This window comes from Cupressus sempervirens, chromosome 9 (assembly GCF_028749045.1).
Source record: "Cupressus sempervirens isolate cs-2001-9-10 chromosome 9, ASM2874904v1, whole genome shotgun sequence".
NCBI lineage: Eukaryota > Viridiplantae > Streptophyta > Pinopsida > Cupressales > Cupressaceae > Cupressus > Cupressus sempervirens.
Window position 1 is genome coordinate 55639710 of NC_143126.1, and position 72089 is coordinate 55711798.

The window sequence follows — 72089 nt, forward strand, 5'->3', positions numbered from 1 at the left end:
AAGCTTGACCTTCCAAAGTTTTATTAGAAATGCTCATATGCCTTGCTTAAATAGGGACTTACCACCCAATGCATGATTTATCCACAACCTTCTAGAATTCCACCTACACAATATCCACAACCTTCTAGGATTCCACCTACACAATATCCACAACCATTTTCTTATTTTTTCTATTTATGCCACCTATGCACCTTGAAAATAAAATTTTCTCTTTTCTCCTTTTTTTCCTTTTTTTTTTAAAATTATTTTTTTCTCTAATTTTTGTCACTTTCTCTCTCCTCCATATTTTAAAAAAAAAAATTCCCATGCAAGATGCTCCTGCATCATTGCTACCATTGACTGAAAATAAAGTCTAATCATCCTTATTGTATACCATTAAAATCAATAATTGAAAAGAAATTTTTAGCCCTCTAAGTATTACAAATTCTAGGTACATTTTACTCATAGAATACAATAAAGGTTATTGAATTATATTCAAAGCCATGTTAAGAACTAAAGATTTGTGGTATGGTCCAAAAATAACTTTAATTATTATGATTACTAATTGGGAAGTTAATTTATATTTCTATAAAAGTATATAAATATAGGGGAATCTGATTTATCACATATACATGAGGCCCTTTAATGCCAAACTCTCACACTTATTAACAGGGAGAAAAATACTAAAGATTCCCTTTAATGCATTGAAAACTTTTGCATAGCTTGTGGTTAGCCAAATAGTGGTATAAAATTTATTGTGGAATTAATACATTATTTACGATCCCCCATATCTCAAACACCTCATCACCAGTCAATTGATAAGAGCATTTTTTCTTGGTGTCACTTTGCCTCACCTCCACTTAAAAATTATACCTTTAGGTGACCCTTGGGGGAGGTGGGGGAGGACAAAATCAAATACTAGTGGTCGCTAACTAAACTCCTCAATGTTCCCTTTGGATGAACTAGACAGAATTTCTAAAGTCATCTAAGGTTAGGGGGATAGGACCATATAATAGAATTTATAAATCCAATATGTGTGTGTGAGAGAGAATCGTCAGTGTTTAGATTTATAGGAAATTTTTTTCTCTAGGGCACTTTAACTACCATTAACCATGTCTTTAGTGTATGAGATCAACAAAGTTTCTCCCTAACATATTTTCTACTAGTTTTTTAGTCTTTTTCCAAATTTATACTATTATGCGAATTCTACAAATCTCTCCTACTCAATAAAGAACTAGATAGAGGAGAGGATGGAAGTTGCAGTAAAGCCAAGGAGCTCATAGGTAGATGGCTTAAACATCACACACTAAGGCTTGATTCCTAGGCTAAAAGTGTTAAATAGACAAAGCTTACTTACATTTTTCAAGCTCAATCTTTTCTTAGGTGTAGGATGTTTAAGGGTGACTACACACGAGAGGGGGATCATGAACAAACTTGAAAAAAAGGAGGACATTAATGACAAATTCATTAAAAAAAAAGTATAGATGCTCTTTAATGACAATTTTTTAAAAATTATATCTTAGATTAAATATAAGAAACATAATCTTGTATAAATATTCTCCAATTATTAAGAATACCTATAGAAAAAAAATTGAAACATCTCAGTAACAAAAATAGCTTACCAAGGGCACACTTGATATAGTTTGTTGGATAGCCATATATACTAGCAATCACACCTAGGTGTACAATGAGTACATCATTTTAGCTATCCAAAGTCAATAGGAACAAAATATATTCTATTTTCCAAAAAATAAATAAATAATTAAAATAAATTTCTAAACATAGTTATTTTTGTTTGACTAAAACAATATAATGGTCAATTTAGACATTTGTACCCCATGAATCTTAAAGAACCATATACACTATATCAAAATGACTATTAACAACCTTTGTTCAATTTACAAAAAATAGAATTAAAAAAATGACCATTTACCTAGCGAGAACATTATCACCCCTCTGTTGTCTACAACATATAAAAAACTCATAATTTCAGAGAATGACATTTAATCCCATAAACACTAACACCTTCCCTTTGAAAATGGCCTTCTTCACACCCATGAAGCAGTTATTCTAAAAGTCATTTGGCTAGAAGATATGAGTTTATGTCTCCTTCCACTAATTTAGTGGAATTGGCACGTAGTGTTGATAATATCTCTAAAGGTTTTAAATTTCTTATTAGTCTTTATTTGACATGCAAGTTTGAATTTTATGTACAATACGATCTTATAACAACTATTTGATACAATTAAATAGAGAAACATGATTCTATTGTCATAGTTGTATACTTATGAAGCTTTTAGGATTAAATTAGAAAATGTATAAATGTTAATTTGCATTGGGTGTAGCATTTTCTTTCATCAATTCAAATTTATTCCAATTTTTAAACATAAGTGTGTATTGAATAGGTTCTAACAATTAGTTTTAAATATAAATAAATAATACAAATAGAACACATTAAAGCACAAAAACAATGAACTATACAAACTAACTAATATCTTCTAAATAAGTTATATTATGTTAAACAAAATACCATATTTAATAACAATTAATTATATTTATTTTAAAATGAAACTAAACATCAATGAACATACTAATTTTAATTATAGAGCATAAAATTAGATATATATTATTATTAAAGATAATTCTTAAATTTACAAATGTATCATCAAAATTTAATATAATAAAGGTGTAATTGATGTTATAATTAATAGATTTTATCATCATACTCAATAAAAATGGGTAAATATTTATAATACAAACAAAATAATGTTTTATATGCATCTTAGAAAATAAGTATTAATATTTTATTTTTTTATTTTTTTATTAGTTCTACTTTTTCTTCTATTTTTCACATTTGATTATAAATATCTAAACGATTTCCTCCCTATAATAAATTTGGAAAGACAAAGTAAATAGAATAATTATAAAATACTTTTTAAATAGATAAAATATTTATTTTTTCAATATACATGTATCATTAAAATAATATATAATACAATCACTTTTTTAAATAAAAAAAATAAAAAAAATTTTAAAATAGTTTTATGATTTATTTATCTATTATTAAAAACTAAAATAATTAAAAGTAATAACCTATAAATTAGTAATAATAATTATTAATAAATAATAAAAATTAATCCCCATTTACACCTAATATATATCTAATAATTGTTGAAATCATAATTGATTTTTATTTAAAAAAATTGATATTGTTTCCTTCAATTATCTAAATTATTAGTACCTACGAGTAGGCTAAGTACTATTGTAACATTTTTTGAATTTCTCACTCTAATGTACCAATTAGAATTCTTTTATTTGGATTTTTATATACATAATTTTCCAAATGGTTACATGACAATTTTATAACTTTTTAAATTTTATATATTATTTTTTTATAATCTAATTGGTTGAATGAACTAGAGTCTTATATGTAAATTGTTGAGATATGATCTTTATAAAATACTCTTTTAAGCATTACTCCATTATTATCTTGTTATTTTCTTTGAATGATTTTTCAATCCTAATTTGAAGCAAATTTCTTTCTTACCTTAGCCACATTACCCTCATTTATCATTTTCTAATTATAGACCATTTATCTATTTATATATATTGTGAAAAATTTAACCAATCAAATGGTGCTAAATTACAAGAACCAAATAAAAATCCAATTCCACCACAATTTGTTACAAACCATTACTAAAATTAACAAAAATAAAATAAAAAGAAAGAGCACATACATGGTTAAAATTAGTTATCAATGGTTTGTTTTAATTATATAAATAATTATAATTTATTTGTTATATATGAATATTTCATATTATATATAATACTAAGATATATTATATATTAATATAATTGAGTAGTTCATTTATGTTTCAAGTTTTTTTTTCTATGTTTCTAATTTAAGGGATTTGAATATTATTTTAAAAATATAATTAAAATTAACATATATTTAGTAATATTATTTTGATTTGACTATTGTAACTATCTTTCATATATTTTTAAATAGCTTAAGATAAGGTTATCTGGAAAAAAAGAAAAAGAAAAAAGTATATAGAGACAATTTATCTATATAAAAATGATTTAAAAAAAAATATAAAACCTCCTTAATTATCTTTGCTCCTATTCCATATAAGTAGAGATCCTCAACATACTACATTTTAACTAGTCTTATTATAACGTTGCTCTTGTTTTTTATAAACATCATTGTTTTTTGTTTTTTTTATAAATATCAATGATTTTTTAATTTATTTTTAATAAATTTTAAGGTGCTGGAAGATGCAAATCTCTATTTTGTCCACAAATTTGATTATAAACATTCACACTCTCTCTCCAAGAAGATAATTCAACTCAATGACCAATAAGCTATGTGTTATGTTTGCAACAATGTGTAGGAGAGAGCTTTAAAAATTTAATCAAATTTTATGATTTTACTATATGTAAAAATTTAATCCCCAATCCTTTACATTTTTTAATATTAATTATAATAAAATGTATTTCTTAAGAGAATGAGAATTTTTTTATAAATCACCTTCAAGCTTATCTAAATCTTCATTTTTTTAATAACAAATTTGGATGACGTTTAAATGTTAGATTGTATGTTAGGTAATAGATAATTACTAGCAACCTCATGTTAACACTTAAAATTATAAAAATAATTAGTATGAAATTCATTTATATAGATTAAGTGTTACAATATCTACATTTGTAAGAAAATGATTAATTATTTTTACTAATTTAACATGATATATATATATATATATATATATATATATATATATATATAGATATATATATATATATATATATATATATATATATATATATATATATATATATATATAGATATATATATATATATATATATATATATATATATATATATATATATATATATATATATATATATATATATATATATATATATATATATATATATATTACAACATAAAAAATTATTAAACATCTCATTTTTTTAATCCATCTCTTTTTACAATATTCTTCACATAATTTGTGAGCATCCTGAGTCTTTTTTGCATTTTTTGGGTTCTATAGGCATGCTCAGAATTATTGGCATTATAGACATGATTTTTTCAAGCCCTTCAGGCCAGAACCCATTTCTCAACACATGATTGTGCTCGGTGATTCCCTTAGGATCCCTAGAAAATTTGCCTAGATCTGGCATTCTTTCAAGATGCAAATTTTGTTTACTTTATGGAAGGATAGGAATGTTGTTCTTTTCACTTACAACTTTCTTGATATCAATGTTTCTATGTATACTAAAGCATGCAATTGTAATAATGTCATGTTGCAGGTTTAGGTCCAAGCCAACAAGGTGGCTTTGGAGGTGGCCCACCTTCAAAAATTGCTCAATCATTGAGGTAACACATCTTGCACAGTTGCTACAGCGCGTCCTGACTCCTTGGTTCACCATAGTCTGCCTCAGGGTCACTGTCGGGGTCGCAATTCCTCTGCTCGCATATGCCACACTCACAAGCTCCCTACCACCGCTCTCCTAGTGGTGGCGATAATGGTTGGTGGCGCTGCTCAACTTCTCTGCCTCATCGCGGCTTTAGCTGGTCCCTCGTTCCTATGGTTCCCCATCCTGTTACACCTCTTAGTACTGTTAGCTCCAAATGGCATTTCTACCTAAATTTGGCTATTTCTCCACTGCGGGTGGAGGAGAAAGATAAAGAAAAAGCTGGTGATGACACTGTCGATGGCTAGACTATTCCTTATCCACTTGCCAATCCCAGGGACGACTAGGGTTTTAATGATTGTGATGAACTACCTCCCTCGACTGGCACTGCTTTGGCACCCTAGGGGAGCTGCTTAAATCTTTTTTTTGATGAATAGTTGTTGACTCTAGCTTCGGCCGTGTTAACTCTCGTCAGGTGATCTTGTATCCCTCGACCTTTTTTTTGTGAATTTGTAACTAGTATATTAATTTATTAATAGAAAGGGACTATTCATTAAAAATAAAATAAAAATTCTTCACTTAAACACACACACACACACACACACATATATCACAACATAAATTAAACATTTGATTTTTTTTAAATCAATCTTTTTTATAATATTCTTCACATAATTTGTGGGCATTGTGAGTCTTTTTTGCATATTTGTTTTGGTTATGTAAGCATGCTCATAATTATTGGCATTGGATACATGATTTTTTTAGGCCCTTCAAACTAGAACCCTTTTCTTTGCACATGATTGTGCTGGGTGATTCCCCGAGGATCTCTAGGAAATTTGCCCAAATCTAACATATTTTCAAAATGCAAATTTTGTTTACTTTATAGAAGGATAGGAATGCTGTTCTTTTCACTCACAACTTTCTTGATATCAATGTTGCTATGTACAATAAAACATTCACTTGTAATAATGTCATGTTGAAGATTCAACTCCAAGCCAACAAGGTGGCTTTGGAGGTTGCCCACCTTCAAGAATTGCTCAGTCACTGGGGTGATGTGCCTTACACGACAATTAGAGTTCCTTCTGACTGCTCGGCTGACCATACTCTACCCCAAGGCCACCGTTGGGGTCATAGTTCCTTTGCTTGCTGCTTGCATACACCATGCTCACAGACTCCCTATCGTCGCTCTCCCAATGGTGGTGATGGTTGGTGACATCGCTCAACTTCTCTGCCTCACCGTAGCTTTGGCTTCTCTGCCTCGTCGCAGCTCTAGCTGGTCCCCAGTTCCTTTGGCTCCCCCTCCTATTGCTCCTCCTGGTATTGTTAGCTCCAAATGACCTTTCCGCCTGACTCTGACTATTTCTCCATCATGAGCAGAGGAGGAAGGCAAAGAACAAGCTGGTGATGACGTTGTTGATGGCTGGACTGTTCCTAGTCCATCTACCAATCCCAAGGATGATTGGTGTTTTAATGATCGAGATGAACCACCTTCCTCGACTAGCATTGCGCTGATGGCCCCAGGAAATAATTTTTAATGAATAGTTGTTGATTCCAGCTTCGGTTGTGTGAATTCTCGAAGGGTGATCTTGTATCCTCAACCCCTTTTTTGTAAATTTATAACTAATATATTAATTTATTAATAAAAAAGAACTCTTCATCAAAAAAAATATTGACATAAATATTTTACTATAAAAATCTATAATTTATCATAAATGTATTGAATGATTTTTTAAATTTTGTTTTGTTTTAAACCAATGTTTTCGAATTAAAGGTATATTTCGCAAATTATTGTGAAATCTGTATGGAGGCATTGCACAGATCTGAAAGCGTAGGCATCGAAGGACTGGCCCAAAAAGGTCCCCAAATTCTCTCTACATCCTTTCAGAAACACTTGTAAAACTTGATTTGCCACATGGACATTTGAGTGCGGGAATGTTGAGCACTCAATATAAAATTCAACAATCTGATGAAGAGAAATCAGCAATTTTGGGCACACTAATAATATTTTGAGAAACGACATGAAGAGTATGGAGCATCCCGATGAAAGTTCCCGCAATCAGATGGAAATATTGAGCATCCACATGAAGTTCGATATGGTTTTAGTGTATTCATGCGCCATTTGCTTCCAAAGACATGAAATGCGTGGAGGGGAAATCTCATTGTTTTCAAACTGGTGGATTAATGGACTTCAACCATTAATTAGGGGATTTCAAAGAATCCACATCACATCACTTCATTGATAATAGTGAAAAGATAAAGCTCCTATTCAACGCATCTGATATAAAATAGTTTCCAATCAAATCAAATTATAAAGAACGGTTCAGATTTTTTGATGGTAGTCATTTTGCCTGCACGATTTACGATTTCCTACTGTTTGATGGAAATTTTACCTCCTCCCTTTCAAATAGGATTTGTTAACTTAAACTTGTTGATTTAATATTCAACATTTTTGATAAGATTCTATCAAAAGTTGTGACTTTAAATTTGTTCTTACTAATGAGACCACCTATTATTGAATAAAATGTGTCCCTTCTCCCAAAAAAAATCAATCAATAGTGTGGTGCCACATCAGCTGCACAAGTATGGGGTCTCTAATTCACTTTTTTTTGGGCTGTTTTGGACACTTTGGAAAAAGGCATGCGAATGTGGCATCATATTTGATAATGTGGCTCTGAAATCTTAGTTATAAGCAAGGGACTTGCCAAGTAAACTGTTGTAAAAAAATAGTAGTGATTTGAAATTTCTGCATAAGATTTTGAGAAGCGTAGAATTAATGTGCTCAACTAGTAGATCCTCTTCCCTGATTAATATAAAATTGATATTTATCCTTGTATAAAAAACAAACTCTTCATGGTCTACGTATTCCAACCACAGTAGAGCTTTTTTTCAATTAAGTTGGAAGGTTCTGAAGAAAACAGATATGGAATATTTTTGTCATTTTGTTACGAGGCACCGCTGTCCACTAATAAAAAAGTTCATTTCGTAGACTTGCATGACAGAAATTTATTTAATTTGGAGTCAACATTCGTAATCCGATTAGGATAGGAAGAAAAACTTGGATAGTGCAAACAACTTCAGATATTATACGATAAAACGTGCCAATAGGAGCTGGCCATTGAATTGAACAATGCGAGTAGGTAGCATTTCTCCTGTTCATATCATATCTTCAAGCACGTTACGGGCGACTGTTAACCAAAGGAGAGTTTGAAAGAAGACCGACTCTGCAAGCCAGAACACATTATATACGATCATACCCACACACTCTCAACTCACATTGAAGCGTTCCCCGTCTCTTTTCCATCAGCGCCAAAAAGATGGACGCTTTTCATGTTATTAGAGCTACTCTTGCAGAAAAGCTCCAATGGGACTCTTTTTTTCCTGCTTCCCTTTCCCTAACAGCCATAGCAGGGATTATTATTATACTCCTTTTCCTCTTCCATAATTCTAAGAGAAATTCCTCTGCTAAACTCCCGCCAGGAAACCTAGGCCTCCCTCTGGTGGGAGAAACTCTGAAATTCTTAGCGGCCCTTAGGTCTAACAAAGCCCAAGAGTTTTTCGATGAGAGAATTGCAAAATATGGAGACGTTTTCATGACTTCCCTTATTGGGTATCCCACAATAGTGGTATGTGGTGACAAGGGAAACCGCTTGCTTTTGTCCAACGAGAATAAGCTCGTGGTGGTTTCATGGCCGGCCTCTTTCATGAGACTAATGGGTCAGGACTCCGTCGCCGCCAAAACCGGAGAGGAGCACCGGATATTGCGAGCCGCCATTGATACCTTCTTTGGACCTTCGGCGTTGCAGAAGTACGTTGCCCAGATGAGCTCCGAAATCAGGCAGCACATTGATGAGAAGTGGAAGGGAAAAGATGAGGTGAAGGTGCTTCCTCTTGTAAGAGAGCTTCTGTTTTCTATTGCATGCAGCTTGTTTTTCGGCATAAGGGAGGAGAATCAACTGAGGCCGCTTCATAGTCTGTTGGAGACTGTTCTCGCTGGGAATATGTCTGTGCCCATCAATTTCCCAGGGAGTCGTTTTAACCAGGCAGTGAAGGCCCGGGCTAAGCTTGATGAGATGCTTGTCTCTCTGATAGAGAGGAGGAGAAGTGATCTGAGTGCGGGAAGAGCTTCTCCCACACAGGATCTTCTTTCTGTTTTGCTGACGTTTAGAGATGAAAGAGGGAATCCTTTGAAAGAGTCGGAGATCACTGATAACTTTTCTGCCCTTCTCCATGCCTCCTACGACACTACCATCTCGCCCATCACGATTATGTTCAAGCTCTTGTCTGCCAATCCTGATTGCTATGAAAAGATGGCCAAAGGTACGCATTTATGTTTGTGAATAGAGTTTCTCTAGAGCTTTATGAGTGATTTGATGGTACATGCTTTATAGAATTATATGACTACTTTTTGGTTTTAGTGTTTTTGTTGGTTAAGGTATGGATTTTATGTTTGCTGAAAGAGTTTTGTAGAGCTTTATGACTGATTTGCAGGTATGAGTTTTTAAAACATATATGAGTTGGAAAAATCTTGATATGAAATTTATAGAAATGTTTTAATGATGTTTTTGGTTGTTTAATAATTTTACTTCTTATGAAAAGATGATGTAAAACATGCATTTATGTTTATGTATGGAAGCATATAAGCTTTTTGGTATGTGTTTTTATAGAATTGTATGATTTTTTTGTTTGTTTTAATGCTGTCAGTTCAATTTATATATATATATAGAGAGAGAATTATATAAGAAATAAATTTTTTTTTAATAAAAATACATGAATAATTTTTGTTTTAATGAAGTATTTTGTCATAATTAAAATGGAGAGTGATATAATATCACTAACTTTAGAATTTGTATTATTATGCATTATTTTAGATTTTTCACTTTCTAATTTTACTATAAATGTGATAATTATTAAATATTATTTGTAGAAAAATATCATCATCTTATAATATTACAAAATTAATTCAAAACTCAATTTAATATTAGAAAGTCTATGTAATATTTTAGTTTTCTCTCATTCTGTGTTATGATGTAGTCTAGTGTTTAATGTATGACAGAACAACTTGACATACTTTTAAAGAAAAAACAAGAAGAAGAAATTCAATGGAAAGATCTAAGAGATATGAAATATACATGGCAAGTGGCTCAAGAAACATTGCGCATTTTTCCTCCATCTTTTGGGACATATCGAAAGGCTATCACAGATATAAATTACAATGGCTATACAATCCCAAAAGGATTTAAAGTAAGTTGTATTCTTATTTTTAACTTTATTGAATTTATTCAAGATAATCATGTTTTGCAATATTACTTCAAATATAAATATATATATGATTGTATAATATGGACAGATTTTATGGACAACTTATACTACACATCACAAAGAGAAGTACTTTAGTGATCCAGAAAAGTTTATGCCTTCAAGATTTGATGAGGATGCATGTTCTATCACTCCTTATACATATGTGCCATTTGGAGGAGGCCTACGAAAATGTCCAGGATGGGATTTTTCAAAGACAGAGATATTGTTATTTATGCATCATTTCGTGAGGACTTTCAATGGATACAAGGCAATTGACCCAGAGGAAAAAATATCAGCTGATCCAGTGCCTCCATTGCCTGTCAATGGATGTCCAATCAAACTTTTTCCAAGACTTGAAGTTAACTAGAATATCTTACAAATAATTAAGATAAATTTAAGAATAATCTATTTAAATAAAATGCCTATATTTATAGGTTTGTGAAAAGAAAATATTTGTGCAACATATATGTATCAATCTATATTTTAAAGTACATAGTGCCAATAATTGTCATCTTGAGTTTTCATGCACCTTCCCAAGTGCATCCTCGAACATTGAAATTTATTATTGCTTCTCAATATCATTATTTTCATTTCTTTTACGAGATCCAAAATTTTTTCTAGGTTATTTTGATACATACCTTGTTTAACAACATGCTTTGAATCACTAATCATTCTTAACATGTAATTACATTTCAGACAACAGAGCCAAAATAAGAGATAATTTTTGTAATTGTTATATACTAAATTAGTATATTCCTAAAAATAATTAATTTCTAATATTTTTCTTTTAATGTATAAGTTTTGTTGGAAATACAATAGGAAAAGTAAACTCTAAGAGTGGGGCGGGTGAATCATGTTGACATTTCAGTCAAGTTTGTTTATTAGTGACACACACTTAATTAGACAAATAACAACTATCGAGCTTATTGTACAATTAATAGTGTTAACCATGTAATTTAGGCTCTACTGAGTTCTACAGTTGCTACCAAGTACCAGGAACAATATTCAATTTGTGTTGACTAGATATTACCAAGTTGGTGATTATCAATATAAATTGAGCTTCATAGTACTTACCGAGTTTCTCAATGCAAACTGAGTTATTCAGTGATTGCTGAATTCGTAGTTTCAATGATGTGAATCTAGTATTGATAGAGCTACATAGTGTTAACTAAGTGATTTAGTTTATACCGAGTTCATATTAATACTATTGATTGAGATATGTAGTATGAACCAAGTGATTCAGTTTATATTTTGAGTTTCATAGTGTTCACCAAGTCAACAATGTAGACAAAATTCAAACTACTTGGAAGTGATTAGTATGAACTGAGCTTCTACATCTATTGAGTGCATGACGATGTCAAGCATTGACAATGGTTGACAAGTATCAGAACCTCACCGAGTTTTTTTCAAAACACGAGTACCTATAGTTGGGTGGACTTTGTGTATTTTGGTGAAACTCGTATTGTAGCCAACTCTACTGATTTATAAATTGGATTTCTATATATGCAATGTATTCAATCACATCCAAAAGAGGAATAAATAGAAATATAAAAGTGTAGAAGTGCAAAGTAAAGGCTACGACAATATAAGAAGTACCAAAAATTTATCTATCACACCAAAATAATCATTACACTCAAAGGAATCTCATTTAGAAAATCAAGTTGTAGATCAGAGATCATCTACCGGTTCATCCTAACAAGTGGAATAGTTAAATCCTTTCACAAGGTAGACTTAACAGTCTTTTGTAAATATCTTTACTAAGTGCATACTTCATTGTATGTTTGTAAATCCTTTTACAAGGTGGACCTAGGAGTCCTTATTGCTCATAACAGGGCAGATCATCATAAGTGATCATTGTAAGCCTTGATAGGCTAACTTTATACTGCAATACTAAAGCTTGTGGGTATCATCCCCACCCCAGTTTTACTTTCTATTTGAAAGGTTTCTAGATCTATTGTGTGTAAAAGTGTTATGAATATTTTAATACTTTCAATTTTTCATGAATACAATTAGTTCAGAATACACATAAATAATTAATTGGTGAATTAAAATTGAGTTTTAATAGTTACTAATTCACCTCTCCCCTCTTAGTAACTTAGCCTATTATATATTTCCAACAATTGGTATCAGAGCATTGTGGTTCTCAAAGAAAAAAATTAATAGCTTGAGAAAATATCAAATGCTATGGAGGTATTCAGAATTGATAAGGTTATTGACAATGAAAAGCTAGATTTGGAATTGGCTATTGGACAACTCAAGAAGGCAAAGGGGCAACTCTCTTAGTCCTTGAAAAGAAGAAAAGATCTTGCATTACAGATGAATGACCAACTCTACATTGAAGACATACATTCAAAAAGTAATTCAGATGAAGCTAATGAGGCAATCAAAGAACCATTAGATAAGAATGGTACACTTCAAGAAGAAGTAAGAAAGCTGAAAAGAGAACAAAAAATTTAGTCAGTAAGATTGTGTGAAGTCTTGGAAAATAAAAATAAAATAAAAGAAGAGTTAGAAGGACTAAATAATGAAATTCAACATCTATCCCTTCAATAGATATACTTCATTGATCAAATTACTAATGCAAATGAAGAAATCATGAATCTAAGATCAGAAAATGAAAGATTATAGAATGATCTAAACACTGAAAGGAAAACCAATGAGAGGATGATGAAATCTCAAGCAGACATGGATCAACTGAATGAGAAAATCCAATATAGAAAAAAGGGTAAAGTAAGAATTGGATATATAGAAGAAGGTGAATCATCCAAGCAAGGAGCTCAAAAGAATTAAAGACCTACTTGTAGTCACTGTGGTAAGTTAGGTCATACATCAAAAAAATGATGGAGCAATGATAAAGGTAAATTTGATGGAAAATGTTACAATTTCAATATGCATGGTCATAGAGCCAATGAATTTAAGGAGAAACCTAAATTTAAGGGCAAATGTTAAATGCAAGAAGCATGGGCACAAATCTAAAGAATGCAAGACTAAGATATTGACTCCAATAGAGAAAATTGTAAAAGCTATATTTGGTTGGGACTAGAACACATGGTACAAATGTCATTATTGTGGAGAATTTTGATACATTGAAATAAATTATGTAAAACATCACATAAGAACAAGAGACACTACTAGAAGATTTTTCATTTGTGTAGAACTTGGTCATCTTACCAAGAATTATATGAACATTGAAAGAATTGAAGATAAAAAAGAAATCCAAGACTGATTACATCATAAAGAAGATGAGACAACAATGGATTCAAAATACTTCTAAGAATGCAACTCCGAGAAATGAAGCAAATGTCACTTGAGAATTGGGTGACTAAAGCATTTCTACTTGATCTCCCACAAGGATAACTGGAACTAAGATTTTGAAGCAGACATCCTACATGAGTTCTTGTTAGTAGAAAAGAAAGATCCATATCAGCATTCAAGATGCAAAGGGGTCACCGAGTGTCTGAAGGAATTCTGAACATTTTTGAGTGAGGTCAGGTTGTAAGACTTTTTCGAGCAAGGTCGAGAGTAACTAAGTTGTCATGTGGACACCAGGTTGTCAATGTTCTTATCGAGCATTTAATTCAAATTGAGTGGAAGACAAACTCTCATCAACCAAGCAATTGTACCAATAATTTATGGTGATTAAAAGATGATTTTTTTTTTAAAAGGGCGAAATCAAATTCATTTATCACCATGAATTTTCAAGAGCTATTTGTAAAGCTCAATCTCTTTGCATCTGAGCAATCTATGCAAATTGTTATTGAAGTTTTCATGTATTCTGAAACCCTACTAAGTGATGGCATCCTCCAGTAGCAAGACAAAGAAAGGGTCTGAAATGTTGGTTCGAGGTGTTGAATGGAAAGTAGCAGATTTCAAGCTTAGTCTGACTGTTGCAGAAACCCTTGATCCCACTAGAACACAATCTCAAATTCCATCCATGGTATTTTTGATAAATGACATTCTCTTGCATTTTTTATGTTCTATGTAAGACATAAGAACCTTGTAAATGGATGAAACTTTGGAGAAAATGTGTGTGAATGGTGTGTTAAAACCAAAACATCAACATCTTAAAGTGAAGAGTTTGACCCACATTCCACACATGCCTCGATATTTTTAGATAAAATGGATAAGATTTATCCTCAACTATGTGCACAATGGGTAGTTATGGTTAGAACATCCTATTTTGATAACAAAGAACATAATTCATTGGATCATAGGGCTTCCAATGCTAACAAAGGGAAAAAACACCAAAACTCTAAGTCGGGTGGAACTAGAGAAGAAAACCCTTGCCAAATGGCACGGAAAAGGTATGAAGATCAGTTGTATTACTAATATTGAACTGAAATTTGAAATATATATAATTGCTAATAAGATATACAACTCCAGTCGACTCAATAGTGTATCATGTGAAGCTATGGATCTCACTTTCAAAGTAGTCAAGAACAACATGTCATTTGACCTTGCCGATTTGATGTTGAACCCATTCAAAAAAAATATGGAAAGCTTCAGGATATCAAATAATAACTCTAGTAAGTTCGGTTCACTCTTAGCCTACTTATTTTTCTTTGTGCAAAACTTGTTTCCATCAAAAGGTACAGTTGTATGGAGAAAAGATGTACCTGTTCTTTATCAAACCAATGAGTATATAGTAGAAATGGGAGAAAAATGTATGCACCCTAAAATGGTCACCTAGAATATGGGCCCCCATTATTCAATTTACCAATTTCTTGAATCAATGGTTTGCAATATTTTATTAAATCAATTCAAATCAATTTCCCTGATCAATTTCGATTATTTATTTTTCTAAGGTTGATCATTATATCCTAAGTCTTATTTAATTAAAAGAAAATCTTCCTTTTAATTAAATAAAATAAGTCCCCATTTAATTAAAAGAAAACCTCTTTTGTAATTAAATAATTAATCTACATTTAATTAATTAAGAGAAAAACCCCTCTTTTAATTTAAGTAAATATTTCTTATTTAATTTAAAGAACTTGCTCCCTTTTAATTAAATAAAATTCTCACTTAAATATCTCTTTGTGATGAAAAAGGAAATTGAATAAATAAAAATTACACTAACTTGAAAAAAGAAATAAAATAAAAATCTTTTTTTATTTTCTCTACACTTAAATGCACATATCTCTAAGTAGGAGTTCTCTTTTTCCTCTTTTCACTTTCTTCCAAAACACTCATCTTTTCTCATTGGTGGAATTTTGTCTCACATGGATCAAACTCTAATATCCTATATTGGTTGTGAGAAGCCTCCCACCTCCATATTTTCCTTTATAAGGGAGAGCCCTCTCCTCATTTTGGATATCCACGATTATACATCCATGATTAGACATCCATTATTATGCTATTTTTATGCTGCATGTTTGAAGAGCAATTTTTGAATGAGTTTGAGTACTAAAGCTTTTTGTGGAGAACTTCTATCTTCTGGTCTTCTTCTCTCATGCATCCATGGCTTCCATCATGAGGTTTCATCCTTGCATTTTCATATTATCTTAGATCTATATTTGTTTTCATAGATTAGTATTGCATTGTTATTACATTTTCTTTCTTGCATTGTTTTGCATTGTTATCATATAGATTAGTTTTCATCTCCATTTGCATGCATTTTGGATCTTTGAATCTCTTGTTTCATGGTGTACTTGCATGGGCACAAACTAGGTCAAACTGAGGGCCTCCATTCGAAACCCTTGCACTCCATGAATAGAGAGCTATGAGCCACCATTCAAGAGCTCATTTTTGAGTAATCTTGGATATAATGACTCGTAGAAGTGTGCCCACATTTTAGGCATACAAAAATTATGTCAATATCATGGACAACTATTTTGATCCATTTAAGGATAAGATGAATAATAGATTCAAGATACCAAAGAAACTTGTAGAAGACTACAAGGATGATATTTTTTTTATGGTAGATTATGACAAAGTGTATATGTAAGCAGTCAAACCAAGAATTTTATAGGTCAAGCCTCTAGGTTATGAGGTTAAAATAGATGACACCAAGGATATTATTGAAGCATTGATAAATGAACCTGTTGATCCTAAGGCTACATATTTTGGAACATATGAGGAAGCCAAAACCATAATTAAATTGGAAATAAGACTTCCTCAAGCTATCAACAAAGGTAAGAAGATAATAGCAAAATTGAAACAAACAAGCTCTACTTTTCTATTGAAAGAAGGAAAAGGAGATGTCATTGAAGAAGATGATGCAAAAGATGAAGAAAAATCAAATGAAGAAGAGCTAGTCAAGAAGAGGTAAGGTTATTATAACCAAACTTTCCAAGTCATCTACTGCAGTGTTTACAAAAGAGAGCATCTAGAAAGAAACTTGCTGAAGAAGGAGGAGATGTGATTTTTAAATGAACTCCACCCACATTCCAAGAGAAACTGAATGAAATTGATTCTAGGGCTGACATGGCTAATTTTAAATCATTGAGATATGAGTCTAGAACAGTAGAAGAAAAGAAGAAAGTTGAAGACATGGCTATGCTAAAATAGGAAAAATAGAAATATTTAGTAGATCAACTTGTACAGAAAATTCTCAATGAATTGATGGAGAAAATCAAGCCAAGATGGGAACATGCAAAGAAAACTGCATCGTACATATATCAACAGACCTTGAGGCAACTCATGTCGAGCTTGAGTGATAAAGAAGTGAAAGAATCCATCAAGAAAAATGAAGATAAACTTACTTTGAAGTTCACTAATTGCTTGATATTAATCAATGGCATTGAACATGTGGTAAGGAATGCCACTAACAAATGGAAGAATATTTTCAGTCTTCATAAGCAGAGTGATTTTGTGGTTCATGTCAGTGACAAGGATGACGATGAAGATGATGAAGAAGAAACAAATGATGAGAATAAAGATGAGGAGGAACAAGAAAAATAAGCTACCAAGGAGAATCTCCCTAAGATTTAGAGCATTGAGGATATTGGCCTCAAGAAGATTGCAACAACAATTATAGCCTCAATTCCTCACTTTTTGAGAAAAGCTTCAAATCCATCTAGCTCAGAGAAAGCTACTGCTGAGTTGGTTGTGTCAAACATTGAACATAAAAGCACTCAACCAATCTTTGCACATGTTCAACTTAGTACTTCATTGACTGAAGTGACCAAAACTTCTTCTACTGAGTAGACAATGATTCCTCCCTCATCAATTTTGATCACTCAACAACAAAGTATTTCTTCAATAAGTTCCATATCTACTTTTACTACCATTCTTTCTATTTCCACCATTGTTTCCATTCCAAGCATGCGAATAATAAATACTAGGATAGTTGAGACCAAGCCTCAATTGAGTACAAAAGTTTCAAGAAAAGGCAACGACAAGGAAGAAGACATTGATCTTGATGAGGATATAGTTATCTTAAATTGGGATATCTCTAATCTAAATCCTAATAAAATGCATATATAATAGGAGAACTATTGTAGAAGAAAGCTAAGCAACAAAGGCTTAGAGAAGAAAGGAACATAGAATTTCAAGTGCTTGAAGATGCAAAGAACATTCTTGCAGAGGCATTCAACACTGAGGTTGACACTTCTAAATCTATTTTGGAATAGCTAGTAGAAGTAGTCCAAAAATTCAATGAATATTTGAATTGACAAGAGAAATTGTTGTAGAGAGAAGAGAAGAAATTTAAAAATAAAGTATTCGAGCTTATTGCACAAAAAATTTCATTTACCAAGTAGACTTGTCTACTATTTTAAGCTCACCAAAAACCTCTACCAATAATGTGACTTCTCTATTTGGTAAACTCTGTGATACTCCATCTTTGGTTAGAAATTAAAGATAAACTCTCCAAGATTGATGAAGATCTGAAGGCAAGTGCACATCAGTTGTCACTTGACGCAAGCTATACTTCTGCTCACTATGCAAAGATCAGATTTCTAATTGATATGTAGGTAGAATTGATGAGAGAAGAAACTAGGATAAGAGCTACACTTTTAGATATATAGGGCATGATTCTTCCAAACATGGATGCATTGCAAAAACATATTGCACATGCTAAAATACTCATCCATGATAACAACTTCTTCAGAGCTGATCACATAATAGAATTATCAGCATAAATTTAAATGCATTGCATGCAAGCAAGGTGTTGCAAGAAAACTAGGACAAGATAATGTCATTGATTCAAAAGGTACATTCTAATTTCTTGTCACATTTTGGAATAACCATGTAAACTGCACCTTTGGCATTTATGTCAAAAAGGGGGAGATGATATATAATAGGGAGAAGATGAGAAGATGTAATATATGATGCAATAATGGGGAAAAGATGAGAAGATGTATATAATTATATAAAGTTTATTGAATATACATGTATGGTATAGATACTCAAATAAATATCTCTTACAAAAGAAATTTTGAAAAATCTCAAAAACAAAGTATGTTACCGAGTTGTAGACATAAGATGAAGACTAAAAATTATTTTTGAACTTTTTGAGCATTCAATTTTAATTGATAAGTGTTTTTGTCACTAATGCCAAAGGGGGAGATTATTGACATTTCAGTCAAGTTTGTTTATTAATCTCTCTCTCACACACACACACACAGAGACACACACACACACACATACACACACTTAATCAGACAACTAACAACTACCAAGCTTATTGTATAGTTAATAGTGTTAACTAGGTAATTTAGGCTCTATTGAGTTCTATAGTTGCTACTGAGTACCAGGAACAATATTCAATTTGCCTCGAGTAGATACTACCAAGTTGGTGATTATCAATGTAAATCAAGGTTCATAGTGCTTACCAAATTTCTTAGTGCAAACTAAGTTATTCAGTTGTTACCAAGTTCATAGTTTCAATGATGTGAATCTAGTGTTGACAAAGCTACATAGTGTCAACCAAGTGATTCAATTTATATCGAGCTCATAGTGATAGTGTTGACTAAGCTATGCAGTATGAACCAAGTGATTTAGTTTATATGTCAAGTTTCATAGTGTTCACTAGGTCACCAATGGAGATCGAGGATACACTACTTGGAAGTGATTAGTATGATCTGAGCTTCTACATCTACCGAGTGCATGATGATGCCGAGTGTTGAAAATAGTTGCCAAGTATCAGAACCTCACTAAGTTTTTCTTTAGAACTTGAGTACTTGCAGTTGGGCTAACTTTGTGTAATTTGGTCAAACTTGTATTGTAGCCAACTCTAATGATTTGTAAATTGGATTGGTATCTATGTAATATATTGAATCACATCCAAAAAAGGAATAAATAGAAGTATAAAAGTGCAGAAGTATGAAGTAAATGGATACAATAGTATAAGGAGAAAAAAAGATTTATCTATCATAGCAAGGTGATCATTACACTCAAAAGAATCTCATTCAACAAATCAAGTTGCAGATCAAAGATCATCCACTAGTTCATCCTAATAGCTAGAATAGTTAAATCATTTCATAAAGTAGAATTAATAGTCTTTTGTAAATCTCATAACCAAGTGCATAGTTCATTGTATGTTTGTAAATCATTTTACAAGGTGGACCTAGTATTCCTTATTGCTCCTAATAGGGCAGATCATCATAAGTGATCATTGTAGGCCTTAACAAGCCAACTTTATACTGCAATACTAAAGCTTGTGGGTATCATTCCCACCCTAGTTTTACTTTCTTTTTGGAAGGCTTCTGGGTCACCATATTGTGTGTCAAAGTGGTATGAATATTTTAATACTTTCAATTTTTCATACATGCAATTAGATTTGAATACACATAAAGAATTAATTGGTGAATTAATATTGAGTTTTAATATTTACTAATTCACCCCTCCCCTCTTAGTAACTTATCCTATCATATATTTCTAATAGAATTAGTCCTTCACCACACATCCATGTCACAATTTGCAAGTAAACTAAAATAGCTAGCTAAACAAATTCATCCATAGCATGAAAGCAAATAACATGCATTACATGTATGCCACAAGATATTTGGTTACCTAGAAACCCTCCAATGAGAAGGTAAAACTATGGTGGGGATAAGACCATAAATCTCCAATATTGCAGTAATAAAGTATATCCAATGAAGGCTATAATATTTGATCATAAACTATGATCTACCCTGTAAAAGGTCTTCCCTATTAAAAGCTTTCAATATTGTTAGATCTTACCATATTAAAGGATTTCAACACCTTGTTAGAAGTGTGCTTGATTATATGACTTTAACTTAAAATGAAATAAGCATCCTTAAAGGATTTGCAATAGCCTGTTAGGATTACACTATAAAGAGATTTAACTAATTCACCTGCTAGAATGTCTCAACAATGACCCTTTAGTTAGCACTCTTCTACTAGATAACAAATCACCTCTTTCCTGATGTGTACTTGATCCTGATCATATGTATCACTTTTTTCCTCTAACTCCTTTCCTTTGTTCCCCTCTAGCTGATTCATCAATGTATCTCAATTCACAAGTCCTTAGCCACCATGAGTGCTCTGTTTGTGCATGTAAAAATTCTATCTTCTTACATTCTATTCTTACATATTTTAGGGTTTTTCCTCCTTATGAAGACTTAGGTGACTTAGGGTTATGTATGAATCAATGATTGTGATTCACCCATTTTTTCTCTTAAAACATCCATTTAATTGATTGGTGATGCAGGAGCATCCAGAGGTATAAGGGCAATCCTGTGTCACCCAAAAAAATGTACTTAGACTTTTTTTTGTTTCATGTGTTTTTATTTTTGGATACCCATTTGGGTCAAATAAAGGTTCCAACTCTCACAGTTCCACTATCAGTGTGCTAGAAAATCTTGAAAAAATAGAAGCATGTAATTGGGCCATCATTTTGGTGAACTAGGAGGTGTAAATTGGCTAGATGAATGTAATTGTAATTTAGAGAATTCCAAAAAAAGAACAGGTCAAAAGGCGCCACGGTTTGAAAGTTATTGTAGTTTTTCGAGTTTTGGAGACCTCCTAAGAATGCTTCAAAGTTAGGTTAGGGGCATTAAATGACCTCAAAAAGGGCCAAAAAATGGGGGACGAGCAAAGCTCATCCATAGGGCTATAGAGCACTTTGAGAGCTTTCCGAAAATGTAAACGGTTCATCAATTAGAGCTACGGTTCAAAAGTTATGCCTCCCAAAAGTTCAGTTACCATTTCTGGATTCTTCTAGATTTGCACCGACTTCTAACGCAGCTTTTGGAACCTTCTATTTGGTCGGTGGATGCCTACTAGCACTTTCTAGAATGTACTCCTAGTCCTTAACCTTCTGGGGTCTATTTAAGGAGATTTATGGCATTGTAACAGGCAGTTCGGAGTGGAGTTTGAGAGGAGGTACTGAAAGGAGAAATTATCTCCAAATTTATGCTATTGTAAGCCCTTAGGGCATGTTTTGAAGTTTATTTTCTCTGTACTATTTGTACTAGCTTATTTTCTCAGTTAATACAATTTCCCTTTTCTATTGTGTCCATTTTGTTCTTGGGTTGTGTCCCCATCAATTGGTTACATGTACAACATAAGAATCTATAATATAGATTCATCCTAATCATCTTAGAATCACAAAATAATCCTTAAGTTGAATTTAAAATTTTTTACATAGAAGTTTGTTCCATTACAAACAACTATTCCCAAAACTGTTTACTTAGCACTTAAAAGTGATTGATGCTTGGCATCCACTGTATCTTCAATGTTGCAACTTAGCCTCTGAATGACTCAACATTTATTGATCATTCAATATCTCAATGACTTGACATCTACTATCTGCTTGACACTTGGCCGACTAGGCACTTACTAGTTTCTTGATACATACTATATATCTGACAACTTACGCTTGAAATATACTACTTGTTTGACATGAACTAAGAAAATTACTTAAGCGTGTTATCATTCATATGTCAAAACTAATCTAAGATTAACTATCTCCCCCTTTGACATGAGTGGCAAAACTTCTTCATCATGCATGAATAACCTTAGCCCTTAAGCATAAGTCAGATAATTTCTATTTCAATACTTGTCTTACAAAATTTCAAAATTTCAAAATTTTGCAAAACACTTATGACTTAACACTTATACCTCAAAAATTCTATAACTGCCCCTAAGTTGATGTTGAAAAAGGATTGATACAAGTATGATAAATATGTTTCAATCATTGTTTTGTCATTGATGTCAAACCTGATACTTACTGGTAAGACGATTGCTTATATGATTTAAGTACTATCATTAGTTTGATTAATGAAGATGATTTGATCAAATGAGGTAACAATAGCACCTAGAGGAAAGGTTGAGTTATGATATGAAAAGGAGTACAAGAATTAGTTAAGGGCCCATTTGGTGAGTGGAATAAGAATACGTATTCCAAAAATTTTGAATTCCTTCTTTGGGTGAACCAGAACGGGATTGGAATACGAAGTAAAAATGGAATACGTATTCCATTTTTGGCCCAAAAATGGGGTTTTGCAATTCCACCAAAATAGGTGGTATTGGAATACATGTTCCTATTCTATTTTTTAAAATTTTAGAAAACATAAATTTTTGAGTTTGCGAATTCCCGTCAAATATTGGCTGAACCAAATGGAGAACAGGAATATGTTCTATTCCAAAATACATATTCCAGAATAAGTATTGCAGAATATGTATTCCTATTTCGCTCACCAAACGGGCCCTAAGACAATTATATTATAGTGCATTGATAATCTACTTAATGTTGTAAAGGTTGGTTACACTGAGTAAGTTTAGAAGAAAAAGTTAACTGAAGTTTGTCTACCACACTTGATCGAGTGGATAGTAGGTGCTGAGAAAATCTAGTGCAAACTAAGAAAAAAATTAGTTGGAGTTAAGAAAACTCAATTTTAGTGTAAGCCAAGTGAAATAGTGTACAACAAGTAAAGTTCGGTTGATGTCGAGCACCAGTAAACTTTAGTTCATGCTAAGTGTTTTGAGAGTGGATGTCAAGCAACACACTATGTGCCAAAATTAGGAGCTAGTTAATGCCAAGTGTTAGCACTATGAGAAAGATCAAGAATTTGATGAATCTGAGCTAACAAGTTTAATTTTTTGAATTGTGTGAACTGTGTGGAATATAAGATTGATGAGATGGTGGCATAGAATTCAAGATAAAATATTTTAAAGAAAATTCAAAGAGGATTGAAGGAAGAAGTTTCTATAAGGGAATGAAATGAAATGAGGGGTAGATTCACTAAATCTTATATAATCTAATGTAACCCTAAAATGGATGATGGAGGATAAAAGGAAAAATATCTTAATTCTCAATTTATAAAGATGGCTAGTGAGAAGCAAGAGTTGATGTGCGAGAACCTAAGGAAGAAAAGGGGTCTAGGGTATTTGCTTCATTCAATGACCTAAGAGAAGAGACTACATTGGAAAACAAAGCAAGAATGCTTAAAGGTATAAATGCTTGAAGGGTGAACAATCTATCAGAGCTAAAGTGTATGAAAGTCAAGCAAAATGGAGGCCTAAATCAAATATCTATAATCTAAAAATGAAGTTGTAAGTTGTTATCAAATCAAGCCTCGTTGTTACTCTCTAATCATTGTATCAGTTTATGATAAATCCTTTGGATTAAGGTTGATTTAACAATCATTTGTAAATCCTTTAATCAGGTGACATTCCAAGTGAATGATCTAAAGTCCTCTAACAAAGCTCACTCCTAATAGGGTGATTGAAAACCTTTAAGTAGGCCACATTTAATAGTGTGTATTGTGACCTTTAATAGGGTTGGCCTTTCATAGGGCATCACTTCAGAAGGGTGAGAATGGGTAGCATGTTACTAGTGGTTTTTCACAAATTGGCTTTCTATGTTAAATCATTATGTTGAATGTGTTATTGAATCTGTTATGTTTCATGATTACATTTCTACAAATTGATTTGATAGTAGCCTACATATTTGAGTGATTGCATAATCTAATGGATGCATTCATGAGGAGAATGTTTTATGGATATGGGTTCACTAAGTTATGAAAAGTTTTATTTGTACATCTAGACTTTGGATAATTAATTCACCCCCCTCTTATTTATTCTAAATAATTCCAACAATTGCTATCAGAGCCATCTACTTAAAAGGACTAGTTTGAAGGTACTAGAAGCACAAAGATCAAGATCTTAAAAAGATAAGTACCCAAGCTTAATAGAGAAAAATTTCTTGCGTGGCAATGTTTGATGAAGCTACACCTAGGAGGTCTTGGAGATCATGCACAATCTACCATTACTATTGAGCATATTGATCCTGTTGGATCCCGAACTCCTAAGGATTTAAAAAAGAAGAAAGAAAAAAACTAGGTGATGTTAGAGATTTCCTCTATCCTAAGGTATGTCAAGTTTGATGATATCAAGGGTTGTGACAATGCAAAGAAAATGTGGGATGCTCTACATGCTATCTATGGAGGTGACAAGAATGTTCTAAGAGCCAAAGATGAAAGTATTAGAGGCAAGTTTGATGATATGAGAATGCATTAAGGTGAGAATATTGCTCAATATTGCTCTAGGATAAAATATGTTGTTAATGCAATAAGAGGAGCTATTAGTAAAATAGATGATGATACTATACTAAAAAAAGTTTTGAGAACACTATTTTCCATGTATGCTATTAGAGTTTCTACAATACAAGAATTAAGATGTATACCAAGGAATGATCTGACTCTTGAAGGTCTGGTAGGTTGGCTCATTGCTTTTGAGCTATCTAATTTTGATAATTACAAATATGAAAATATTGAATCTTCTTTCAAAGCTAAGTTCCAAATGAAGGAATCCAATGAGAAGAAGAAGAAAAAAAGAAAATATGTGTCTAGTGACAGTGATACAAATGAGGAAGATGTAGATCAACTTGAAGCACTATTGGCAAGGAGATTTCATAGAGGTAAAGGAAAGTTTAAAGGAAAGTTATCTATCATGTGTTTCATTTGAAATGAAGTTGGTCATTGTAATGAAATAACTTGCACAATAGAAGAAATAATATAAAATATTATATACATACTTCATAATAACTAAGAGTAATAAACCACTTCGAGGGGGAAACCTCAAAATATCTCCAATGGGAACACACTTCACAATATGATGTTGAAACAAGACTCACAACTTTCTATATATATTTAATTACGCTTAGGTTGAATAGAGGATAAGTGCAAGAAGTTGGGTCTCACTTTTCGGCAAAAAGTGGAAGTGTTTTTCCTATTTTTGAAATTTCTTGTCAATTGATATCCAAATTTGAGGTATTTAGATATTGAATATAAATAAACTTTAGAAATAAAAATTTTAGTGTTCAGAATTTAGTTTTTGAATATGTAATTTATTTGTGTACCCATATGATAGATTTTGTTTTTGGTATGAATCTTTAAAAACCACTTTTCAAAATGTCTATTTCAGAACCATACCACACTCATGTATGGACACCATAATTTGACACAAATAAATGATTTTTCATAAATCCTTCTAAAGGGAGTTAACTAATACACCTAAGATTGATGACAATATTTTTCCTTAATTTTTTATAGAATAATTTTATTATTATTAATTATTAATTCGCTATAAAGGTAAATTTTAAAACCTCTCATGTACGAACACCATAGTTTGATTAAAATTTCACTTTTTTCAAATTGTTTTAAATCTTTAAAAAATTGTATGTAGATTGATGACATATAAATTAATTTAAGAAAAATTATCAAATAAAAAAGTTTTAAAGTTTTAGTGAACTTCACTATTCTACATTTAGATACCACCTTTCATTAAAAAACAATGCAAAAATAGTAAATAAAATCATAGCACTATAAAATATATATTTTTGAAATCAGGACAATGAGAGCTCTAATGGGTTTTTGTTTCATAAAAAAATTTGATTAGAAAGACCCTCTAAAAATTATGGCAAGGCATGAATTTGTCAGTTCAATGCCTTAGCCAAATCTTGAGAGGTCAAGGCATAGGCTTGGTCTCACCAAGCCTATCCCAAACCTAAATCTAAGGTAGGAGAAAAAAAACTCTGCCCAATGTTGTAAGAAATGGGTAACTATTATTTCAAATTCAAAAAATGGGTACCTATTTTGAAAATGTCAAATTTCCATACAAAATCCTCTCCAAAAACAAAATTTTAAAATTTTAGAAACGAGCACCCATTTTTTAAAAGTAGAAAATGGGTACCAATTTCTAAAAATGCAATTTTTTTATGTTTTCAAAAATGGGTACCCATTTTTTGAAAATGAAAAATGGGTGCCCATTTTTTAAATTTTAGATCAAGCACTCAAGCCTAAAATGAGTACCCATTTTTTACCCATTTCTAAAAGAGGACTATCTCAATTCACAAAATTTTGTGGAATTGAGACCCAACTCCTTGCTTCTACCCTAGACACAATCTTACATAACATCTAGGCCAACTTACGTACCTAAATAATAATATAGTAATGATAACATGAATTAATTAAGGATTAAGATAACCACAAGTTGACTATTCATAACCTTATATACACCAATATTAAGGGTGTAGTGGTCATATTGTTGCTAGATGCCCAAAGAAGAAGAATTACAGAGGTGGTGACAAGTACACAAGTAGAAAAGATGAAGATATCAAAGAATACAAAGACAAAGGCAAGAGGTCTTGCTACATTGCTGAAGAAGAAACAAAAGATGGATCTAAAGATCATGATGATGAAGTGGGGTATGTTGGAATGAAGGATGAATCTGATGAAGATGAGGCATATGCTCTAGTGTCTTATGTGAACAAGAATGAAAGATGGATCATTGATAGTGGATGTTCACATCACATGACTAGAGATAAAAGTAAGTTCATTACCTTGAATTATTATAATTTGGAAATAGTGTAAGGTTTGGTAATGATTCACCAAGCCTAATAAAAGGAAAAGGTTCTATCAAGCTCATAGAAAAGATTTTATGTTGAGAATGCTTACTACATTGAAGGACTTAACTATGACTTGTTGAGTGTGTCACAACTAAATAATTTGGGTTGTAAGGTTGAGTTTGAATTTTTTTTTGCTAAGATATATGACACTGATGGAAAACTTATTAGAAAAGGTGTTCAAACTAGAGGTAATCTATTCTACTTTGATATAGATCATGATGATACTTGTTTGTTGTAGAATTTGATGATATGTGGCTATGGCACAAGAGGTTATGTCATGTTAATTTTTATAACTTGCTTAGCATCAATAACTATTGGAAATATAGATGGAGTAACTAAGAGGGGGGGTGAATCAATTACTACAAAAACAAATCCACAGATCCCTTACATGTCTTAAATAACTATTTACTATTGTCACTCAGTAGCCACATAGAAAAATGTTGTAACTTGGTAGATTAACTTGTTACTAATCTATAAGCATTCATAATTATTAACATGCATGCAAAAGAAATAACACGAACACAAGAGACACTAGATTTAACGTAGAAAGCCAATATGAGAAAATCCACCAAGTAACTAGCTACCAATTTTCACTCTTCTAAAGTAAGCCTTGTTAGGAGCCAACCCTGTTAAAGGTTACAAAACACATTGTTATGTGTGACCCTGTTAAAGGATTTAATCACCCTGCTAGGAGTGGCCTTGGTAGAGGACTTTAGAACAATTCAGTAGAACTATCCACCTTGTTAGAGGATTTACAAAATGGCTGTTAGACCAACTCTATTAAGAGATTTAGGAATTACTACTGCAATGGTGAGAAAGTAACAATAAGTGACCTGAATGAGATGCAACTAAACTTTGCTATTACAGATCTCTGTTCTACTTCACTAGATCCTCTCTGATCGAATACAACTTTGTAGCTCCTCAAGGATATTTGATCCTTCTTCAAAAAAAATTTCATACTCCCTCTTCACATAATCAACTCAATTGCATACTCGTTCATTATAATTAGAATCCACAACTTGACCTTTTATTAATACATTGCAAATTGTCGGGTCGAATCATTTACAAGTTACATTTACCAATAAATAATAGATCAATCGGCTACAAACATTACATAAAACAAATAAAATTTATTTTCAAAAACAATGAAATCCTTCATTGATTGACCCTACTCAGTAAACACTACTCTAGAAATGATTTCTAGTGTTAACCAAGTGAAGGTTGATAAACACTATGAACTCTGCAAAATCCTTCAGAGACCGAGTGAACTTGATAAGAACTAACTTTCCTTTGTTGACAAAGTGAGATCTATAGAAATCATCTTTTGTCATAAAATCCTTCAGCACCCAAGTGAGCTTGATAGATACTATCTCCACAATGTAACTTCTAGAAATGCTCGGTAGACTCTGTCTGATAACTGATATGACATTTGTGTAACATCAAACACAACACACAATTGAACAATTGTATCCAACAATAACATTAAAAGATTCAAAGGTTTTCCTAAGTTGAAGAAGCCTACCAATATACTTTGTAAATAATGTCAGTTAGACAAAATGACAAAGTCAAGTTACTTAAGACTCATACTTCTAAAGGAATATTAGATATTGTTCATACTAACTTGTGTGGACCAATTGAAGTCCAAATCTACAAAGGATATAATTACATTATGCTACTTGTTGATGATTATTCTAGAATGATGATAGTTATGTTTTTGAAACAAAAATCTAATGCTTTCCAAATGTTTAAGTGGTACTTGGAAAGAGTTGAGAAAGAAATGGGTAGAAGTTTGAAATGTTTTAGATCTAACAGAGGAGGAGAATTTACATCAAATGAGTTTAAGATGTTTGTAATGATAGAAGAATCAAAAGGTAGACATCTAGACCTAGAATCCCTCCAAAACATGGAATTTCTAAAAGAAGGAAAATGTCTATAATGGAATATGCTAAGATACTCATTATTGAGAAAAATGTTGCTTTGAAATACTAGAGAGAAGCTATAAGTACAACTGTTTATACTTTGAACTGTGTACAAGTCAAGAAAGGTACTCATTCAACACCTTTTGAACTATGGTATGGATACTCACCAAATGTAAAATACTTTAAGGTATTTGGAACAAAGTGCTATATTCTCAATGATTTCATGAATGGTAAACTAGATGCAAAAAGTGAAGAAGGTATATTTCTTAGTTATTCCAGAAGAAGTAAAGCTTATAAGTGTTTAAATACTAACACTAACAAAGTTGTGGAAAGTGCAAACATGAAATTTGATGAATATACAAAAGTATATGAGGCTGACCCTATAAAGGAATCAGAAGAATACAAATCATTTATATAATTTTATGAAAGTATTACTATTGATGAAGATGTTTTAAATCAAGTTGCAAACCAACAACAAGTTTCAGTGATTGTCGAGTCACATACTATGTATGTTGAGTTGCATTTAGGAACCAAGCTACATTCAGGTGCCAAGTTACAGAATGAAGATGAGACATATTCTAAGTTTGAGATTAGTGTACATGAAAGAGATGTTGAACTACCTAACAAAGATGAAAATAGTGATTCAAAAGTTGAGAGGATAAATGTAGAAGCCTGAGCTAAACCAAGATTGTCTAAATACATCAAGAAACATCACCCTACAACACAAACCATTGGAGATAAAAATACTAGACCAATGAAACTAAACAAGTTGAGAGGTGATACATTTTTGTTAAGCATGCAAGAACCCAAGTCAATGAAAGATGCCTTAGAGATGTGGACTAGAGTAAAGCCATGGAAGAAGAGATTGAACAAATTGAGAAAAATAAGACATAGACTCTAGTTCCTAGACCAGAAGACAATAATATGATTAGTACCAAGTGGGTATACAGAATTAGGTTAGATGAAAATGGTGAAGTCACAAGGAACAAGGAAATATTAGTCCATAAAGGATATGCATAGGAAGAACAGATAAACCATGGAGAGAAATTTTCTCTTGTTACAAGATTAGGAGTAAGAACCTTGCTTGCTTACTCTACATACAAAGGTTTCAAAGTTTATCAAATGGATGTTAAGTTAATATTTCTAAATGGTATATTGGATGAAGAGGTTTATATAGAACAACCATAAGGATTTGTTGATACTAACAACAAAAACATGGTATGTAGACTACACCAAGATATTTATGATTTGAAGTAAGCACAAAGAGCATGGTATGGTAGACCACATAATTATCTAGTTAAGATTGGATTTGAAAGGACTGATGATAACAATAATCTATACTCGAAGATAGAGAAAGGAGAAGGTATTTTTTGTCATTTGAAATTTATGTTGATGATATCATATTTGGAGGTCAAGATACTTTATGTAAGGCCTTTGAAAATGAAATGAAACAAGAATTTGAGATATCTATATTTTGAGAAATCAAGTTCTTTGTGGGTTTGCTAGTACATAAGATGAAATATGGTATATACATCACTTAGTTAAAATATTTAAAGGAGATACTAAAAAATTTTGGATTGGAAGATTCCAAACCAATAAGTACACCTATGGTGATAGGACATAAATTGTCAAAAAATGATGATTCAATTGAGGTGAATCAAACATGTACAAGTCTATGATTGAAAAATTACAATATGTAGTACATAGCAGACCTGATATTGCATTTTTTGTAGGGATAGTTGCAAGATTCGCCACTAATCTTAGAGATATTCACTTGATGACAATAAAGAGAATAATGAGATATCTAAAAGGAACAGAGGAGTATGGTCTATACTACAAGAAAAAAGAGAAATTTGAATTGAGAGCCTATACTAATGCTAACTAGGTTGGAAATATTGATGAAAAAAAAAGCACTATTGGAGGAGCATTTTTATTAGGAAAAAGGCTAGTTGCAGTAATTAGCAAGGAACAAAACTGCACTTCTCAATCTACTACTGAAACTGAATATGTTGCTGCTGGAGTGAATTGTACAAATATTGTATGGATCAAACAACTGCTCAAAGGTGTGAAGGAGGAAATCACTGAACCTATGATACTTTATCATGAGAATACAAGTGCTATAAATATATCAAAGAATCCTATAATGCATACAAAGATTGAGCACATTGCAGTCAAGTATCATTACTTGAGAGAATTAGTTCAAGATAAAGAGATGAAGATGGAATATGTCAACACCGAGGAATAAATTGCTAATATCTTCACAAAAGCACTACCTAAGGATGCTCATGAGTATCTAAGAGGTAAACTAGGGGTGATATCCCTATCAAGGGCTATCTAAGAAGCATGAGGAGTGCCCTACATTAAATAAGCTAATCGACATATGTTATACATTGATGCAGTGGATCTTACTTTGGGAGTTGCCTAAAGTAATAAAAATTTTGGAACTACAAATTAGTCACAAGTAAGGTGATAGAGGGAGGACCTAAAAATAATAATATTTTCATATGAAAATGACACATCTCTGGCATTATTGTCAAAGAGGGAGAAATAGATTGGTTGTCAAGAAAAGTGCACTAAGATTAGGAAATCACAGAAGGAGAAATCCATATATAAAAGATACAAAACTATGGAATATCTACTCAAAGGGAGAAAATGTACTAAGTGTACCTACTAATTACATCTACCTAGTAAGAGGGAGATAATGTTGAGGGAGATATAAGAAGTGATTAAAAGGAAGTGGTATGGATGAGTTGATTGATTGTCTATTGGTCAGAACATAATTTTGTAACCTATCTAGAAGATGGAAGTTGCTGATAGAGGGATAAATTTCAATACAAGGAACTATTTTCTTTTTGGTATTTTTTTGGTCTTACTGATTAGGTCTAGTTAGTTTTCTTTGCCATCAATGCTAAAGAGGGAGATTGTTGAAAATAGATTCATACAAGTATGACAAATATGCTTCAATCATTTTTTTGTCATTGATGTCAAATCTACTACTTGTTGGTAAGACCATTGCTTATATGATTTAAGTACTATCATTTTTTTGATTGATGAAGAGGATTTGATCAAATGAGGTAACAATAGCACCTGGAGAAAAGGTTGAGTTATGATATGAAGAGTATAAGAATAAGTTAAGATAGTGATATTATAGTGCATTGATAATCTACTTAAGGTTACAAAGGTTGGTTAGATTGAGTATGTTTAGAAGAACAATTTAAGCAAAGTTTGTCTACCAAACTTGACTGAGTGGATAGTAGGTGCCATGAAAAGTTTGTGCAAGCCAAGTAGAAAATTAGTTGGAGCTAAGAAAAGCCAATTTTAGTGTAAGTTGAATGAAACAGTGTAAGTCGAGTAAAATTTAGTTGATGCTAAGCACTAGTAAACTTTAGTTCATGCCAAACTTTTTGACAGTAGATGTGACCAATGTAGTATGTGTCAAGCAACAGAATCCAGTTAATGCCAAGTGTTAGAATTATGAGAAAGATTGAGAATTTGATGAATTTGAACCAACAAGTTTGATTTCTTGAATTGTGTAAACCATTTGGAAAGACAAGATTGATGAGCTAGTGGCACAAAATTTAAGATAAATTATTTTGAGGTGAATTGAAAGAGGATTAAAGGAAGAAGTTTATATAAGGGAATCAGATTATGTCATGGGTTGTACACAAATTATGTGTTTGTCCAAGAAAGATTTGTGGACCTCCATCATTATCTTTGGTGATGCATGCCAATTGTCACATGTTACCTCTAGAGATTTTATCTGTATATCTAACTTGATAGAAAGGGTGACTAAGCCTTCATGTGTAGAAATATGGGGATCTTTCTTCAATAATGTCTCTATATAGGCTAGTTCCTTATGTAACACCTTGATGTGAGAGGTTAACATGGACTAGATGTTGATCAATGTAGCCCTAATATTTGCATCTTGAGCATGTAAAGATCCTAACTAACCTTGTGTTGATAATTTTTTTTTGAAATGAGATTGACTCTGACTAGGAGATTGTTGTAGAATGTTACTTATTTTCTTCAAATCTCCCTCTAGATGGTGAATATGTTTTTGCATTTCTTGTGTGAATAGGGGAAGATCACACAACTTGGTGTAAAGAGAGAAATTGTTATCCAACATCTTCTTTACACCCTCATTTTTGGTTGCTAACTCAACTCAGTGTAGTGTAATAGCACTAGATATTTGTTCTTCCACCTTTATTTGAAATTTCTTCTCAGACCATTCAAATAATTTGACATTGGAATCTAGGTCTTCATCATTGATCTTTTCCATAATGTTTGGAAATTGCTCAATGATTGGCTTGGCTTCATCAAGTGTAGGTAGGCTGAATGCATCAAGAAATATATCCTTGATGTCATGAAGTGCTTGTTTGTTCCCTTCTGAGCAATTCTTGGTGTTTCTTCCTTGCTAAAGCATCATACAATATACTCATTTTCTCTATTATGATTGTTGTAAAATCAGACTTTGGCAAATCAATAACTTCATATAAGTTAATATCACCATATGGTGTCACCTCATCAACCTTAGATGTGTTAGGACTTGGCCTTGATGCTTGCAATAGTGTAACTTTAGTATTCATTATGTGAAGTACTTGACTAGGAGCAGGAGTAGTAATGTCTAGTAAGATAACTAGTGTCTATATTGTTATCACTTCCTCTAGCTTTGTAATCAAGATTGAATCTTCAATCCTATCCTTCTCCTTTTCTTTGATTTCTACTCCACCTTGTGTTTTTGGTGTAGGTGTAGGACTGGCTTCCTGACCTATTTGGAATGGTGTCCTTTCTTTGTCAATTATTATCATTGTTAGCACTGAAACATTTGGTACCTTAGAGTTGAAATACAAGGACATTGTGTCATTCCTTTGATATACTACAATATAAATTATAGGTTTCACCTCTATAGATTGAGAGGGGGTAATGGATAATTCTTGTATTTTCTCCCCTACAGATGCCAATTCTATCTTGTTAATCTCATCCACACTCACCGATATAGGATGACTGCATAATTGTGCCTTGGTGGTGGAATCAGTTAATATCTTTTGCATATCCTCCTCTATTAGGGGAATTTTTCTTTGAATGGTAACTTGTGAGACATATCCTTAACCTTTACTATATCTTCTTATGGACTAACACTTGACATGTGTACTTCTAGTACACCCTAGTCTTGTTGTTTCTCTTCCTCAATTGTTTCCTTTGTAGTGCCTTCCTCATGTACTTCCATTATAGATTCTTCATTTGTTACTTCAGCTACCTCTTCTTCTCATTTTTCTTCACCTGCTTCCTTAGGTGCCTTCTCAATAGCCTTTCGTATTGTCATCCCATAGATTACCCTCCATATTTGTGTGCTTTGCTAAACAACAACTTGAATCTTGTTTAGTAAAATGTTAAAAGCTTGGTACTTTGGAGAAAATCTTCCCTTAACTTGTTAATAGATTTTTTCATCTCATATTTATCCAAGTCTAGCATCACTCTTGCAAGTGTAGTCTTTTTAATGTTTCTCTCTATTGTGAGACTATATTTCCACCTTTGCTCAACTCTATCATATAAGCTCTTGGGTAAAGAGTTGGCAATCTCAATTGGAGCCATCTTAAAAGTTGTAATCATGGAATATATAGACTCTTCAACTTTATCCATATCTAACTTCCCAAGTTTATCAAACTCAACATGAGTAAATCCACTTAAATCAACAATATTCTTGATAATTTCACACAATTTGTCTAAATTATAATAGGGACTATGACTTACCACTTTGAATTGGATGTTATCATCTAACTTGGTTTGGGGAAATATACTTCCTTCTTTTCTTCTACTCAAGTTTATCTTCTTTTGTAGCTATGCTAGCTCTATTACCTTTAGGCTTCTGAACTTCTTGAGTCTTCTTGGCAGTAGCTCTTGTGCTAACCCTAGTAATAGGAATTGTAGGCTTTTGTTGTTAAGATTCCACAACCGTTTTAGGTTTTCTTGTTGCTAGCTTCTTTTCTTTTCTCTTCTTTTCTTTTGTCGTAACATGTGCTCCATTGGCTTCTTCTCCCTTGGCACCTTCATCAATTTTTGCTTCTTCTCCTCCTTAGTCCTCACCTTGACCCTATGTAGGAGCTAGTGGTCCTCAGGTAGCTGTATCTTCATCATCTTCATTTTCCTCTTCTTCTTCATCTCCTTCTGCCTCTTCACCAAATTATTCTTTGAGTTTCTTCTTCCTCAACATAGATGTTGTCTTCAAGTCCAGTATGGTCTTTAACTTTGCTACATCATAGTTTCCAAAAGTAGTAAGGTCCTTAACTACATCCTCTAGTAGTAAAGCAGTGATGGCTACGGATGCCTCATAAACATTAATCTCATAAGGCAATGGCCTAAGCCATCTCACCCTTGTAACACCAAATTTACATATGTGAAATCAACATCAACTAGAAAACAAACATCATTAATTCTTCTCTACTAGTGATATTGGAATCCTCTATCTTTATTTCATTGACTTCTTAAAGTCTTCAAAATAGCTAGTCATCATAGACTCAAAATTATCTCCAAGTTGCTATATAAATTCACCAATCTGCACTACAACTGACCTTCTAGTCTCCTAAGCTATTTTCCCAAATATTGCAAAAGTGTTCTGGAAATAGAAAAATATGAAAACAAGTATTGAACCAAATTTACATTGTGCACCTTTTGTTTTCCTTATGGCTCCCATGTTTTCAAATAACTATTGGAGTTGTAACTTAGCAAGGTCATAAGAATGATCTTTCTTCACTATCTTGTAACCTAAATCCACAACCATACATGGTACAATGTTTAACCTACTAGATTGAAATAAATTATGTGCAATAATTCTCACTACAAATGAAATTAGGAGATTAGTAATTATTTCTATGCTCATCCCTCTCTTGTTTCATAGTGCCCCTATATTCTTCTCAATTTCCTCTTTTGCAACACTCCTCATTGTCTTAGGTCTATCTAGGGTTGGATACCCTATCACTCTTTGAAAAATACTCTTTGTGATTTTTATCGGGTCATCCTCCAATCATACAAAATTGTCATGAATTCTACTAAAAACAATCTTTATCCATTTTGTCTTGAACATGTTTGGAAAATTTAGGGCACAAGTTAACACTTTTCTCTCAATAACCTTGTATTATTCTTTCAATAATATTTTCTCCTAAAATTTTCCATATAGCTCTCTTTTTCCATGTCTCCGATGCTTCCAACCTTACACATGTAGCAATACCTTACATCTTGCTGATGCAGGAGCATCCTAGGTTTGCTTGCAATCCTACATGTTTGGAGTGATTTTGGTTAAGTGTTGAGGAGTATCAATATTGGATTTTGGTGGAGTTATGTTTTCATGATTAGGGATGTGTTGGAGACACATTGGGGAACCTTTTCTCATTATTTCATAGAGATTGGATGGATTGAGTTGAAGTTTGAACTGTATTACCTTGCTGCTAAAACTGTATTTTTTCTTGTTTCTAGGTGCCTGATGCATACCATATAACTAATTATCCTAAATTAATGAGAGGCTGTACACTTCAAGGTTTTAGGAAGGCCTATATTAATATCTTTAATTAAGGGCAAAAATCCTAATTCATCATAGGTTGGGAGATATGGTAACTCTCCTGGAGTATCGATTTCTAGTATTTCGCATGACAATTTTTGTACATGACTTTTAGGATGTATGAACACTTTTCCTTGGAGAATCATCCTTTGAAAATTTAAGTGGTTGTAGAGGACCTAAAATAATATTTGAAATTTGAAGCACAATATCTAATTCAATTGAAGCTAGGAGATATCATGATTTCACTCAGATATCAATTTTTGGACATTTAATTTCTGTTGCAGGCCAACTTGTGGCATTTAATTTATGTATTTGTATTTAATTTGTGTTTTGGGCTGAATTTGGACTTAGGTTCATATAACTAGGTGTCTAGTGAAGTATTTTAGTCATTGAGTTGGGATGGAATAAAGGATGGATTCGAAGTTGAACAGCTAGAGATGTGGCTTAGTAATTAGAGGATCTCTTAGTGGTACAAGTGTAGACTCTTCTTGATATTCTTATCTAGTTGTGTATCTAGACTAGCTAATATTTTTTGTAAGTTGGATCTTGTTGGATCTTGTATAACTAATTTTGTAATTGCTATTTGTATTTGGCCTTAACCCAGAAGGCCTTACAGTCAAGCATATTGCATGTAATCAATTATATTTTATGATCAAATTATTGTATGAGATTTTGCATTATTTTTTCTTGCTATTATGTTTCTATTGTGTGGTTATATTGTTAGGATCTAGGACATCTCCTTTGGGGATACTCCTGCCTTGCACTGTATCACTTGTACCATCAAAACTTGCGGTGGTATCATAGAAAATGCACCAAACAAGTCTCCTTTATATGCAATGTCATGAATCACTTAAAAATATAGTTATTTGATCTCATTGCTTATCAATTGAACATTCAAAACTTCCTTTCCTTCCTTAGTCATATCACTAAAAGAGGTGGACACCATATTAACTAACTAGGATTTGTAGAAATTCAAATAGTGTAGCTCGACACACGATAAATACCTTGAAAAATATGATGACTAGTGTTGAGTGGCAGCTGAATTCAATTTCTAAATACTATAATCTTCAATTCACCTTCATCTCTTTGATCTCTATTCAATCTCAAATAAGAAAAAATGAGTCAAAAATCAACCATATAGCCCTTAAAACTTCACAATTAATTCTCAGTGCTTACATAGTTGTAAGCTCCACTCTAATAGAAATTTTGACTCACTCAACTTCCATGTAATTACTACTATGCTCGACAACCATAATGAGCTCGGCTAATACTATCACCTTCAATATCTCAGCAACAACTAACTTTCATTCAACAACCACTGTGAAACTTTTCATGCTTGACAACAACATGAAAACTTATAGATTTGTTTTGAGCTCTAACCAATAATTTTCATCTTACTTCATGAATATATTATCTTTTCATAATTGACTCCTTGGAACTGATGTATAATTGAACTTTGAAATGTTATTCCCACACATACCTCTTAATTTCCTAGTTAGGGGTGGTGTAATCAATTGATCTATTGGATGAAGTGACCCCATATAAACTTGATGTGTTGCACTCTTCCTTCTTCTTCCATGTCTTGCTCATCTACACTATGACTTCTTGTACATAAACCTTTCCTTTTCCTTTGTTGAATTCATTGCTAGGTACTCTTGACCTTGTTGGACAATTTTTGCTTATGTGATTAGTCTTCAAACTACTAAAACATGTAGTTTGACTCAACCATCTACTATACTCAATTCTAAAATGTGTTCTAATATAATTTTTAGTAACATATCCATAATCTTGACAATAGTAACAACTTTACCTTGTATTTTAATCCCAATTGTAAGATCTTCCAGTATAGTCTACCTTGGCTTGCTTCTTTGATGAGTAGTTAGGATTTGATCTGCACTCATACGCTTTATGTCCATACTTCTTACATTTGTAGTAGTAACCTTCAAATCTTTGTATGCTTGATGTCTAGGTCTTCAACTCATGTGGCTTATGTCCTTGATTGTTTCACTTTTGATAATTACCCATTAATTTATTCTTAGGGTTCTAATATTCATTTTTGCTCCTATAAACATTTTCTATATGATCTATCTTTCCATTATTATGACAAGTGGGTTTGTAGTTCTTACCTTTGTTGCTTCTTTTCTCACCACTTATAGATGATTCTCCTTCTTCGGTGTTGGTGTAGCCCAATCTAGTAGTATCACTGTTGGATCTAGGAGATCTCATCAATTTCTCAAAATACTCAATGGCTTGACTAGGTCTGTTGAAACTTTCAACAAATTCATTTTCTCTTTTTAGAGAATTTCTTAGTTGTTCATTTTGGAACTTTAGTGTTGTGATTTCAATATCATTTCCATTCAATTCATGATTGGAAATAATCATTTTTTTCAATGTTTCTAGTTGCATGTGAGAAATCCTATTCACCTTTGATGTCTTCTCTTCCAATCTATTGGTAAATATTCCTTTGTTATTTTCAATCATGACTTTGTCCTATTCAGCTTTATTTTTATGCTCAGTCACCTCACATAGAAATAACAATTGGACTTCTTGTTCTATCTTAATATTTCTAACCTCTTTAGTTAAGCCACCATTGTTTTCCATCAGATCTACAACTGCTACATCAAATTCACTTATGTTTCCATCTGCTAACAATTTAGTAGTGTCAATCTCTTGGTATTGTGTGTCATTCTCTTCAGTAGCTATCTCTTTCCTTCTCTTTAATGAGTGCTTCAACTCATCTCTTGCCTCATTCAACTGATGCAAGGAAAGCTAGATTTCAATCTTCTAATTATCAATAAAATCCTTCAAATATTTAACCATAAAATCATTCACCACACATCCATCTCACATTTCCATGTAAGTTAAAATACCTAACTAAAAATATTCATCCATAGCATGAAAGAAAATGGCATTCAACACATGTACAAAACAAGATGTTTGATTATCTATAAACCCTCCCATGAGAAGGTAAAACTGGGGTAGGGATGACACCCACAAATATCCACCACTATAGCAATAAAGTGTATCCAATGTAGGCTACAATGTTTGATTATAAATATGAACTACCCTATGAAAGGTCTATCATGTTAAAAGCTTACAAGATTGTTAGATCTTACCATGTTAAATGATTTCAAAACCCTATTAGAAGTGTGCTTGATTAAAGGACTTTAACTTACACTGAAGTAAGTACCCTATTAAAGGATTTACAATAACCTGTTAGGACTACTCTATTAAGAGATTTAACTAATTCACTTGCTAGAATCTCTCAACAATGATCCTTCGGTTAGCACTCTACTGCTAGATAACATATCACCTCTTTTCTAATGTGTACTTGATCCTCTCTATTTAGATGTATCGCCTATGTCCTCTAACTCCTTTCTTCTTTTCTCTTCTAATTGATTATGCAATGTATCTCAATTCACAAGTCCATAGCCACCATGAGTGCTTTGTTTTCACATGCAAAACTTATCTCTTCTCGCATTCCACTCTTGTATCTTTTAGTGTTTATCCTCATGAAGACTTAGGTCACTTAGGGTTACGTATAAATCAACGATTGTGATGCACCTATTTTTTCACTTAAAACATCCTTAAATTGATTGGTTGCATGTATTACATAGGGATCTATAATATAGATTCATTCTTATCATCTTAGAATTGCAAAAAAATCCTTAAGTTAGCTAAAAAATGGTTTACACAGAAGTTTGTGCCATTACAAATAACTATGCCCAAAACTATTTACTCGACACTTGAAGTGTCTGATGCTTGGCATCCACTGTATCTTCAATGTTGTAACTTGGCCTCTAAATGAATCCACATCTATTAATCACTCGGCATCTGAGTGACTCAACATCTATTGTCTTCTTAGCACTTACTAGTTAATCAAAACATAATTTATATCTGACAACTTATGCTCAGCATACACTACTTGTTCGGCATGCACTAAGCAAATTACTTAAGTGTGTTGTCACTCATATGTCAAAACAAATATGAGATCAACAAGTTTTACTTTCAAGATATAAAAATAATCAATGTGTTCTAATAATTAGATACAATTTAAACTAGATATAATATATGATATATGTAGTTATATTATATCTATAATAATTAATCAAATAATAAAAATAATATCATATAATATAAATATAAAATAATATGGTAATATTTTACACTACCATTATCTATAAATAAAGAAAAAATTATGATATATGTAATTATATTTTATGCATAATAATAATTAATATGGTAATCATAAATATAATTTAAATATAAATTGATATTTTAATCTTAAAGTATCATTACTTATAAATTATGAAAAGTTAAATAAATTTTTAAAACTATTATAATAAATTATACAAAAAAATAAATTAAAAATGTGAAAATAATGAAACTCATGTACTTGAGACAAATGGTGTATTCAAACCATTGCACAACAAAAATGAAAATCTTAAAAAATGGGATTCATCTAAACAAGATGATCCTTACATCAAGTAATATAGGTTATATATAAATTCATTATTTTCCTAAAAGCCTACAACTAAAAGATTCCCCATCCATTGGTGCATACATGATGATATTGGAGATAACTTTTGCAGTAAATGGCGAATGGTCTTTGATGCCCCTCCCTGCAATAATCATGAGGTTTTAATGTACATTTCTTAAAGAAAATTTATTGTGAATTTTTCCTTGGGGAGATCCTCAATTATTTTGATATTTTAGATTTAGAGGTGGGGGGTTGTTATTTGAGAGGTCAAGGACACGTTGTGGCCTATATTCAAGACACACAGTGAAGATGTGATTATTCGTTCAGTTGTGAAGGAACATGTAGAGACTAGTACTCTAAGAACTATCAATGCTTTGACATAGAGCCTCATTCATTGTGCTAGTCCATTAGTTGAGGAGGATTCTTCTTTACATCATGGTCACATGTGCACATCATGTGGATCCTTATGCATGTTTGCTAGGCATGTTGGAGAAACTTTGGATGATGGGCTAGTCACTAATGATTTCTTTAGTGACACATTTGGCATTGGCACATAGGTAACTTTAAATTATAATAAAATAATTTTATCAGATTTAATATGTATAGTGAATGACTAATTAATTAGCATTTCTTGACATTGTTCAAAATTTAGGGTAAGAGTGTTGATGGCCCTAGTATAGATTCCCTAGCCCAATTTTACATTTTGTCAACAAATCAAGTGATATGTATCAATTTAATCATTTAAGTTAATACATATATTTATTAAGTAATCATATGAAGGATTGAAAAAAAACATTTATCCATGTGCATTAGTTCTCTACTGGACCATCAATATTCACAATGGACTTTGAGCCTAGGAATGTATTATATGATTTGTAGTTGTTGATGTTTGAGACTCCTCCCCATCTTCTCTAGTCCATTGATCATGGAGTTGTTGCCGCAATGGCTAGTTCAGAACCATTAACAGAGGTATGAAAAAGTTTTCATAGTTTTAGTTGTTATTAAGTATGATTGGGTGATTATATTGATTGAATTGTTGTATGGCCTTGTTAATCCTGATCATCAATGAGCTTTTAAGGTGGTACAGAGTGACTAATTGATGGTGGTAAGAAAATAATTGATTTTGAGTGTAAATATATTTGATTTCAATGCATAATAATTATTGATTCATATATACTTTGTTTGTATCAACTCCAATTATAGAGGAGCCTAAACAAGAGGATGAACAAGCATGTGAGGAAGACCCCATCATCCCCCTCATTTCCCTCTATGCAATGACCAAAAACCTCTAGGGATTTATTTCCTTCCCCTCATGAGAAGGAGAAGATATAGGGATAGACACACATGTGTAGGAATTTGCAAACATATATATTGAATTTTATGTTAGTGGACACATTTGACATACATTATATATATATATATATATATATATATATATATGACATTTTATATTTTATGTATGACATATTTGGTGTATGACATTATTAGACTTATGATATTATTCATTATCATAATATACTATATATTTATTCATGTATGAAATTATTGGTTATCATGATATATTATATTTATTTTCATGTACGACATTATTGATTATCATAATATAAATATTTTTTTTCCTTATTCATTATTTATGTATTTCATGTATTTAATTTTAATGTAATTTGCATCTAAAATGATGTAGAGTGCTCACAAAAAAGCTAGTGGATCCCCAACAAGAATACTTTTAAGGAAAACTACCTTTCCCTCCTTCCTAAGTGTCTTCAAAGACTATTTCCAACTTAATTATAGCACTAAACAAACTTCTACCCAACTTTACAAAACTAATTGATCACTTTCACTATTCAAGACTTGGGAAGCAATAAGGGAAAAATGAGAAAATTTGAGAAATGGATACAAATAAACTTCTTGCTTCAAACTAACACCTTAGAAACTTCAAGAAACACCTAATGATGAGATTTCTACAATTGGTTTACTCTCCTAACATGTATTTTGAAAAATTTATCTAAATAGGCCTAATTGTCCTTATAGCCCCTTTTGTGGTTTGTGACAACAACTTTATTTTTCACCATTGAACTCTCTCAATCTCTCCATCCCTCCCTCCCTCCCTTCCTCACACCCCCTCCCTCTCTCCCTCTCTCTCCCTTTATCCCCTAGTCTCTCTCTCTCTCTCTCTGTCTCTCTCTCTGTCTCTCTCTCTCTCTCTCTCTCTATATATATATATATATATATATATCCCTCTATCTCTCTCTATCATATCCTCTCCCATCACCTACTCTCAGTATCTCTATCTCTCCCTCTCTTTATATATATTTTCATGTATCTATATTGATATTTATCTCCATATTTCGCTAGCTAAATATCTCTCTCACTCCTCTCTTTTACTATATATTTCTCACACACACACATCTCTCTCCCCCTATCACACCCTCCCCCATCCCCTACTCTCCCTCTCGTTCACTCTCTCTCTCTCCCATCTGTATGTATGAATATGTGGCCTCTGTTAACACACACACTTCAACACGATCATTGTATGTGGATTCATCTTGAAATGAACATTGGATTGCTCATCCGAAAATCAGCCTGCAAATCGACCTATTGCCTTCTATCCAAAGAGAATTGCTTGTTAGATATCCTCAGATTCGAGGTGTTTAAGCAACTAGACCCTCTAAGAACGAAGGATTTGACAATGAAATTAAGCTAAGAATGAGTATGCAGATTAATCTAGAATGAAAGATGCAATGTAATCTAAGAACAAATAAAGAAAACTAGATTAAGCATATGCATGATTAAACTAAAATGAGATTAAACTAAGAATGAGAATGTATGCAAGAAATGTAAGTAAATGTGAGCATGAATTTCAATAGCAATTCGATAGAAAATCAATTCATCTTGCTCAAAATGAAGAGATGAGGGTCTCTTAAATAGACTTTACTGGAATCCATCAATGGTTGAGATCGATTTGGATCAACGGTCAGGATTGAAGATGAGGTTCAGTCATAAAGGGAAATTCCCAAATTAAAGGGAGTTAACAGATTTAATTTGAGTAAAATAAGGAGTTAACTATTTTAATTTGAGTAGAAAAAGGAGTTAATTGATTTAACTCATTTTTTATCAATAGTGAACTGGAAATTTCCCTTTTCGAACTGAAGAGAGATTTTGGTGAGATATTTAATTTAATAAAATGAGATATGCTCTCATAATTACTTTTTCTATTTAATTAAATGATCTTTGATTAATTAGAGACACTTTTCTCATTTAATTAAATAACTTCATTTAATTAATTAGGAATGTCTTCCTATTTAATTAAATAACTTTGTTTAGTTAATTAGAAGTAAGTACTCCATTTAATTAATTAATTATGTTTAATTAATTAGAAATACCTTTCCCATTTAATTAAATAATTAAATTTAATTAATCAAGATAGGCGTATTTATTAAATTAAATAAATTTAATTCCATAATACATTAGCCTTAAGATAAAATTTAATTTAATTAAAGTATAAATACTTAATAATTAAATTATAATTAAATCGAGTAGGTTTAATGCGACTAATATAAGTATGTATTATAGGAATTAAATAAGAAATATGATGAATGCAGATTAGGGTTTTCTGCATCTGACAATTAAGTCAAGTAGCAAATAGTAGAATGAGAATTGCCTATTAGAATAGGGCTTAAAAATTATTAGAAATAGACCAGAATTGGTATAATGGCAATGAGCCAATTTTGGGGTATTACATTTTGCCCCTCTTTGAATGAACATGTGAGCAGCATGTTCAGTTCAAAGAAAATTAGAAAGCATGATGTGAAGATGAGATTGGTTCCGAAGTTGATGACACAGAGACCAATTGATAAGCTTTTTAAGGACTATCTCTAGAACAGAGCTTAATCCCAAGGGATCCAAGTAGAGCACTTAGATACCTAAGATTGATAGCATTTAAAAGACTATCTTTAGAATGAAGTGTAATCTTTAAGGATCTAGACAGAACATCTAGATACCTGAAATTGATAACATTTAGAAGATTATCTCTAGAACAGAGCTTAACCTTCAAGGATCCAGATAGAACACCTAGATACTCAAAATTGATAGCATTTAGAAGATTATCTCTAGAATGGAGCTTAATCTTCAAGGATCCAGATAGAACACCTAGATACCTAAGATTGATAAATGATAACAAGGTCCAATCATGAGTCATATAATCATCCCTAGAATGAGGATTGATCCTTAGGAGTTGGGGTTTAGACTATCCCAATACTTGTCCATCGAACTCTAAGAAGAGTTGTTATAAGGTTGTTCAATTGATGAAAAGATAAGATAGATGGCAGAGATGCCAGATAGAAGGGAACAAAATGCCCCAAGTGATGAGATGCCCCAAGTGATTAGGACATAAGATGGGAACTAGATGCCCTGAGCAATAAGTATTTAATGATGTAATCATCCTACCCCCTTAGGAGCGAAATCAAAAGATGACACACCAAAAATATGATTTGAACAGTATATCATGAGATATAGAAGAAATTTGAGATTCAACAGGATCTAGAAGAGATCAGAACGATTTGAAGAAGATTCAGGGTTGATTTGAAATGATTGCAAAGTCGCAAAGATCGAATTTGACCAAAAGTTGACCAAATTTTAGCCATAGTTGACTTAAGTTGACTATTTTCAAAATGAATTTTGAAAATATGGAGAATGTAAAGTTGAAAGGATTCGAAGAATCACAAAGTATCAGAAAGATTTGGGCTGCATAAGCGTTCGATCACGTCGGTCCCTAAAATTTTAAAATGCATTTTTGAGGCTGTTAGGTGTGTCAGATTTCGAATTTAATCTCGAAAATGGATCCAGAACGGTCCAATTAGCCAGGGGTGTGATTTTCACACAAATCTGAGCACTTTTGAAAAGTTTGGTCAACACCTATAGAAGGGTACTTTTGTCTTGTAGCAATTTTGAGCTCTGATAAAGACATGGCAGTGAATGTGAGATATCATCATTTTGAGCACTCCAGACAACACAGCCGGCCAGTAGACTATGGACCACCGGTGAGTCGTTGATTTCCCATCTTCGTACTTTTGTTTTCATGCATTTCGAGTTCATTTATTGCATTTTTTAGCATGTTTATTGACTGTCAATTCTTTCTTCGCGCGAGACCAATCTCTTCTAGCGTGAAGATCTTCTTTCTTCGCGTGAACAAATAGGATAGGTTGTTTCTTCATGTGCGTCCGGAGGATCTTCGCGTGGGACACGTTTGGTTTTGTGTGAAGGTGGAGATTCTTCACACGAGGCAATTCGTGTTTCGCATGAGAATCTCTTTTCTCACATGGGCAGCTCTATCTTCGCGCGAGAAGATCTTTTTTCACACGAAGGCTACATTCTTCGCGTGAAGAAAGAATTATTTCACGCGAAAATGAATGTCTTCGCACAAGATTTCACAAATCTCGTGCGAAATTCTTGTGACAAATTTGTGATTTCGCACTTAGAAATTGCACTTTATTTCATTTTGATGCTTCGATTTGGCTTGATACTGATTGTTTGTTTGTCACTTTTTTGTTGTGCATGCAGGAGGTCTTCGAAGATGTTTCATTTAGATTGCATTATCCACCATATGGAGAGTTATTGCAAAGTCTGGATGATGCAGATCGGGCATACATTGCTCGATTGGGTTTGTCTTCTCTTTGCCAGATTCCAGCCGTGATGGTGAATCACAGCCTTCTCACTGCATTGGTAGAGCATTTATATTCAGAGATGAACACCTTTCATTTGGCGATGGGTGAGATGACCATCACACCAGAGGACATATGGAGGATCTTGCAGATTCCTTTTCACGACGCCTGGGTGCTGTATGATACAGTGCCTCGATTAGGGACATAGGCACTATCCATTTTTTTTGAGAGAGAGCTACTGAGAGGCAGGGCTATCAACTGGGATGAGCTGATGCATACCTATGGACCCACACACAAGTTGACATCTGTGCTAGGTATTTTCTTGAGCTGCTTCCTATGTCCTAACAGGGGACAACATGGGTTGGAGTGTGGATGGGGTGTCATGCTCCATAGGATGGTTGAGGCACCCGAGATCTTTGGGTGGGGTCAGTACATGTTGCCCCATCTTTTTCATGAGATGCATGAGGTCATCTTCCATGAGAAGAGGACCATGGTAGTGGGTGTTTATGTTGTACAGATCTGGGCATGGGAGCATCTCCCTGTATGTAGGCCAATTTTTGAGGATTCTCGGGAGCCCATGGAGCCCTACATCTATAGATATTGAGGACATATTACCCAGGCCCACCTGGGTAAGACTGAGCACTGGCGAACACATCTCGATGACCTAGTGTCTGTTATATGGCAACCTGGAGAGAGACAGAGGACTGGGATGATGCCCCTAGAGAGCTGCCCTGGATGTTTAGTTCTCGACCACTGGCAGGAAGGATGACATCAGTCATAGAGAGATTCATGATCTCATGAGTGTCGTGGTAGTATGGTCAACCACAGGACATTTCAACTGAGTACTATGCCTATGCAAGGGTGCAGAGGGATATTGAGTAGAGATGGCCTCCATGGATGGATCCAGGATGATCCATGATAGACATTCACAGCCTAGCTACAGTTTAGTGGGACTACCTACGAGCGATAGTGGATGCCGGGATGACACCTACATATTAGGAATTTTTTATCAGTCATCCATACCCATGTTTTACAGATCCAGTGGGGATGGCAGGGCAGGTACAGGGATAGGGACAGGGATAGGTGCCCCAACAGTAGTAGGCACAGCCATAGTTGCCACCACAGGTCCAGCATCGGTACAATAGATGCCTATTCCCCCACGTTAGATGGGATCAGACCCAGGTGCTGAGGGCAGTGGAGCAGGACACAGTCAGCGAAGGAGGCAGAGGACAGAGGAGCAAGCCCCTCAGTAGGAGGTCCCACAACAGCAGGTGCCTCAACCACAACTACCTCCACCGCAGCAGGCACCTGAGATGGTTGATGAGGATATGCTAGATCAGCTGGCAGGTGGGGTATAGGATGTGGTACAGCGGTACCATGAGTGGGTTCGTGTGGCCTCCCAATAGTTAGGAGAGTTGCAGATTACATTGGCAGTCAGGGATGCATAGCTGGTAGAGCGACAATGAGAGACAAATTTTTAGAGAGAGCACATAGAGACTACAGAGCAAAGATTGGAGCTGGCACAAGATGAGATCCGCTTCTAGTCAGCTCAGGACACATATTATTATGCAGCATATACTAGTGTAGTACCTGATGAGACATTGCAGGTTCAGTGATTCTCTCAGTATGCTTGAGAGTCTGGAGGTGCACGACCTCCTGTCAGGCCAGATATGCCACCACCACCTCCGCCACCTGCTGCCCCTGCTCCTCTTGCTCCTCCTGGAGGTGAGAGTTTGGGATAGAGTTAGATGCTCTGTGTTTGAGTTTTGATTTTGATCCCTGGCTATGTATCAATTGGTGTGCTAGCACCGCATGTATCATTTTTGATCGATTGCGCTCGAGTAGCGCCCATTTTTGTACTGACCCATTCTTTGATATATATATATATATATACGAGATTTTGAGCTGAGTATTCCTGTGTACATGTCATTGTCTATTTTTTCATGCTTTGATGTACATGAGATATATGTTGTACTTAGATAGAACACATATGTATGAACTGACATCTTACGTAGTGTTGCGTGTTTTTGTTTGATAGTCACAGGTATTCCATTGAGGAGCAAGAATCGATGAACCAAATGCTTGTGCAGCCGTAGAGGAATTTGATGCATGTGGAGTATGAACAGAATTACCATCGAATTGCATGCTAATGCAAATGAAGTATGTAATGCAAGACTATGTTAAATGCAACCCTAGGTCTGGTTACCAAGCCTTGACGATTTATCATCACTAGATATAAAATAAATCTCGTATGTTATAGAACTCCCATTGACATTACAATCATGAAAATATGAATATAACATACATTATTGGGATGTCAGGATTAAATGTAAGCATTCAAGGCAGAAGAAGCCAGAATGACTAGAACATTTGTCCCTTTTAATGTAGCAAGTTAACATAAGCATCAAAGCATAAATGCTAGGATGACCTGAATGTTGCTTGCATGATAGGCACACCAAACACATGAGAGATTCCTCTTATGCTAAGTATTTAGTATTCATTTTGTTCGCAACAACCCTTGCATTCGTAACCTAAGACAAAAGTGTGCTAGATATACTTGCAGTGACCCGTACGTTCACTTAATAGGACGAGTATCAGTATGTACTATAGCATGAAGAGTTCACTCCAACAAACAAGGAGAAGAACCAATGTTATTAGCATATTCATATAAAAGGAGTTGAGGTACACACGGCCATCCAATATGATATGGAGGCTCTTATAGTGGACACCCCTCTTATAGGAATAGATCAACTTATTGGAACTAAAACACAAACAGAAAGCAAAGAAAAAGATCATGCCCCCAGTCATTACTTCTCAAGTCGAAGATGACATCATCGAGTTGCTCGAGGAGATATGATAAAGCAAAACAAAGAAAACAAAGAAAATGCTCAGCATATCCAAACAAGTATATCATTTTTGAGTTCAATGCTTTCGGGATTGATGTCAAGTGCTAATGTCCAGAACATGTAAGAAAGAAATCTCTTCAGTAGGGTGACTATAGTAGGCAGACACAGTCAGAACAACTGGTGACTGAGGTCAAAGAGGAATTTTCACGATGAAGAACCTAAGAAGGACTAAGCGACAGTAGACAGACACAGCTAGGACGACTGGTGACTGACGCAAAAGAGATCTTCCATAAAGGAATCTTGAGACATGACCCGAGCAACAGTAGGCAGACACAACTAAAACAACTGGTGACCATTGCAAAAAAGATTCTATGAGAAGAATTTTGAAAAGAGTGACACTGGCAACAGTAGGCAGACATAGTCAGAATGACTGGTGACTGTTGCAAAGGAGATTCTATGAGGAGAATCTCGAAAAGAGTGACACTGGCGACAGTAGGCAGATGCAGTCAAAATGACTGGTGACTATCGCGAAGGAGATTCTATGAGGAGAATCTCAAAAAGAGTGACACTGGCGACAATAGGCAGACGCAGTCAGAATGACTGGTGACTGTCGCGAAGGAGATTCTATGAGGAGAATCTTGAAAAGAGTGACACTAAGGGGGAATGCTCTCGAGCTGTAACAAGACTCAATCTATGGATACATGAGTAGGAAGTAGGAAAGAAAAAGCATGAAAGTGACTGTACAGAATAGCCAGAAGATGTGCTACAAGATGGAGCATTGGGAACAAGAGGCACCTGTTTACCTGGTTTTCACCTTCTTGGCAAGTTTTTTTTTTTTCAAGACTTTTTTGATTTTTAGATTTTTTCATGACATTTAGATATGTACAGAGAGCTTGCTGAGATTGAATCAACTGTAAAAATGCCTCAGATGGAGAGTGTTCATAGGCTCGTTAAGCACTTCTCCTTCAATTGTGGAAAGTTGATAGGCGCCAGTTCCATATACTGCAGTAATGATGTAAGGACCTAGCCAGTTTGGTTCAAACTTTCCCTTTTGCATTCGTTGTTGTTGATTCTTAGGGTTCTCTCTCAAGACGAGATCACCCAGCTGGAAGTCATGTGGCCTAATTCTCCTGTTGTAGCTTAGTGCCATTCTTTGTTGATATGCTCGTAGATGATCACAGGCCACTTGTCATCGTTCATCTAGCAACAGAAGCTCTTGAAGCCGAGCTATCCTATAGTCATCATCAGTGATAAGGCCTTTCATGGAGATTCTCAAGGTAGGAATCTCAACCTCTATTGAAAGCATAACATCCGCCCCATACACCAACGCAAAAGGAGTCGTGCCTGTTGGAGTTCTAATGCTTGTTCTATATACCCATAGGGTTGGATTGATTGGGAGATGCCAGTCTCTCCCTGACTTACTAACTGTGCGATGAAGAATTTTGAGGATCACCTTATTGGATGCCTCAGCTTGTCCATTACCTTGGGGGTAATAAATGGAAGACCAATGTTGTGTAATCTTAAATTTCTTGCACAGTTCTTTGAGGTCTTTATTTTTGAACTATCCTCCATTGTCAGTAATGATTGAGGATGGTATACCATATCTATAGATGATGTAGTTTGTAATAAAAAGTGCTATAGTTTTGCCATCATCAAATGTGAGAGGGACTGCCTCTACCCATTTCGTGAAATAATCTGTAGCGGTGATAATGAACTTATGTCCATTAGAAGAGGTTGGGTGAATCTGTCCCACCAAGTCAAAGGCCCATTGTTGAAATGGTCATGTTGTAGTAGAGGGAATCAACTCTCTAGCTAGAGCATGAATGAGATTCCCATATAGATGACACTCCTTGCAGGACTTAGCATATTTAATAGCTTCTTCCTCCATTTTAGGCCAGTAGTAACCAGCACAAAGGAGTTTGCGAGCTAGTGTCAGGCCATTGGAATGAGATCCGCAAATGCCTTTGTGAATGTTAATTAGTGCACATTTGGACTCGTCGAGTTCTAAACACCTAAGGAGTGTTCCATCGAGAGCTCTCCTATACAGATCTTCAGAAATAATGACATAATGTGAAGCGTTACAGATTAGGTAACATTTCTCATTCCGGGTTAGACCATCTAGAATGGTTTGATTACAAAGGTAGGAATAGATGTGATGGTAGCGGGATGATTCTTGTCCTATAATAGAACAGATCATCTTAGAATCAAGTGTGTCATAGGCTAGGTAGTGTAATGCTTCCACCAAGAACTCGTGTCGTAGATCATTTTTTAGCATTTGTAGAAGGGAGGCTAGAGTGGCCATGGCGTCAGCCGCTTTATTATCTGTGTGTGGAACTTGTTGGAAGGTGATGTGTGCAAAATATTTCATCAAGTCATCAACCATGCATTTGTAAGGAATTAATTTTTCATCCTTTGTTTGATACACATCATTTACTTGGTTGATGACAAGCTAAGAGTCACCGAAGACATCTAACTAATCTACTCTCCATTCAGCTACAATTTTCATACCATTGATCAAAGCTATAGAATCTTGTATGCTTTAGGCAATGAGTATCTCTGTGGTGTAATGAAAAGTAATCTAGAACTTGATCCTTGTTGTGTGAAGGACCCATCGCAAAACATAACCCATGTATGGTGAGTGAGTGTTAGAATTGACTCATCTGGAAAATCAATGTTTATTGGTAGAAGACTCTATATGTGTGCCTCAGCCAGCTGGTCTACAATTGCTTGTCCCTTTATAGCTTTGCATTCAACATATTGGATGTCAAACTCACTTAGTATCATGACCCATTTAGCCAATCTTCCTATGAGAGCTGCCTTACTGAGCAAGTACTTTAATGGATCTATTTTAGCCACAAGCTGTGTAGTGTGGGAAAGCATGTAGTGTCTCAACTTTTGGGAAGAAAAGACAACTTCCAAGCAAGCTTTCTCAATAATGATGTAGTTTTTCTCATAAGAGAGCAATTTTCGGCTCAAGTAATAAATAGTTCTTTCTTTGTTGTCATTGTCTTCCTGAGCCAACAGGATTCCCAAAGATGTTTTAGTGGCTGAAATGTATAAAACCAAAGGCTTCCCATGCATACGAGGAATTAGGATTGGTGGATTGACAAGATATTGTTTAATCTGTGTTAAGCTTTGCTCACAATCCTAGCTCCAATTGAATTTCACACCCTTATGTAAGGTCTTTGTGAATGGTTGTGATTTATTTGCCAATTGTGAAATAAACTTGTGAATAGATTGAAGCCTTCCCTGTAATCCTCTCATTTGACTGATGTTTTGAGGTGGTGGCATGTCCATTATTGCTTGTACTTTTTCTGGATCTACTTCAATTCCCTTTGCAGAAACAATATATCCTAATAGTTTTCTTGATGTGACACCAAATGCGCATTTCTTAGGATTGACCCGAAGGTTAAATTTTTCCATACGATCTAGGATGGGTCCCAAATCGTGCATATGAGTATTGCATTTACCACTTTTGACCAAGGTATCATCAACATAGTCCTCCATAGTTCTATGCATCATGTCATGGAAAATTGTAGTAATAGCCTGCTGATATGTAGCTCCAGCATTCTTTAAACCAAATGGTATCACATTCCAACAAAAGGTTCCCCATGCACATGTGAAAGCTATTTTCTCTTGATCTTCTGGCACAATTTTTATCTGATTGTATCCAGAAAAACCATCCATAAGTGAGTACATCTCATAGCCAGCCATCATGTCCATGATCATATCAATATTAGGGAGCAAAAAGTTGTCTTTAGGACATGCCAAGTTAAGATCATGAAAGTCTGTACAAACTCTGATAGACTTATTGTGCTTGGACACAGGGACAATATTGGATATCCATTTAGCATAATCAATTGCATGAATGAAACCAGCCTTCAGAAGTTTCTCCAATTCAGCTTTGACTAGCAATGCAACATGAGGATGCATTTTTCGAAGCTTCTATTTAACTGGTTTGATGCCTAGTGCTATGGACAAGTGATGTATGAAGAGATCAGGATCCAATCTTGGCATGTCAGAATATGTCCAGGCAAAATTTATTTTCTTCTCCTTGAAAAAGGCAATGAATTGTTCCTTTTCTTTAGTTGACAATGATTGAGCCAAATGTATCACATGAGGATGTTCTACTGTGCCCAGATTAATTGGTTGTTTTGGCTCTATTAACACTAATGATCTCTCCTAAAAGTGACTGGGAAGGACATCAAATATCTCATCTGTGGGTGCCTCAGAGAGGTTTTCACCCTTGGATACGTCTTTTGTTTTTACTTTTTTGGGATCCGACACTGCCACAATGTGGTTTTCACCCTTGGACCTCTTGCATTTTTTCCTTTTAATTATGTAACTGAGATATTTGATGTCGGCCTCAGTCATGTTGATGCTCTACTCATTGGTGGAAGATGTTACAGGTTCAATAGCATTTAGGTAATAGGCAAGAGCATAGTCATTCTGGAATGTGGGGACTTCATTAGATGCATTGGGGTTCCAGTCTATAAACTCAGGATGTGTGAGTGAGAGAGTAGTGACTAGTTCAATTGCATTTATAGTATAGTCATTAAATGTGTGGACCAAAAATTCAAGACCTACGGCGACCTCACCCATAGGTGTATTCAAATGCCTCAGAGTATGAACGTTAGTAATTGACGACTCTAGGACACTAGTTGGATCAGAGCCCTGTGACCTATCCCTAGACGTTTCACTCACTTTGATTTGATTTTCATAGACATGCACTTGGTCAATGTCTTTATTAGTAGTCACTTCTGAAAGATTGTCAAATTCATATTCATGAGAATCGGTGCTACATGGTGAGAGACTATATAACTCCCCAACAGTGATAGTGACATACTCTCCTTTAGCCTCTGGATTCTTACACAAATACTCAATATGGCATGACTGACTAGATTCTCCCTTTTCTGAATGATATTTGAGTTTCTTAGCATTGTCCTCAGAAGAATCACTAGTATCATCCATAGTGCTAACACATGGCACAAAGTCATCTGGCTTAGCAAAGAATTTAGCAAGATCATAAGGAATAGGATGAGGCTAAGAATCCTCATCATCAGATTCTTCCTCTTGAGTACCTGACTTAGATTGTGACTCATTTTTAGATGAACTCTTAGGTACGGGTATGAATTTATTAGATCCCAAATGGAAAGGGACCTTCTTAAACCCTAGGCCAGTTGTGTCACTGTTGTTTCAAGCTATTTTTTTGATAGGATCTATTAAACCATTGTTATTGCACCCAATAGGGCCAGTTCCCTTGTAACCAAAATGCTTCATAAGCTTAAGACCAGGCCCATACTTCTTAGGAGTGATTTCTCGAGCTTTTTCTATTAGGTCTACTGGAGCCTCTTCTTTGTAAAGCCATGTAGCAATGGCTCTATTTTTGCTTTCATCTTCTAAGGGAACTGTAGCTTTTATAAAAGAGCCATTAAACTTGGTCTGAGGTGTCAACACGAATGGCTTCTTTACTTCTGAGGGTCTCCCAAAATGTTGAGGGGACTCTGGAATAGATGTTAATGACAACACTGATTCCATGTGGTACTCTCCCATATCAGTTTCTTTCAATTTAAATGACTGCTCAACTTGTTTCAGCTTATTGTTGTGACAATCAGTAGACTCACAGTTCGTAGGGATGAAAGAATCAACAACTTTAAGCATATTGCAAGTGTAGCTAGTAGTGGTAGGAATAGTAACTTCATAGCCATGAAATGGGAATTTAATGCATTGGTGGTATGTGGATGGCACATCGCGCATCTCATGTATCCATGGCCATCCCAAAAAAATGTTGTAGGCTAAGGGAATGTCAAGCACCTGACAGGTGACATCCCTTTCGACAAGACCGACATGAATTGGTAAAGTTACAAGACGTAGTGACTTTCGTTCTACTTCATCATACACTTTAATAGTGATCTTTCGTCGAGGATCAACAGAGTCCTCAGAATAATCCAATTGTCTAAGCAAAGCAGTAGAAACAATGTTTAGGCCAGTGCCATTGTCAATGAGTACCCGACGAACATGTGTCTGGTGGATCATGACCTCAATGTGTAGAGGCTGATTGTGTGGGTGATTCAGTGAGTTGTGATCCTCCTCGAAGAAGGTCATAAGATGAGGTGAGGTCAGGTGACCTACCATGGATTGAAATCACTCAAGATCAAGATCTTGAGGAATGTTTGCCTCAGTGAGGGCTTTGTCCAAAATTTGCTTGTGAGCAGGCAAGATTTTAAGTAGCTCAAATATGGAAATGTGAGCATTGGTTCATTTCAATTGATCTAGAACACTATAACTGGTTGCAGTCAAGTACGTTGTGTGTTTTGCACCTTTATCGGATGGACCAGCAAGGGTTTTGTTCTTGTGTTGTTCAAGATTTGAAGTAGGAGGTGTAGGGCCTTTGAGCACCAACTTTGCATGAGAGCGAGTAATAGCGTTAGCACAATGTTGTGAAGACGCATTGTCCATGTTATTGGAAGTAGGGCCTCTCAAGACAAATGGTGTCTTGGGTTTATCATTATCTTACCTCCCCTTTATGGTAATAACGTTGCAGTATTCAAAACTTATAGGTTCAACCATGTGAATGACATTGTCATCGTTGGAATACATATAGTTGACCTTATTGTAGGGTTCTGGTTTCGAAGTCTCTCCTTTTTCATAAGCTAGGAAAGGCTCTTTGAATGCCTTGTGGTCTGAGTTTTTGTTATGTCCATCTACCACAAGTTCACCAGCATCAATCATGTCCTAGACTTTATGATGCAGGTTTATACAGTTGCTGGTTTTGTGTCCCTTGTTTTGGTGATACTCACAAAATGAGGTCTCATTCCACCATGGTGGACATGGTTGTGGATCATAGGGACGAGGGTTATCCATTGGTGAGATAAGCTTGTGTTGTAGCAATTTTTTGTAAACCACATCCAAAGGTTCTCCCAAAGGCGTATACTATCGCTTGGCTCGTGTTGCCCATGAGTTTCTCGGTTTGTTCCCAGATGCCTTATTGTTAGGAGGAGGCTTCTTAGCATTTTTGACCACTTTGAGACAGTCCGTGAGATTAAATGCTGCTTTAGTAGGTTTTGGTGTGACATTATCAACAACCCCATCATGTACAATTTCTCAGTTCTTGTTGACATGTTTGGTTTTATCCTTGTTGGAAGTGGAACCTTGTTTTGAGTCTCTCTGAAGAGTGAGCTCACCTTTCTTGACCATAAATTCTTCGATACAGATAGCCTGTGTAATCATGTCTTCAAAGGTACGTGAACCTTGTAGTTGGACTCTATATCCAAAATCAGGTAAGAGGTTATCAGTGAAAATGTCAAGCTTCTCCGTTTTTGGGATTTTATGAGAATACTTAGTGTAAAGTTGTCTCCACCGTTGGAGGAAAGTGAGAAAAGGCTCACCAACCTTCTGTTTAAGGTTGCATAGATCTCGAATATTTATAGGATGTTGAATGTTATGACAATATTGCTGAACAAATGAATTAGCAATTTTGTCAAACATCTTGATACCAGGAGGTAAATGTGAGAACCACACCAAAGCCTGACCACCTAGGCTTCTAGGGAATAAATGCATGAGGTACGTTTGATTGTGTATAAACTCCATAGACAAAGCACCAAATTCCTACAAGTGATCTTGGGGATCAGTAGTACCAAAGTACTTGTCATATTTGGGTAGTTCTATGCCTCGTGGGAAAGGCAGCATGTTTATACTTTTGTCAAATGGGAATGAACAAAGAGTGTCCAATGTGTATGTCTTTTTGGGTTTCTCTTTCTCATGCATCATCTGAGCCAATTGGTCTTGCATAATTTTTAGTTGTTTTTGGAGTTTAGCGGTCTTAGTTTCTTCTTCACATGTGATAATAGTCTCCACATTGAAATGTGTGGGCAATTTAGCTCCCTCTTGGGCGAGTTTGAGAAAGTACTTTTCTTTCTCTTCGTTGAGTAGGATTCCCATGACCTTCTAAAAGTTCTTGTCTCTTCGACATTTTGCTATGTGTTTAGGAAGGATTTCCACCTCTTCCTGTTCCTCATCAGTGTCATACTCTTTCTCTTTCTCCTTGTCATCCCTAGGTTGTTCTTGATATCGACTATGACTACCCTGTTTAGGTTCACGATTAGTCATTATAGGAACTTGTTTAGTTTCTGTATGTTGTGTTTCAAAAGGGTCCGTGGAGAAAGGATCATACATTGTGTTTGGGAATGCAGGACTTCTACCTATCTCAATATCCTCTTGGTAAAAAGGATTTCTAATTTGTTGCAAATTGGAAAATGTTTGTTGAACTTGAGATGACCTTGCAGGTGAGGAAGATCGTGAAGACACCTCACTAGCCAAACTAGATACAGATTGCGTAGTGAAAGGTAAGCTACCTCTGTCATGATTACGACCCCTAGCACGACCATGTCTAATGTTATCAGGATAAAACACGTTGCCACTTCTAGTTGTGACAGTCATAGGCAAGGACAAGAAGCTAGAACTTGGACAAGGACTACACTAAGACTAAGTCTCAAAAAGGACAAGATAATAGCAATAATTTTGTTCACTAAGGCACAAATGGTCTGATTTAAAGGCTAGAACAGCTAGAGATTATGACCACTGCGACACAAAGTATGACAAGCATTAAGACGAGGACCAAAATTACTTATGAGACAAGACTAGTCAAGGTATAAGACACAAATCTTTGGCTAAGCGAAGTGTCACTATTTCAAGGCTGTTTGCAAACAAAGAGCGATAAGCGGATGCAAAAAAGGATAGTGTGTACATCGCAGATAGCTAGAACATACCCAGATTGTTAATGCTAATACAAAGTCTTGTGCAAAAAACCTTTACGGGTCACGCAAAGAAGTTTTATGGGCCGCGCGAAGATGTTCCTGTCTCGTGCAAAGGTCATTAATAGTTTTTAATTTTGCACGAGAATGTTTACGGATCGCATGAAGATGCGCAACAGAAGTTTAATTTTGTGCGAGGACAAAATGGCTTCGCGTGAGAGCCAAATGATTTCATGTGAGACCCAAATGATTTTGCTTGAAAGGATAGAACAGTTTCACAATAGTGGCCGATTTTGAAAAAAAATTTGATCGTTCCAATAACCAGACAGATAAATAGGAACGTAGAACATCAAGCAAGTGATTTCAAGCACGTCTGAAAATAATGAGCAAGGGCAAAAGTAACCTTGCGCATGAACAATCAAGTGACTTAGTTTGTGCTAATCCCTAGGAGAGCTATTTGTGTATGTTTTTAAAGAGTTTTGCAATCACGCATACATCTCTAGAAAATAAAAGTTGGCTTCTCTAAGGTATTTAGTAATGGTTTGACTCTGCAACTTTTATGACTCATAGGGGTGACCTCCAATCCCAGCGCACTGCGGTTTTGACACAGTCTGAGAACTTAATCTTCAAGAGCTGCTAGGGAGATTTGAAAACCCACAATGAACCATGCCTGTGGAGATTTCTTCCACAAGAACATTTATATAGCGGTTGTCACTACCATGGCAAAAATGGATATTACTGCTTGAGGTTCTGTAATCACAGTTTTCCCTATAGAGGGATTGTCTGCTACGGTTAACCCTCTCTAAAGGTGACCGACTCACAATAGTATACCATGAGGGGACTTACCTTCCAGATTCAAGGTTTTGACACCTTTTCACCTTTAGCCCAATCAAAGTAGACAGCTAAACTAAGATTATCTCTTAAAGATCTATGATATCGTCTCCCTATGATCTATCAACCTCTCCGGAGAAAGGATGCCTTAATCAACAAGTTGAAGATTCATCTATCTATGAGATGCTCAAAGTATCCTCCCCACCTACAAGGAATCCATCTTAGAGAGGAGTTTCACTAGGAACCCACTCCCTCAAGATCCACGAATAGTGTTCATGGGGGCTTAATAACTATGTGTGTACAGATGTTAATTCCTGAAAGAAAATCTATCCAAAAGCAATAAAAAAGAACAAGGTGGTATACTTAACACTTTAACTAATGTGAGGTGAGTCCAAATATGTGGAACATTTAACCTCTCACACAAGCTAACACGAGTCCACAACTCAGAAACCAGTGAGTTCTAGAAAGCATAAAAGGGTTGCCTTGTGGAGCATTTAACACTTATGTCCTATAGACCCCTCCCCTTTAACATGGTGCTAATCTTGCAACCATAGGGCTAAATGAATACTAACAGAGATCACACCCTAGTATCAAATTATGCATGTGTTGTAAAATGAAAATACGAAAGTTAACACACACAAGCTCAACATGAGAGATGTTTGTTTTAGATCCACATGAAGTGTTGTCAGCTGAAGAAGGTTACATGATGATCCTCGCAATGTGTTTATGAAATTTTACCTATTTTTAGTGACTTTATCACACTTTTCCCATTGTCTCACAAACCGCTATTATGCTGTTCCAAAAAAATCAGAAAACACAAAAACACTAGAAACCACAAACAGTCAGCAGAAAAACCAAAAAACATGAAAATCAATGCAAAAATTTGCCTCTATCAGCAGAGTTTTGCACAAAATTCTTGACAATCTGCGCGAAGAAGTTTTACGGCTTGTGCGAAATCAAATTCGGCTCGCGCAAAATTATATTCGGCTCATGTGAAGAAACAGGTTTCGTGCGAAGTTTCACGCACCAAAAACTTTCTCGCGCGACGTGGAAAGAATCTTTGTGCAAAGATTCTAGATCCTCGCATGAAAATGAACAGTCTCGCGTGAAGATTTCAAATTTGTACGGAATAGTATGGATAGAGAATAAAAAATGATTAAAAAAATATAGAAAGAGGCCAGAAAAACTGATCATTGGGCCCCACGATGGGCGCCAAAAATGTATGCATGAATATGTGGCCTCTGTTAACACACACACTTCAACACGGTCATTGTATGCGAATTCATCCCGAAATGAACATGGGATTGTTCATCCAAAAATTAGCCTGCAAAGCGACCTATTTCCTTCTATCTAAAGGAAATTGCTTGTCAGATATCCTCAGATTCGAGGTGTTTAAGCAACTAGACCCTCTAAGAACGAAGGATTTGACAATGAAATTAAGCTAAGAATGAGTATGCAGATTAATCTAGAATGAAAGATGCAATGTAATCTAAGAACAAATAAAGCAAACTAGATTAAGCATATGCATGATTAAACTAAGAATGAGAATGTATGCAAGAAATGTAAGTAAATGTGAGCATGAATTTCAACAGCAATTCGATAGCAAATCAATTCATCCTCCTCAAAATGAAGAGATCAGGGTCTCTTAAATAGACTTTCCTGGAATCCATCAACGGTTGAGATCGATTTGGATCAACGGTCAGGATTGAAGATGAGGTTCAGTCATAAAGAGAAATTCCCAAATTAAAGGGAGTTAACAGATTTAATTTGAGTAAAATAAGGAGTTAACTATTTTAATTTGAGTAGAAAAAGGAGTTAACTGATTTAACTCATTTTTGATCAATAGTGAACTGGAAATTTCCCTTTTTGAATTGAAGAGATATTTTGTTGAGATATTTAATTTAATAAAATGAGATATTCTCTCATAATTACTTTTTATATTTAATTAAATAATCTTTAATTAATTAGAGACACTTTTCTCATTTAATTAAATAACTTCATTTAATTAAGTAGGAATGTCTTCCTATTTAATTAAATTACTTTGCTTAATTAATTAGAAGTAAGTATTCCACTTAATTAATTAATTTTGTTTAATTAATTAGAAATACCTTTCCCATTTAATTAAATAATTAAATTTAATTAATCAAGATAGGCGTATTTATTAAATTTAATAAATTTAATTCCATAATACATTAGCCTTAGGATAAAATTTAATTTAATTAAAGTATAAATACTTAATAATTAAATTATAATTAAATAGAGTAGGTTTAATGTGACTAATATAAGTACGTATTATAGGAATTAAATAAGAAATATGATGAATGCAGATTAGGGTTTTCTGCATCTGACAATTAAGTCAAGTAGCGAATAGCAGAATGAGAATTTCTTATTAGAATAGGACTTAGAAATTATCAGAAATAGACCAGAATTGGTATAATGGCAATGAGCCAATTTTGGGGTATTACACCATCCTCTCTCTGTCTCTCTCTCTCTCTCTCTCTCTCTCTCTCTCTCTCTCTCTCTCTCTCTCTCTCTCTCTCTCTCCCCATCCCTCTCTCCCTAACACACCTTCTCCCATCCCCTACTCTCTCTCTCTCTCTCTCTCTCTCTCTCTCTCTCTCTCTCTCTCTCTCTCCCCCTTTCACTATTTCTCCCTCCCTCTCTCCCTATCCCACTCTCTCCTATTTCATACTATCTCCCCGTCCTCTACTCTCTCTCATTCTCTACCCTCTCTCCCTCTCTCCTTCCATCACTCCTTCTATCTCTCCATCCTTCTCTATTGAAATTCAAGCTTACAAAGTGCATGTGCACTATAGCACATACGTAGTACGTAAGCATGAATTTAAAAGTTCTTTAAATGGTGCACGTGTGCTATATAGTGTGCATGTGCTATAACACACACAATATTTTTAAAGATATGGATTCTAGCATTTCCAAGGCTTGGATTCACCTTGGGGATCCAACCCAAAGCTTTGGAGTCTCTAAACTAGTTTGAGATGTGTTTTGCAACAAACCTACAAAAAAAAAAAAAAAAATCTTGTGTGCTCTCCTCGAAGTTTCCTCATGGTTGAGGATTGATAAAATAAGGTTACATGACATTGTTGATCTCTGTGTTAACTATATAACCATATAATTTATTTTGAATTTGAATTATTTCAAGAATTTCCACTATAATTTATTTTGAATGTATGTCCCTTTTTTTAAAAAAACCAATGTGTACTAATGGGGGTGTAGATTTTACCACATTCATCAAATTTCGCAAAAACTTAGTTTTTTGGAAACTAGACTCCATTCTACACATTTAAAAAATAGAAGTTTTGGTTTAAGATTAGTTTTCAATCATTTCTAGAGGAAGCATACATATATTTCACATTTTTGAGATGCATCCAATTACAAAATTCATAAATAAAAAATACACATTATAAAATTACCCAAAAAATATGGAATAAAATACATAGTGTTAGGTAACTTTTCACTAGAGTGATTAAATAATTTCAAAAAAGAAGTTGAAATTTTAGTGGGGGCACACTTTGCACTATGTTATGTTTTTTCCTAGAAAAATAGTACCACTTTCTATGACCCCCTTTCTTGAGGATTTAAAACTAAACCATTTTGAAAAAAAATTAGTAGTTTAAAAAACTAGATTGAAAGGACTACTACTTTTTTTTTTGTCATATCTTAAAATTTTGAGCATAACTATCTTTAAATTCTTTTCAAAGTTTAGAAATTTTTTATTTTAGAAAAAAAAGAAAAGAAAAAGGTGGCCACTTATACCATCCTTTTGGCACCAGAATTTGGTGCACTTACCTAGCTTGTAAAGCTAGTAAAAAATTTGCAGTTATGTGCACTCTAACAACAATAACTAAAAATGATAAGACATAGCATATTAAAATGGTTGTACATTCCATGTACATTGGAAAAAGACATCAAGAGAATTTTGATATTGAGTTTTATCCAAACAATCAAAAGGAAAAGATGTGTTTGGCAACTAAATTTGCTGGTAAAAATGTTATTCCCTTCAAAATCATTGGATAAAGAACTGAAAAATGGTTCATGCCTTTTTGTTATGAGGATGATGGGGGATGCCTACTTTAAAATGATTATTGTTTCAAAAGTTCTTAGTGCCAATGAAAAATTTCAAATGGTGACATTCAAATTTGAAAATTTACCATGTGATGAAATTTTAAAATTGGGGGTCTAAAACTATTCTTCTTCCAAATTTAGATTTCAAATCTTTTATGGATCTAAAGTCTCAATCATATACCTAAAGGATTGGCTAGGAGAAAACTATAATTATATATTGAAATAGATTAAAAAATGATCAGTTGAGGAGAAAATATTGCAACGATCAAGAAGAAAACTAGCTATGGAGAATCTAGTTATGAATTCTATTAGTGATTAAAATATTAACCAATTACTTGGGATTAAGAGAAAAATCCTACTTGATTAATGGAACAGAGTGGGAAGAGCTTCTAAGACCTATGATAGAAGTTACTTAAAATGACCTAAAGAGCTAGAAAGGGAAAAGCAACAAAGGAGAGAAGTAAGATATGCATGTGACCCTATGTCAGATGATGATGATGATGATGATGCATACTTACCATATACTTGTCAAAGTTGATGTAAGATCAATCCCACATCTCCCAAGAATCATCTGCATGCAAATACCTATCACAAAAAGAGAGAAGCAAAAGCTATGGATGCTACAATTGCTAGATCCATAAATGAAACATTTTTGATGAGAAAAAAGAGACATTGCTATAATCAAAAGTGAATGAATTTTACAATAAGAGATCATCCTTATAAAGGAGATCTAGAAACCCTAAAAATGACCGACCTACGTTTCATCATAATAATTAATAAAAGAATTAATTATTTGCTGCCTAAATTTTAGCTTAAGAAAACTAGAGTTAATTAAGAAATATCTAGTTTCTCTAACACCCACCCCCTCTTAATATAAACTTAGGGAGTAGCTAAAAACCTAGAGACTACTATAAAAAGTAGATTTGGATCCCAACAACAAGGCTTGATGAGGTAATCAAGCACAACCAAATCTCTAAAAATAGGATAAATAGAGAAAACCACATGGTAAAAACCCTACTCCAAAAGGAGATGGAAAACATGTTGAAAAGAAACTAGTGAAGGACTAAAGAAGCCTCCAAACTAGGGAATATTATAGAACATAAGAACAAAATATTCTCATGAAGAACACCATTGAAGCATGTAGAAGTTGCAAAGCTCCATCAAAAGTAACTGTTGATTTGAAGAACCTCCACTGAAATAGAACCTGACCAAGTAGAGAAGACTACAATCTACATCAAATCAAGAGGCACACAAAGGCAAAAAACTAAACAAGAAGATACAAATAGCATAAGAGACCAAAGCCTAAAGAGTTGATCAATTGAACATGGAAGGATATATCCTAAGTAGGAATGAAAAGAAGAGTGTATGTATGATAAATGATCCATCTCAATGAAATGTATAGGTACCTAGCCACTGCATTCACCTAGTAAATAGAAACAAAAATCAAATACACAACTCACTCCATTGAACCAAGGAAGCATGAGAAACAACATAAGAACCCCCCCTAATGTAGACAAGGTTAAGATGATAGGAAACTTAAAAAGTGGGCCAAAAGAACTGTATGTCAAGGAACCACAATCAATATGCAGAAAATAATACATATGTGTGTACTAAGGTGATCAATCTCTAACATGTTATGAGGCTAATATCATAGAAGGGAAACTTATTAGACAAAAGAAGAGGGAAAAAAGGCAAAAAAATCAACACACCTTGGCACTTTAATTAGAGTAGTGCATGTACAATAAGAAATAAGATATGGTGAATCCAAAGAATACAATAATCTACATGAGTGTCCTTACATGACACTGCTCAAATCAGAAGGAAAAGTAAGACAAAACTACTAAAAAAATAATATAGATGGAATATGATACTTTATCTCAGTGTATTTTCAATAATTCATACAAATGATCTCTAAATAGACCAAAAGAGACATAAGGCTAATACAACAAATATTACAACCCATGATGAATCATCTATAGCAGTAAAATTGATCCTCAGACTTGAAACAACCAAGATATCCTCCAGAATACAAAAATATAAAAGATAAAATAGAATGTGCCTAGAAAAGAATTTGGAAAAACAACTAGCATAACTGGAAAGAGCTCAGAAAGACCTTTCCAAAGATATAAAGAATTCCCAAATCAGAGATTAGATGACCAAGATATGTCTCCCAAAGTGAAAACCTATACTCTTGACTTTGATAGTAGAAAAAGCCTTCAAAAAAAATAAAAAATAAAAAATAATTATACCACTATCACGGGCTTAGAACTAGCTTTTTGATGATATCTTGTTTAAAAAAATAGAGTTTGTATGCCTAATATATGAGCAAAACTTTGAAGGTAGGTCCAAATAGAGTCTAAAGGTGTGATAGGATATGCTGATGTAGTGTAGATGCAATGTTGATGTCAACAAGTGACAAGCATAAATCTTATAGTTAAATTTCCATTGAGGAAAAACAATTCTTGAAAAATGAGCCCCAGAGGAAAAATAAATCCAGCTACCAAAAACACATGTCAGACAAAGGGTCTGTGTTGGAAAACAAATTCTAGTGGCCAAGGTGGTGTTATCTTAGGAGACCACCTAAAGCACAAGAACCAAGGTATGCCCACATATCATTTATTAAAAATAAATAAATAAATTAAAAAAAAAAAAACTCATGTTGTAGCCAAAAAAGGAAAAGAAACATAGGCATATGACTACAAAAGAGGTGTGTTGACTGAGAAAGTTGTGGGCTCCAAGACAAGATGCCCCCAGATCCTCTTGTGCCAAAAATACATAGCAATAGAAAAATGTTGAAGGGAGCTAAAAAGAAATGTGAGGGCTACAGTAATCACCCCTCACTCATACTTCTTATTTATTAGCAACACAATTTTGGGTCTTGCACCAACTAGTCTGATGCAGTTGACATGGGTTGCATGTGGACTTGAGTAAAGTTTGAAGTAAGCCCAAGAGCAATCATATGTCTCGAAGCAAGGCTCGACATGTGCATGCAGTATAGATTGCAGACTAGTCTCCTCAAATAAAAAAGTTTTTCACAGGAGTTTGTCATACCATGAGTCCTGAGGTAAAGACAAGTTCCTTCCATCGAACAAAAAATACCTCGATGCATGTAAAACGTGCACTCTTCCGTCATGAGTCCCAAATATCTTCTTGGAAAGTGGTGCTGAGAAAAGATAGTTAACTTTGGCTAGACAAAGAGCTTTAACAATAAAAGAAAAAAAAATCCATCACTCAAACCATTGGCTACACAATCACTAAAAAAAATCTAGCCGAATCATAGTCATGCCAATTAACTACCATAAATCTGCCATATTGATGATAGGACTGGGTCTTGTACCATTGATGGGGTCACTATCAAAGTGGTCACCTAAAAAAATTACCCCTGAAATATTAAAAACCATCTCCTCCTTCTAAAACTAAATTCATTGTCAAGATGGGACAAACCCACTAAGAGGACAAGGCATAGTGAACTAGGTGTGGACTCTATCAAAAAATGCCTCCATTGGTGACTCAAAATAAAAACCTTCTAAAAAGGAGAAAAATTCCCACTAAATGCATGCATTGAGAACTTATAGAGGTCCAAATATTGCCATGGAGCTATGAAGGCCTATGCTAACTTTGACATAGTGTCAAATTGTTAATGTATAGAAGGAAAAGTGGGTTCGATAAGGGCAAGCCCTCAAAGTGCATTGGAGAAGGTACGGACATGGTACGTGTGGTCCCCAAAATAAATCACTTCATCTGGTAGAAGATAAAAAGCCTTAGGTAGGGGTTAAAGAGGCTTGCAATCATGAAAGCATACACAAGGGCCAATCACACTACTGGGTCCACCAAAAAACATTCACAAGAGACTTGAGAACTGATTGCATGGTCATAAACAATTTGACCACCATGCATTACAGGCCATGTGGTGGCTCCACCATGGCAAACACCACAAAAAAATTACCCATTCCAAAAACATTAGTGGGTCATCTATCATGCAAAAAACTTTTGAAATTTCTTTTTCCAAAGGGCTAGCCATGGGCACAAGGACTAAGGATGTATAGGGTCCGTTACACAAGGTCAACAATGATATTTGTGTGAAAAGACTAAGACTTTTCTTCCCACCAAAAAGCATGTACTTTTCCAATTAAAGTTTCATGCTCCCCACCACTCCCCAAAAAAAAAGGCAATGCTTTGAATAAAGCCAATAAAAATTGTGATAATTTTTTTGATAAAATAAATCAAAAAATTATGGTCCCCTTGATTTGTGTTCCTAGGTCAAAATGCCCTAAGTACAAAAAATATTGTTTTAGATTTTAATAATGTCCAAGCTAGACACATTTTATATGGAAATGGGGGTTTTCAAGTACTTTGATCACAATAATGATGTCCATTTGGGCTGAAAGTGCTCCAAAAAATAGAACCTCCCTAGATCCAATACAAAATCTTCTAAAGCCAGAGATCTAAAAAATAATTCCAAATCTCTCACAAATAGAATAAGGGCATGAAGATCTAGGGCTCTGATACCATTGTGAAGTTGATGAAAGATTAACCCCACAACTCCCAAGGATCACCTGCATGTAAACACCTATCATAGAAAGAGAGAAGAAAAATCTATGGAGGTTAAAATCGCTAGATCCATAGATGAGACATTCTTGATAAGAAAAAAAAAATATTTCTATAATCAAAAGTGAATTAATTTTACAATGAGAGATCATCTTTATAAAGGAGATAAAAACCCTAAATAGGACTAACCTAGGTTGCATAATAATAATTGATAAAAGAATTAATTATTAAATGATTAAAGTTTAGCTTAAGAAAACTAGATTTAATTAGGAAATATCTAATTACTCTATCAATACTAGTAGCTCAAGCAGTGATGAAAGGTCCTTAGTGCATATGCACTAAAAAAAAAATTTTAGATAGAGAAGTGACAAGTGTTGTGCAATTATTCATAGAGAAATATAAGTTCTCTATCATCCCTCTCCCTCTCCATCCATACCCCACTGCCCCCCCCCCCCCCCCCGCCCCCCTGCCCATCCTTTCTCTCTATATATCACTCTCATTTCTTTTGGTTCTTCATAGTGCAATGGGGTTTTGGAGAAATAGAAGCAATGTTGTGAGTTCTTATAAACATGATCGCATTTTGTTAAGTATAACTCAATCACATTTATAACATGATTGTGTTATATTAAATTTCAAATTTTTGAATATTGTTTCTTTGGCTCATTACAATGAGCCAAGGCCCATTTTGAAATTTTATTGAAAGTACACAAACAAAATCACATTATGTGTACTTTTGAATTTTTTCATTGTGACCAATTTTTTGCACACAATCTTCTAAACTTGATTATGCTTGTAGTTTATTGGTGAGTTCTATACTTGAGGTCAATATTGAATTACTCAATATTTAATAGTGCTTGGTTATAACTAACCAAATTATACTTTACTCTTTCCTTGTGCTCAAGAAAAATAGTGTAACTCAATGATAATGTCCACCGACTAATATCTTCCTCCTTCATCATTAACAATTTGACACTAATTGGTCTAAGAATATGTCTTAGGAGTAACACCAGGTATGTGTTTACCGAACTCTAATTTTGAAATTCTATATATAAATCCATTTTTCAAATGATATATTTTCTCCTTGTCCATTAAAAATATTTTGAAATTCTCTTTGTAGACACACTTAGATTTTTTAGGAAAGATTGCATAATCCAAAACTTGCCTAGTAATGGTCATAATAGAATCCATGGACATGGTGAAAGACACTACAAAAATGGGAAATTTTCCAATACTCCAAGAATGTACAAATTTTGAAAAAATATTATGATTGATGTCATGGATTTACTCAATGTACAGGGAGAAGTTTCCCTTAACAAACATAAGCCAAATTACCTTATAATTTTTTTCGATTTCATAGTTATTAGGGTTTTTTGGAATCAAATTCCACACACCTCCCCCCTTTGCCTCACCCTCATGAAAGTTGAAGAAATATAAATACAATGGATATGAGTAGCATACTAGAAAAAATTAGTAAATATGAAAAAACATACAAAATAAATAGAAAGAAAAAACTTCCTTTAAAAAAATATGACGACTTCCCATAAAATAATTATTGAAAAAAATGATTGTAAAAACCATTATTAAAATGGAAATATTAAATTCCTTATGTTTCAAGTGTGATTTATTCTTATTGGATCATGACATGAATATAGTTGGGAGATCACTCAAGGAAGTGTAGATTTGCCAAAAAGTGGTTTATAGACTAAGGTTGACCAAACTATCTACTAATTTATTCCCCTCCCTAAGGGTATGATTAAATTTAACATGATATATAGAGGAAATGATGTGGAGACTTGTATATATGAGATATTTTATTTCTCAACCTAGGGATGCTTCATCTCAAAGCATCATTAATACATTTTTGGAGTTTTACTATAAAACCCTTTTTATTTGAGGTTTAAATTCCTAGAAAAGACAAGTAGGATGGCTTCAAATTACCTTCATCACCTTTTATTATGCCACCCCTACTAACTTGGTCAATGTTCTATTTTGTGGAATTAAGCCATCTAGGTTGGAGGAGGGAGCTATGTGATACAATTTTTAAATACAATAGGAGGGGATGTGTGTGTGTCTGTGTGTGTGTGCCTACATCTCTCTCTCTCTCTCTCTCTCTCTCTCTCTATATATATATATATATATATATATATATATATATATATATATATATATATATATATATATATATATATAGACACACACACACACACACACACACACGCACACACATATATTTGCATGTATGTATGTATACAAAAACACAAAGAGGGAGGGAGGGAGGGAGGGAGGGAGAGAGAGAGAGAGAGAGAGAGAGAGAGAGAGAGAGAGAGAGAGAGAGAGAGAGAGAGACAGAGAGAGAGAGAGAGAGAGTTCTTTTAAAAAAACAAGATGACTTCCCATAAAATAATTATTAAAGAAAATTATTGTAAATTTTTTTATTAAAATAGAAATATGAAAATCCTTAGGTTTCAAGTGTGATTTAGTCTTATTGGATCCTGAAATGACTATAGTTGGGAGATCATTCAAGGAAGTGTACATTTACAAAAAAGTGGTATATGGACTAAGGTTTACCAATCTATCTGCTAAGTTATTCCCCTCCCTAAGGGTATGATTAGATTTAATTTGATTTATAAAGGGCATGTTGTGGTGACTTGTACATATGACATATTTTATTTCTCAGCCTAGGGATGCTTCATCGCAAACCATCATGATTACATTAAATGATGGTACTACAAAACCCTTTTTTATTTAGGTGGAGATATGTCTTTAAAGGTTAGTTTCACCTTAAAAAATTTGAGGTTTGAATTCCTAGAAAGGATGAAGAGGATAACTTTATATTATCATTATCATCTTTGATTATGCCACCCCCACCAACTTGATTAATGTTCTATTTGGTGGAATTAAGCCATCTAGGTTATAGGAGGGAGTCATTTGATAGAAGTCCTAAATACAATAGGAAGGATGAATAATTTTCTCTATTTAAAGATAAAATTTTCTCTAAATTACTTCAACTACCAGTAGCCATGTCTTTATCTTCCAAGGTCTACCTTTTCTCATAGACATATGTTCTACTAGTTTTTAAACCATTTTCTACATTAGTATTATTATGTGAACTCGTCAAAGTGGTCCCAACACTAAAGAACCAAATTGAGTATAGGATAGAAACCATATTAAAGTCAAAAAACCTACACAAGGAGGATATTCAAACCTAAACACAACTTTGGACAAGGGTCCCAAATGAGGAGAACATAAATTAACAAAGGATGGGGTATCATCAAACGATACAATAGGTATTCTAGACCAATAGGATTCTTATCTTCCAAAAGGCCTTCTAAGGATGGAATGGTAGCAATATCCATAGTTGGAATGAAAATAGATTTCAAATCCTTAAAGAAATATCAACAACCAAAGTTTAAACATTGGCCCCATCTGATAAAGGATACTAACATCCAACCAAGGGAACTATTTTTTAGAGATAATTTGAAGATTTTTATTCCATAGACATATTTGTGTTCATCAAAGAAGAAGATCAATAATAATACTCCACTAGGAGAGTCAATAGGTTTCCATAAACTTCCACCAAAACCTTTGAGATAGAAATAGCAAAAACATACAAGAGAATAAACGTATGGAAAGAGGAACCAAGATCTATAAAAGACTAACGAATATGTACCTTTTAGGTTGGGAAATAGTCTAGTATTTTTGAAATTTCCACATATACTTCCATCACTAAGGTAAGTCAAAATTTTCATATGTTGAAAAGGTTGGGTGCAAAAAGCCAATCTAGATTCAATAGAATAGAATGAAGCAACAATGAGAAAGAAATTAAAGATACATGAAAGTTATAAAATACAAGAACTAAGATTTATTCTTTTTAACTAGATGTGAAAGGGACTAATCAAAATAGA

General features: G+C 33.9%; 1 protein-coding gene across 1 annotated transcript; it reads left to right on the top strand.

Annotated features, from left to right (window-relative positions):
- Window positions 1–8627: 8627 nt before the first annotated feature.
- On the top strand, window positions 8628–11187 carry LOC149537611 (taxane 13-alpha-hydroxylase-like). Its single transcript, XM_089798984.1, has 3 exons — window positions 8628–9715; window positions 10452–10639; window positions 10746–11187. The coding sequence occupies exons 1-3, from the start codon at window positions 8713–8715 to the stop codon at window positions 11061–11063; spliced, it is 1509 nt and encodes a 502-aa protein (XP_089655110.1). The 5' UTR covers window positions 8628–8712; the 3' UTR covers window positions 11064–11187.
- The last annotated feature ends 60902 nt before the right edge of the window (window positions 11188–72089 follow it).

Coding starts and splice junctions, on each gene's coding strand:
- LOC149537611 (XM_089798984.1), top strand. CDS start 8,713: ATGGACGCTTTTCATGTTATTAGAGCTACTCTTGCAGAAAAGCTCCAA. Junction 9,716..10,451: donor CTATGAAAAGATGGCCAAAG/GTACGCATTTAT, acceptor AATGTATGACAG/AACAACTTGACATACTTTTA. Junction 10,640..10,745: donor CAATCCCAAAAGGATTTAAA/GTAAGTTGTATT, acceptor TAATATGGACAG/ATTTTATGGACAACTTATAC.